We start from the raw sequence: 72,089 nt of genomic DNA, 5'->3' as shown, positions 1-72,089 counted from the left end.
CCACTGGGCTGAGTGCTGTGGAAAAGGGTTGCAGAGGAGCAGCACTGGCCACAAAACATGATCTAACACCCATGAGGGCCTTTGTACTGGGACTTGCTGTAGTTTGGCTCATGCCAACAGGGTGTATAAAGCCCTGGACCTTTGATCTTGAAGTTGATGCTGAAGTCTTTCTCCCTCGCTCTTAAGCAGCTGTGTCAGCAGCACAGAGGCTCTCTGCACTTAGGTGAATCCTGTCAGCAAGGGCAGCATCCTCAGCTTGAGCGGGAGCCTGGCAACAGCTCCAACACAGGTAAAGTAATCTTTCTGCACCAAAAGGAAGAGTAATGAGAAGTGAATCTACCCAAGGAAGAGTGATAAGGAACAGAATCTGTTGGGCTCTGATCACTTGGTCAGAGGGTCTGCTGACCATGACTCATCTGAAGATATTTGGCTCCCAGATCTTCCCTCCCCCAGCATAGCTTGCAGCCCCATTAGCTGAGCTGAGAGAGCTGTTTGGCAGAGCAGTTCTGCAAAAGGGATCACTGAAACAAGCTGGCTCACTGTGCTACTGAGAGCCATGCAAAAATCCTGGACACTGAAAACAGAGTAGGGACCAAATGCAGAACTCTGTGGGGATGAAAACTCCCATCCTTTCTCCTAAATCCATTGAGACATTTTCCCTGGAGAGTCAGCACTAAGAGAAAAGATGAAAACCAGGATTCCACCTTTCTCTAGGGAGTTCCTATCTGCCAGACCTGGGAGCTAAGCTTCCTCTCCTTTGTTATAGCAGGCTCCGATCCCGTGATTCTTTCCTTCCTCTCTGAACAGCATTCCAGCCATTTCAGGCTTGGCATTTTGTCAAAGGATTGAAGGGTGAGCAGCAGCAAGGCCAGATGTTCCTTGGAGTGACTCAGGACTTCATCAGAACATTGTCCTACACAACGACCTAATGAGGAATGTGAATAAATCACAGCAGGAGTTAGCACACATCCTCATGAGCTTCAGTGTCATCTTGGTTATCTAAACTGAACTAGATTTGTATCATTGCTGCACATGTACACTGAGGGTTTATTCTAGTTCTAATTGCCTGCAGTGGACTTTTACATTATGTCAGTATTGTTCAAACATTTACACAAGAATCTTTTCCCACAACATGCAACATTTCCTGTTTGAATTCCAGTGGTCTTAAATGCTGAGAAACTCCTTAAATAGCTTGTAGTGGGTGACACAAGCTCATTTTATTTCAATGAGAAAAGATGTATATTTAGTGAGGACCATCTACTCATGCAATATGAAATCCTGGGGCAAAAAGCTCCAATTTAACATTAATACAAAACAAAGTGAGTCATGTTATCAAATTGCAATTAAAAAAATATTTTTGTTGGGATGAAAAATGTGTCGTTTCATACTGTTATTCCAATATGTCAAAATCTAAGATCAGATTTATATATCCACTCTCTGTTAGCTGGAGCTCAAGTTCTGTGGGTAGTATACAGCAAGTTTTTCTTTCTTTTACTTTTTGACTCCAGTTGAAAATTGATTTATATTTTTTTAGATTTCCTTCCTTTATGCATAAAATTAATAATTTCTTCTGTGCTAGTGTCTGCCTTACAGCATTACCAAACAAATGAAAAGCAGGATCCCAACGTGCCAGGTAAACACCAACCTTACATCAATATCTTCTTTGAAATCAATTATGTGACACCACTGTAAAAGCAGGATCAGCTTCTCTCAGTTTATATGCTGAAAGTGATGACAAAAAGAGAAAATCACGGAAGTGATCAACCACATTTCTATCTCTAGACCTTGCAATGGTGCCACCAGCACCTTTCAGAAGTTATTAACTTCTATGAAATTGTCCTCTCAGTAGTGAATTCAGCCCTGTGATCTCTGCCCTGATCCGCCAGTGCTCAGACTATGTTGGAATCACAAAAATAGAGATTGTTTTAATAAAGATAGCAGTGGCCAGGCAAACCAGCCCCCTCATGCACCCATTGGTATCAGACACTGGGCAAAAGTTTGAGTAGAGCTGAGGAGCGATGGGACAATGTGACAGGCACGTGTTCAGCAATGCTGCAGTGGGCCTGAAGAGCCCCATTGTCCCTGCAAGAGCAAGAGGGAGCAGAAAGTGAGTCCTTCAGGCAGATACGAAATTATTAAATGATTGTCCTGAATTCAGCTGCAGTTAAGGTACACTGATGTGCCAGCAAGGGACAGATGCTGTCACCAGAAAAAATAAAGGAAAAATGTGCTGTGTGTAGAGAAAATATCCAAAAACCTGCAAGGCATTCAGATGTTACTTAGTGACAGGGGATATATAAACACCTATAAAACAAAATTCATATTCCCAGTGTCAACACTAACTTTAATTCACTGTTCTGTTCTTCTGCATTAAAATCTCCTACCCTTTTCCATGAAAGGAAAAAACCCAGTTCTTAAAAAAATAATGTTAGGACCCAACTGTTAATATGTTTGTTGTAGTAACACCAGTATTTTTCTGGTTTTGATGGAAACCTTGCTATCACGTTACAGAATTCCTAGTATCACTAAGGTTGAAAGGGACCTCCAAGATCATTAAGTCTAACCTGCAACTGAATACCACTCTGTCCACTATACCATATTGTGAAATTCTGTCTATCAGTTTCTTAAAATTACCTGGCATGGTGACTCCACCACTTCCCTTGGCAGCTGGTAACAATGCTTAACCACTCTTTCAGTTAATAAATTTTTCATAATATCCAACCTGAACCTCCCCTAGAAAACTTGAAGTCATTTCCCTTTGTTATACCATATCTGTATAGCATAGCTCTCTGTATTTGGACACATATATATATATATACACATATTTAAAAATACTTCTATTTTCAAGAGCTGAAAAGTATTACAGAACAGTTTACTCAGTTTGAACTCACTGGTAATACAGTCTCAGGGAATAAAATATGTGGATGTAAATAAAATTAAGACTTCCTTTAGCATTTTTTTCCTAGAAAATGAACAACCATCCAACAATTACTCAGAAGAAATCAGAGACATCTGTTAAGAACAACTATTTTTTGTTGCTTCCAGCCTTATGTATGCTAGTGTTCTGAGTGAAAACAGGAGAAAGCATAAATAAACCATAAAGTAATTAATTGCACATAAGAGTAGGCATTATTACACAGAGTTAGAAATTACCCAGTTTACTGATAATCAGTCTTCATAAAATTGCACTAGTGCTGCTCTTGTAAGGAAGGGAAAGCAAATAATAATGCTCTGTAATACTAATTCAGTATATTCAGGAACTACTCAGCAAGAAATAGGGCCTCATTAAGGCACTGACCAAGTTTGTAAGTGCAGCTTTTTCATCATTATGATGAAATAGGATGGTGGTCAATCCAATATTGTTGATAGGTTAAGCAAAATTTATAGAAGTGTGAGATCACCAGAATTACTCAAAGAGAAGTATTTAGCACATGAATCTGATGAAGATGAGCTTGTAAAAGCAAAAAGCAAGAAAACATTTGAGCAAGCACAATAGATATTGATGGAGAGAAAATCCAATTTTATTAGAGCACAAAAAAGTTCTGAAGACATTACTAGTCAAATCCTACAACTTCAGGAGGTCCAGTAAATCTTTTGTAAATCTTTGGCAACTTAGCCAGTAGCATTAAAGGAACACCAGGACTTAATCGTTCCTCTCCATTTTCTTAATATTTAAAAGTGCTATTTTTTTTGACCTCCTTTCACAGTAAGATTAAGTAAGCAAAGGCCAGGATCCCATAAATACTATTGTTTCTCTTTTATTATCCACAGTATAGGAAAACTGTGACAATAAAACTAATAACTATGGATTTAAATGGCTGTAAATGCAATAAAGTTCAGAATCATGCCCTGTGGATTTCCATGTTACCAAAACCATTGTATGTTACAAAACCATTACAGTAGGAGATCTATCCAGTGTAGTATATCCTCAGAGGTTACCTCCACATGGTGCACAGTACAATTTCAGGCAGGGCAAAAGCTGGATATGTAACATTAACTTTACTTAAAGCTGTCTCATTAAACATCTTATTGGTATAAACATGCTACTGATATATTTACTGGGAAGCTTGTACTCTGTTTGTTCAAACACCAGCTTAGATTCTCACATCAGGAATTCTTTTAATTTTCAGTTGGGCCAATTCAGCTGACAAAGCAGCAAATGCAGGTCTACATATATGTTTAACACTACTCTTCCTATAAGAAAAGTTGCAAGGCTGAGTGAAATAAATCACAAGGGATGCCAACAGGAGTTAAATATTATTGTTTGTCCTCACTGAGTATCACCTAGATTGCCCTATTCTGCTACAATAGAAAAGCAATCATATCACCTAGCAACTTGTTCACAAAACTATTGGAATGTCAAGGCCCCCACAGAGTTAATCATCATGGATCTGGTAACTATCTGTGCTCCTGTTGAAGGTAGTAATGGTGTGAGGCCCTAAGTAACTTGCAGTCATAAGAACCTGGAGATCCATGGTCACATGGGACACATCCAGAGATGTGTCCCACAGTGTTTTGAGTGGTCTCACAGATGTTTAGTAATGCTTATTAGTAGCTACAGAAACTTGCATTGATCTGATGATAGAATAAAGAGCTTGGTCCTACACTGAGATTGGAAGGGGTAAACATTTTCATCCCTGCAACAATTTACACCTAGGAGCAGGATTAAGGACCTACAGAGGTAGATTCTTTTGCAGGTTCCAGACACAATGAGCTGGACTTTCTTGAATATTATTAAAGCAACCAGTCAGTAGCATCATTCCTTGACTGAATCCATGTGGATTTGCAGTCCATCTGTGTTACACATTGTCATCATGAGGCTGGAGCAGATTATATAATCTACTCAGATTGAGCTTTAACTCAATCCACCTTCTGCATTCCTTACCTACATCCCCGTCAACAGCTGTATGTTTTCCTGAGACTCAGTCTCTTCTTACAAAGAACAGCTTATATTGGTGAAATTTTAAAAGAAGCCTCTACAGCTACCATGAGCTACCAGCCCATTTTATGACTGTACTCATCACTGGTGTTTGCTTGGGAGCTGTAACATTGCCCTAGCCTTGTTGCAAAACTTGCCTTGGATGACTTTGTGCTCCTCTCATCTTCCGCAGAAAAACCCTTGGCTTCAACATTTTTGTGGCAAATATTGTCTTCAATGAAGCAGGGTGCAGTATGAATAAATAAATAATCTGACAGAATTTTTTTTTATATTTACTATAATCTTTCTTATTCTTCCTCATTTTGCTTTGTTCATTTCTTCCAGAACATTGAACTTTGTTTATTTCACACTATTAATCTCTTCCTACTTGTCTAGTCCAGTCTCTGTATTCTGATGCACCATACTTCTGAATTTTCTGGGTAGACATATTGATCACCTGCTTTTCCAGGCACAGAAACCCACAGCAGCCTCATGTGGAGAATCACAATTGTTACCATTATACCTACCATACAGAGTATGGTAGGTATAACAGATACTCAAAACAGGGCAATCTCTTGGGTGACCAAGTTCAAGCTGAAACAGAAGCTCTAATGAAATATGAAATGTTGCCTTTGGATACAACATCAAATTTAATCGTGCACTTAGTTGAAATTGCACTTGGTCTGTCTCAGGCTGGAGCAGCTTTTATAGAGCTCTCCAAACACTTGTTTCATCCCCTAAAAAGCAGTTCCATTCAGAACACAAAGTACGAGCTGAGCATTTACAGTTCAAAGCACAATTAAAGTACCCAAATCAGGGATTTGTTTCCAAGCTGTGACTGTCAGTCGGTCTCACACGAGAGAATGTGAAACACTCAAGTCCTCATTCTTTTCCCCTCGAGGTTCAACAACCCTTCCTTCTGGCTGGTCCAGATACACTCCAGGGAGGAGACGCCCTCTCTAAAAGCACAGGAGGGAGCAGGTGCCAAGGCTGGGCCAGGAATGCACATCTCTCAGAGCTTGACTCAGGCAGTGCAGATTCTGAGTGAGGAAAAGTAAAGATCACAGGTCAGCTCAGCTCAGTCATTGCCCTTGATTTATTCCTGTACTTGCCTCTGAATGACAATCGGATTATGCACAACTAACATTAAGATTTTAATGAGTTGTAACTAAACTGCATGGTTTTTTATTTTTGGGATACTGGGCATAGTTTCCCATTTTTGGGATAAGCTGGCCCAGGCTCTTTTTTTTCTGAAGCGCTAAGCATTTCCATCTGTTTTATATTGAAAAAAACTATTTTGAAAAGGCTTAGTCTTTAGTAGACATCTCTGTGTCTCAGTCTCCAAGATGTTAAATAAGGATAAAAACAGTGTTTTTAACAGTATTTTGGTGAAATTAAATTAGTATGTTAGAAAGCCTTATATTTCACATGATGATTGCAATGGAAAGCACAAGGGAATTATTAACTTTATTTTCAGAGAGATGTATAGTGAATAAATTACAAAGCCCTAGCTTGATCAATTAATATAAGACAAAACAGTGATGAGTGCAACAGGGTCAGCACATCTGGTCCACTGCATGAGTCTACATCTGCAAAGAGAATTTGCTGCCATGAAATATTTAGTCATGCACATGTATTTTCAAGTGACTTGCTCTACATCTTTCCCACTCTGATCATTTAATAAAAATATCTATGTAGATACTCATGCAGAACCAAATAGAGACTCATGTAACTGTATACATATATAGTCACATATACATAGATAGGAACACTTCACAAAATCTTTGCATTTTTACTTGTAGCATTAAAAGTTACCACTGCTTTTCCCGTCCTATAACATTGTCACTAGTATATCAAAGGCTCCTAAACCTGAAGTGGCACTTCTTTTTTTGTCTTTTTTCTTTTCTTTTTTTTCCCCCATCAAACCTGCTCCTTTTCAGGGCAATTCTACAAGCATTTCTTTTTCCTGTAACATTATAATACTCAAACTATTGTGAGGTGAGGTGAAAAATAAACCTCACAATTTTCTTGTTTAATGACACACACTGTATTGAGATGATATTTTATTAAATGTGCTTTTATAAACAAAAATGAATTACATGTATTTGTATATTAATTTTATTTAAATGCAATAAAAATTGAATTTCATTTTTTAACTTCTTTTCTTCAGGGAACTGCTGTCTTAAGTTTCATTAATTCTTCCATTGATTGTGCTTTATTTGTTTTAATTAGGAATGACTCACATAAGGAACAAGTATCTTCAAACTATCACTTGTATTTTGACAAATCAGTGTTAGGTGGGAAGTTTTCCCAATATTAACAAGATTCTCTGTTCACATGGCCCTTTTGTCTGGGGGTTCTGGGATTTGATGACAGATATTGTTCAACTAAATGAATGAACACACAGAAATGTTATTCACAGTAGGTATAACACTGGTGGAAGAGGAGGATAATCCCTCAGGAGAAAATTACAGCAGTGGGAAACTCTCCCATTTATGCAAAGACAAGTGAGAGCTCATGAGGAATATTTTCCCAGACTCAATAATTTCAAAGTGGTAAGCTGTTTGTGTAAGAAAAGCATAACAGGGTATCACTTAACTCAGAGTGTCATGTATGTATGTATGTAAGTGAAACTACCATATGGCTTAGCCAAATGGATTCTCTCTTTTCTGAAGTTCTGTGAAAATTTTGGTTTAGAAATCAAAACACCCTGCATCTCTCTAACCAAAGCTAGAAAAAAAAAATTACGTCTCTTGTCTTTTTCTATGCATCCACTGGCATAATTTTCCATTTGTGCAATGAATTCAAACTTTACCTCACCTTCATAATTCTTCAAAGACAGTGCTGCCTGTAGTCTAGTTTTCAGTTCTGCTTCATCCTCCACCTCTCTCCACCCCTACCTTTGGCTCAGTTCTCTCCTTGATACCTCTGCACTTTATTTTGTCCTTTTTACCTGTCTTCAGCCAACCCATGGAACAGATTCCTAGCCCCTCTCCATTAGGTAATTTTCTGCATCTCCATACCAGCACCTTAAAATTTCACTGTCCTGCCTTCATGACTCACCTTGGACTCTCAGGTTAATGATAAGCCCCTTATGCTGTTATAGCTTCTATTTGCTCAAATGACCTCATCATCAGCTCAGAGCAGGGATTTCACCATCATGATGCCAATCCTAAAGTGGACATTATACAGAATTAGCTAATTTCTGTATTAGTTACTCTGAGAGGATACAGCAGAGTACCTGAGTACTGAGCAGGACAACAACCTTGTAAGGAAAATCTCACTGGCATAAAAGTACCTGTTCCACCTGTGACTTGTTTCTCCAGACAGCATTTCCATCCCCTCTCTTTCACAGGAACCAGCTCTGATAGACAGGCTGAGACTAGAAACAAACTAGAAAGACTTAAAAAAATTAGCAGAGGCAAGAAGCAGAGCTCAATAAAAGCAGCAGATGATTTTCATGGTGTGGATCAGAGGGTTTCAGCATGTGTCAGAGCACTGAGGAGGCAGAGAGATGAAGAGAGCTGAGCCAGGGACAGGCATGTGCCAGGTGTCTAGTGAACACATTTAGTTTCATGCCAATGTAAACATTTTAAGGGTGTATGATGTAGGTGAGAAAGCAGGGTTCCCTGACCCTGTCTAAATCAACAAATGGCCATCAGCTTTCCTTCCTCTCTCCCCTACAGATATCTCCATGCCAAGCTCTAGCAAATCTAATTCTGCCCAGTCATCCTTTCCTCCCCAAGTCCCAGTGCACAGGAAATGGTGGGTGTGGGAGGCACGTGGAATCAAATTAATTTGGAAAGCAAGTGCAAGGTCACTTGAGACCATCCTGTTGGGGGCAGCTATGACTGCAGCAGGGGCTGGGAGGGCAGGGAGGAGTGCTGGCTCCCTGAGCCCCTGCCCAGGGCTGCCAGGGGACAGGAACATGCAGAGATGCTGCTTGGCACCAAGCAGAGAGAATCTATGAGCAGCAGGGCTTTTATTTGGTCTCAGCTCTCAGCTGTCTGCTGCTGGACCACAGCTGATTCCTTGGAGTACAACAGCTGCTGCAGGACTTGGTCACTGCTGCTGTGCTTTTGCCACCTTTCAAACACCTGTGGGGTTTCACTCTGCATCTAAAAGGGGATTTTTAGATCCTATCTGGGGTCACAGACCTCTGATTACCCTGAGCTTCTGAAAAGCAACTGAAAAACACAGAGGAAAAATCAGCAAGTTAAAAGAAAACAATAAAGCAAATAAGCTTCCAGAAGCTTCTAAGCCCAGTATTTTTTAATAGAAAACAGTTGGCCAGAAAAATTTCTAAATCTTCATCATCTCCACTAAAGTTATTTATTTATGCTTCATCAGCAATAAAATAATTTTTTAATATTATAAGAACCATGTACAGAGGGCCATTTAACAAGCAAACACCTTAAAATGCTTTCAGTATTCCTGAAAAAAATCCTTGCATAGGTATGCAAATTCAGAAACAAGGAAACATCCCTCTACCTCAAGAATTTAATCAACTCATTATACTCACACCTGTAAAGGACTCAAATGATCACTATTTCATAGAGATGCCATCAAAAACTACTGTAATATTTTTGGTGTTTACTTTATAGCTAAGGAACTTCACATTTTCTAAAGATTAGCCTCTTCAAAAAAGTCTTATACAATTTACAAATGGACCAAATGGATCAGATGAGATTTGCCTATCCAACAACAAGAATAATCACATATTTATGTGACCAGCAGATCTGATTCCATAATAAACATAAACTACAGAAGCACATACTTTACTCCCATTTAAAATGGGTTTTGAAAGTTTTCTCTCAAGAGACTTTGGCTCTCTTTTTAAGGTATTTCTTAATCTAAGATTACATGCTTCAGTGCATTGCAAAGCTCTCTACCATGAAGCAGGCCTAAAGCAGACTCATGTATCCCTCCTTCATACCCCTGACTTAGAAAATTCCATGCAGGCAGAATCCCTATTCCAAAGAGTCTTTTCCCTTAACTATAATCAGGAAAGGCACATTTGGCTCAATGATGCATACACGTGCATACACATTTGGCTACATGATGCATACACCCCATGCTTCTGGGTGGCTTCTAAAAATATTGAATCTGGAGCTTGAGCACTTCCTTTCTGATGTAATTTGAGAAAGCAAGTTTTTAAATAATTGGACTATACCTGCTGTTGATGACATTAACTGCATCTGCTAGTGAATCCATACCTACAATTACTGTCTTCAGTAACTCTGTAAGTAGTGATGTAGAAAAAGACAGAGGTAACAGCATCAACTATTCAATAAAATTATGTTTGATTGTGTCCAAACTGACTGTGGAATTTTCCTATAATTTTAAATCTTGTTTCATTACAGCCCAGAAAATAAACCAAGCCAAGGCTTTCTCCAAGTAATCCTTCATAAAATTATCGACAAACTCACCAAATAAAAGTTAGTCACGTACATTTTTCAAAGGGAACAGAAGCATACAGCCTTTTAAGTTAAAAAATTATGCTACAGCTACTTCTGTGAGGCAGATTAATCACAGTTGATTCAATTCAATAGAGAACTTTATAACATAGCTGGAGCACACTGTATAAATACAAGTCAAAGGAACACCTTGCCCCAATATATCCAATTGAAATAAATATTTCAGCTAAAAATCTTTTGCTTTGATTTACTAATTGTGGGTCCTAAACTGAGGCTGAGGCTTCCAGAAAATACCTCCTTTGGGTATCCACCTACTCCAGTGTGGGGTCTCCCACAGCTACAGCTCTCATGCACCTCCAAGCCCTGCAGGGGCACAGCTCCCTCCCCATGGGCTGCACCAGAGGCTGCAGGGGAATCTCTGCTCCGGCACCTGGAGCAACTCCTGCCCTCCTTCTGCACCGACCTGGGGTCTGCAGGGCTGCTCCTCTCACACTTCCTCACTTCTCTCTCTGGCTGCAGGTTGTCTGACAGAGTTGATGACAATTTGCCTGATGTTAATCCCAAGCGAAAAAAAAAAAAAAAAACGAAAGTGCAAGTTCTACATGGGATCTGACTAATACTCAACAAGAACAGCAGGGTTTATTGGCCATCTCAAATACATTATCCCAGAGGTGTTACCACTGGGTTTGATGGGCTGGGCTGTGGCCAGCAGTGGGTCCATCCTGGAGCCAGCTGCCATTGCCTCCATTGGACATGGGGGAAGCTTCCAGCAGCTTCTCACAGAAGCCACTCCCATAGTGCAGACCTCTCACTACTGACACCTGGACACACAAACGGAATGCAGTGTTTTAGAATGATAAGCACTAATCTGTCATACACTTCCATTAGAAAGCAGCAGTTACTTCTGCTTATGCTTTGTAATTATTAATGTAAAAGGACAGAAAGAAAGTGCAGAAAAATAGTTGGAGCATCTCAAAAGGTATTAGGAAAAGAATATAAAGCAAAATCTGAGAAGTTACATAGCTGAATTCCATCAAATATTTCACTAGAAAATAGAGTGTACTTTTTTTCCTCATGGCAATTTCTGGATAAGAAAGAAGCTATTAAAATTGTAATAGCTAAAAGGTTTTATACTAAATATTCTTTTATATTGTGAGGACCTTCTCAACTTTTGTACTCTGGCCTGCTGAATTCTGTTTATTACTTGGCATTTTAGAGGATTGTCAATGTGATGTGATCAGAATTAAACCAGAATGCTAGAAAAGTTTGAAAAATATTTAATCTTGCAACAATACAAGACCTTATTGGGTATTATGAGGCAGAAATAGCTGCAAATACAAAAACGAATCTGTTGTCATAGGCAGGAGACATAAAATATGAAACCTTATTTTTTGAATACTCAGTTTTGTACTTGTATGCCTGTGTTGAGTTCTGTTTCATAACTTGTGTATTTCATTTTGCCATCAAAAAAAAAAAGAAGAAAAAATAATTTCTATTTTACATCTGTTCATTGTAGAAAATTAATTGGATTTTGACATTTTTTTGTCTGCAGCTAAATACCACAAAATAGCTGAAACTGGAAGAATTGACTTCATTTTCCTGTATATCTCATAGTTTCCCCAACCCTGCTTCAGCTGAGAGACACAAACCTATGTTTTTGTACACAGTCTGGGAAAAGAGGCACAAGGAGGAACAGAGTGACATCTTCTCCCTCTGCTCTTAGTGTGGGTACATGGTGAACTCAGAAGTCCTGATCTGATGAGCGTTCTGACCAGCACCTGGTCAAAGTGTCCTCTAATGCCTGCCTGGGAAATGCCATGCATTACTTCTTCGTGAAAAGTCAGGTGCATCAGAGAAATGAGGGTCTGACAGGCACCCAGGCGCAAGAGAAGATAAGCAAACATTAAACCACGGCCAAAGCTTATCCAACCCACCTTAACTAGGAAGTGCTTCCCACATCCATCTCTATAAATGCAGTTCTGAGCACTTACAGATTACCCAGCCCACATATTCCCGTTACACATTCTTCATCCAGAGGTCCATCTAAGCAAACCTCATACCTGGTGGGAGCCGGGAGCAGATGCCTGTGGAAGCTATCAAGGTAAAACAGAACTGTCTCCAGAAGCCTCTGCTGTAGGGGCTCCCTGACCTAGTGACAATGTCTGTGAACATAATAGCACCAGGTGAAGTTTAGATTGGATATTTGGAAAATTTTCTTCACTGAAAGGGTGGTCAAGCATTGGGACAGATGGTGGAATCACCATCCCTGAAGGAGGTAAAAAAATTTGTAGATGTGGTGCTTAGGGAATGGTTTAGTGGTGGGCCTGACAATGTCAGGTTAATTGAGGGGACTAGATCTTAGAGGTTCATCTTCCATGAATCCATTAAAGTCCTTTTAAAAATCATGCAAACTTTCACTATCTTTACCAAGCTTTTCTGTGTAAAGATTCATTGCCATGAGCCCGTCTTCTCTAGAGCTAAATATAAAATCCCCCCTAAACCACTGCACAGCACTGTACAGAGTGAATAATGAAAACCAGAGCACATGGAAACCCTGATGGGCATTGCTCTGAGGGTTTTCTCATGGAGAGCAAACACCAGTGACTGCAGTTAGGGGCTGCAAAGAGAACACACAACAGGCTGTGCCTCCTGACACCCCATGCATCCTGGGCAGATGCACTTCAGGGAAGTCACATGCGACATCACTGCTGGAGGAGACTGTAGGCAAAATACACTCAGAAAAAGGGAAGGGGAAGGGAAGGGAAGGGAAGGGAAGGGAAGGGAAGGGAAGGGAAGGGAAGGGAAGGGAAGGGAAGGGAAGGGAAGGGAAGGGAAGGGAAGGGAAGGGAAGGGAAGGGAAGGGAAGGGAAGGGAAGGGAAGGGAAGGGAAGGGAAGGGAAGGGAAGGGAAGGGAAGGGAAGGGAAGGGAAGGGAAGGGAAGGGAAGGGAAGGGCCCGAGAGCGCGGCGCGCCCGGCGCTTTGGCGCCCCCTAGCGGCTGCCCCGAGCTCCGCCGGGTTTGGAACCTCGTGGGATTCAGGCCCTTGGCAGCGGACGAGAGGCCTGGAAAAACGCTCTCAGTTCTGGAAGGTTTTTATAGCAAAGCTTTACTGGACTCAAAGCTGAGCCTGTTTTTTGCTTCTGAAGGCTTTTTTTTTTTGTTAGACAGCCTCGCCGGTGAGCCCCCTGACAAAGATAGCCTGCCACAAGCACAAAACCCAAAACTGTTGGATTAGATGAGCCTGGGGAAAAGCTGAGGCACGGGAGGATAACACATGGAAAATATATGGTTGTGAGCCCCTTTGATACGGGCATTAGCAGCCTTCTGTCTCACTGAGAATTGCACTGGAAGTACATACCTGGGTTTGTCTGCTCATGTGTGATTTCTACACACACAGACACATGCACAGCTAAAAATTGAAATGATGGAGCAAAAAAGCTTTCTGTAATTAAAGGACCATTCCCTTCTATACTTGTATTATATCTTTGTACAATTCTGAATAGTACAGTATCATTTCCACTGTTCTGTATAAGAAATATTCATTAGAGCATAATGTAAAGTAGCAACTTAACTCCTGGTTGGTGAATATAGAACATGTCAGCAAAATCTGTGTCCACTGAAAGCCATAGATGCCTTTCTCTCCTCAATGTTAACTCATTTTACAATGAGCTGCTAAATGAAGTGCATCCTGTCTTTATAGATCAGAACACCTGGCAGATCAATATCCAGCCTGGAAATGGGTGTGCAGGTTTCCAGTATCCCTTCTGTAAATAACTTAAATTCTCTATACAGCCACACCAACAGAAATCCCACAAATACCATGCCCAGGGATTGTCTCTGCTGGCTTCTGGTTTGGGAATGGGACAATACAGGGCATACTTCAGAGGGAGACATGCCAAACAAAATTAAAGTCACCAGAAAGGTTCCTTGTGACCAGAATGGTCAAATAACTAGACAATTTGGGTTCACCAAACCAAGATTTACAAATTGAAGACATACTCCTGGAAAAAGAAAACAAAAGAAGTGCAGTTTTGTAGCATCAGAGATTACATGTCTTTAAATGGCAAATTCTTACAGTTTGAAGTATCATTCCTGGAGTAGATATTAAGTGCAGTTAAACCAAGGTACTCTTTATCTGAAACACTCAATTGGTTTCTCTTAATATGCTATAACCTACACCCTACATGTCCCCTTATATTATAGTTGAAACAAGACTATTTGGGAAATAACCAACTGATTACCAGTCCTAAATATGGCCACACAAGTCTTATGCTATCTTATGACAGTTTGGAGCCACCAGCTGCAAATATGAAACATAGGCCCCAGAAAAAGTTTAATGTCTTGAAATTTCTCTGTGTTTAACTAAAAAATTGATTTGTTTTCCCTTTTTTTATTCTTACTTGGGAGGAAATGGAATGAACCTTTGAAGACAATAACCATCCATCACATGGAAAATGTTCTCTTTTCATTGCTGTATTTTAGATATGCACCAGGAAGCTGTCAACTAATCTCTATCACTCTGATTTTCTAGGCATACTCTACATTTTAGAACAATGTCTATTTGCAAGAATTATTCTTTAATTATCTTTTCAAGTCCATCTCCTTTAAGATTTGTTGTTGCCAGCTAATCTAGCCAATGCTGACAATGGGGAGATTAAACCTCATAATTGAATGTGGCAATATCTGCCAGCACAAGTCTGCAATCTTCATTTGCTACCCTTCTTTTTAAGCAGGAATTCTAATTAAGCCAAAAGCAGCCTCAGGGTGTCAGTAGAATATAGCTATATACATCCAAAGTACCTGCTTAGACTCCTGCTCACAGGCTCAGATCTGGTTGTCAGAACAGAGGCCACACCATCAAATTTGAGGCTTTCATTAAAGCCATTGCACTTCCATGAAATTTACCCCCTGGCACTCTCCAGTAGGATTCTTGTGCCACAGGCTGAGGACTCTTTCTGACATAGGAGCCCTAATACAGTGACAATATCCAGGCTTGCAGCCAGAATTAATACTGCTCCAGTGCTTGTTAATCTTAGTGCAGAAGCTCTCTCATTTAAGCATCTACCTTTATAAGTCTGCTGGGTCCAGGCTGCCGTTCAAAGCAGCTGCATTCCTGAAAAGGGTGGTGTGAGGGCAGGCTGAAGAGAGTGTGCAGACAATCTCTTCACCTTTAATTTCAAATACTCCAGTGTCTGACAAAAACAAACTCCCACTGCGCTCAGAGAATTCAGGCTCCCCTAAGAGCAGGACCTATACCATTTCTCACAATGCCTCTACAAGGCCTGTGGTATTTTTCCTCAAGCTACTTCCTACCATGCTTCTCCTGTAAGCCTTCCCATAAGGACAGTCCTCAGTTTCTCTCTAGCAGAGAGGAAACCTGCTTTTAGCAACTTTTTACCTCCAACTGTTAAAGGCTAGCCAAATATGCAACAAAAGAGGAATTTTTTCTCACCCTTAACTGTGTAACATACCCTATTAAAAGCTTCGTTTTCTCCTATGGCTACATAAATCTTTGGGAAGAAGCCCTAAATCGTGGTGGTTCTGAATTGATGATGGCTTCTGCTCACTGGTTTTATGCTTGGTTAAAATAAAAAACAGCAAAGAGAAAATTCATGGAGTTTTTAACTATTTTCATTCCACATGATATTACAGAGTTGGTCTGCTGAAACTGAAGCAAAGATGAGAAATACCATGCCTAGCTACAGATTTGATGCTAGGTTCCAGAAACACTGTACTGACAATATTCACATTTTTTTGATATTTTTCTATTTTTACTGAACAGAAATTCAAAGAATTCACAATCCTTAGTTTTAAATGTGTTTACACAACTTAAGTTGGTTTTATTCATTAACAAATGATCGCTCACAAAGTGAAAGCCACTAAGAATGAAAAACATAAGATCAGACCATATATCCAAAAATTAAAACTGCACAGGTTATATGTAAAGATATGTTTTCTTTGAAAAAAAGTTTTAATTTGTAGTCAATTGTGAAATAGATAATGGTAGAATCAAAATTGTATTATGAAATACATTGACTGTGAAAATGAAATATAAAATTGGTCATATTTCTTGAATGTCACTATCAACCTTACGTGTATAAAAATCAGGCCCTTATGGTATACAAAACCTTATTTATACATTGAAACAATTGTTATCTTGCCTGATAAGGAATATAGAAAGAAAAGCTGATGCTGAAAATTTAACTTAAGATGAAGTATTTTTCCAAAATATTAGTATGAAAATCGCAGGTACATGTTTTTTTCTTTAAATAAAATTCGCTGAAACGTCTTGCATAGAAAGAGCACATTCAAAAGTCAGCATTACACTTCTTTTTATATTTTTTTCTGCTGGTTCTGAGATTTTTTAAGAGGCAGTTGAATAAAAGCTGACAAACACTCAGCTTAATCCTTTTTCTGAAAACCCAGTTCTTCTTAGGACCTTCTTTCTCAAGCTGGAACACTATGAATGCTGACATTTCATAATAAAAATTAATAACTATATTATAGAAATATCTAACAAAGTTTTAAGACTGAACCATTCAAGTGAAGATGAAAGGTATTTATGATTGTAGTGATACATCATTCCACATAAGTGCAAAGAGAGATATATTTCTATTTTCATATGTTAATGGAAATATGGATAATTGGTTCTCCGAATTTTCATTGAAACTGATTTAATTTTGACTGGCTTTTTGTTCATTGTCCACGTATCCCAGTGAATGCCAGTTGCAAGGAATCTCCCTCTGTAGCGATGAACACCATTAAGATTTGCAAGGCCACACTTGCTGAACCACCATCCCGTGTTGTCACTGAAGTTACTGCAGCTCTTTACTGGCTGTCCTTTAATAGTGCACATTGGCCTGCATCCATCATTATCAACATCAAACGTGCTGAAAGGCATGGAATTTTGGTTATCTTCTCTTCTATATCCTCTAAATGCATCACCTAAGTACAACAGATAAACAAAACGATAAAGTTATTTACGGAGAAATGTTTCTTACTTGATGCACACCCTGCAAACTTTTCCTCTGAATTTATTATAAAAGTGGAATTCTTCAAAAGCAGTTCAAGAGCACCAGCTAATGAGCTGCAAAAGTGCTAAAGATGCAGGGAAAAAAAGAATAAAATACTGAGAAATATGGAAGAAGTTAAAATTCAACGAAATGTCTTCATATTTTCCCTGCTTTTAGCAATGAATGCTGGCTATGAAGGTAAAGGCTTCTGTCTTCCTCAAAGACAGAGAAAGAAGAGATAAAAGTAAACAAAAAGGGTTGCAACTTCAGATTTTCCAGTAACATGCCCAAAGCCCCAGAATGAGTCATGAAACACGATGGAATTGTTGAAACACAAAGGTCAGTTATTACTGTCTCTGTTGTCTTACTAGAGAAGTTACTGAAGAAATAGTATTTTTCACAAATACAGACTAAAGCACTAACACTTTTAGAGATTAACTATTTCATTGATAATAATGACCATTCTTGCATAACACAGAAAAAAGCAGTAAGACATGATGCAATGCTTAATGCAAATCTTTGCACACTTAGTGTATTAATGCTATTAAAGGAGGTCTGGAATTAATTTGTGTCTATGCATCACCCAGCAACTATTACACACTGTAGGACAGCCTTGTTCCGCTCAGTTTCTTTCTCTATCCTTTGTACATGACTATCTGGGCACTTCTGAATTATCCAAAGCATCAGGAAGACTGCCAGTAACATCTGTGATGAGATAAAGGGCATCTAAATAATTGAACCATTAGGTAAATAAACACTAACACCCACAAAATCCCTTATTTATTTTATATATATATCTCATTCAATTTTATATTTTTTTTTATTACAGGCATAATAGATCACCATATAATTAAAATTTTATCTGCATAAATGTTCATTATATACCAGAGAAAAACACATTAGAAATAAAATTTTTGAAGTTAATTATTATTCTTTTATTCATTTTTTCATGTTAAACTACCTTTAAATACTTCTAGGAAGGAAGTTCTTACCAGCATTTCCTGAATAATGCCCCAAATGGATCTTAAAATAACATGATTCATCCTCTATCCAAAATCCATCATATGAGGCATAGGCATGCTTGTCATTTTCTGATTCCAAATCCACATAAAGACTGAAATGAGTGGCCTTTTGATTTACGATGTCAAAAATCTTCCTCAGTCCAAGCCAAAATTCTCCTTGAAGAGAAATATAATATATAGTCTAGAAATGGAAACTGTCGCAGACATTTTTTCATAGAAATCTTTCTTTGGGACTTGTTCGTCTTCTGGGAAGCTAAGGCCCCAGAAAGAGAATGTAAACAATGATTATCAGCTGCTGTGAAATGCAATAGGATGCACCTGTGATTGGTTCATGTTCCATGTGTACAGTTGAGGGCCAATCACAGGAGCAAGCTCGGGAAAGATTCCCTGGACACAGAACTTTGTTATGGATTCTATTCTATTCCATTCTTAGCTTAGCAAGCCTCTGCAACTTCTCTCCTTATTTTTTTTTAGTATAGTCATAATGCATCATATATCATATATCAATAAATCCAGCCTTTGATCAAGAAACAAGATTCTCATCCTTCTCTCACCCCAGTGACCTCCTCAGGTCGCTGTAATAGGAAACTGTAAAAGAAAAAGTCATTGTTTCTGTTTTTTTACTTTCCTTCCTGAAGCAAATGTAATACAAGTTGCATGATATGCTATATTCCTTTGAAAGACTAATGAAGGAACAGAGTAATCTTCCCATTTCCTTAGGAAATCCCTAAGAAAACCCATGTGTGCATCATGGTTTTTTTCTCTCTGATATTTTTTTAGAAAATTGTCCAGATGATAGATTTCAAATATTTGTCTGCAATTTATCCTAGAAGACCACAAAAACTGGATATGCTAAAGATCCACTTGCATGAACAGAACTCAGTATCACTCCTAAGGGCAATACAGAGAAATGATAAATGTTAGCATTCTATGAAATGCAAAAAAAAAAAGCCAGCAAACCCTATTGTCAAAATTTAAACTCTGTTCTCAGGATTTGCTGCCTCCATAAATCACAAATGTAGCCTCATATGAGCTGCACTTCTTTGTACAGAAAAGCTGCATGCTTCCATTGCAATCCCAGATAAGCTTCTGAAAAAGCAAATGGGTTTAGTCTGGCAGGATTAAAGGTGGCAATAAAAAATTAATATCACAGTTGTGTTGGTATAGGGTACTGAAATATTTCCATTGTTAATAACTTTGCATGCCCTATGGTGAAATATTATTGATTTTTCTCTACTCTAAGGAAATGAGTGATTCAAACCAACAAAGGCACTCTTTTTTTAATCTGAAAAGAGAAGAAATACAATCTATTATTTCAAGCAGAAAATATATTATTTTAAACACTCTTGTAAGACTGCAATAACTAAAGACTCTAGTGGGGTAATAGTCATTATCAGGAAGATCACACAACAGATTTGATTTTAAAAATCCTTAAGTAAAAACAAGACTTTTAAGAAACAAGAACTTCATACTGCCAAAACTACCACGCAATTTAGTGGAATTAGCTCACATAAAAGCATGAGAAATGTGGGATCCAAAGCACTTTAGAGTATTTAAAATTAATACCAGTAAGGTCACCAAATCCATCCAGATATTCAGACCATGTTCTCTGAAACTGAACAATTCCATCAGTTCTTTTCTGAATCACAGTCCATCCACCTCCTCGAAAATCCATGTCACACAAAACCTAAAATAAACATAGGCATGATTAAGCATTCTTGAAGCAGTTTTTATGAAAAACACATTTTAATTAAATAAAGGTGGACTATTCAGAGTTTTGCTAAGTAACATTTTTTTCAAATATCCTTTAAAAAAAGCCCTAAGAAAATAAAAAAATAAAGCTGCGGTATTTTCTTATATGTTCTTGTTGAACTGTTTGATTTGGATATTTCTTCAACCAGTAGAAACTGCTGTGTGTAACAGTCTGCTCATAACAAATATAATAAATAAGCTTTGATAAATGTCACTGTAACATTTATAGCATGAAAGGGAAGCAACTTGCAATGTCATGTATTAATCAGGCAGCATATCATTGATACAGGTAGCAACACCAAATAAACTTTTATTGCAGCAAAGCAAAATAAACACAACTTCTTGTATGTTCTCTGTCACCACCACGCCTTCTTCCAGAGAATGTGTTTGTGGTGCCTGGGAAATTTAGAGCCTTTAATAAGGGTGAGGAAATGGAAAACAGTGATAGCAATAACCCAGCATACAACAATAATTTGCAGCAGCAAAAACCTCTACATAAGAAGTGGCCCCGATCCAGGGAAATCCCAATGTGAACATATAACTGCCTGCAACTGCGCAGAACCACTGCATACATAAGATCAACTCTCAAATTTATGAGTCTTTAGGAGTCTTTGCTAAAATTTGTGCCCAGCAGTATGTCAAATGGCAATGGTCCAGCTGCCATCTGCTCTGCTTTGGAATATCACATTATGTGGCACGTTTTCTCCTCAGCCCATCTAACTTAAGATTTGTAATTGACTTTCCTAAGTATATCTGCAGTGCCAAATCTTGATCAGTTCTAACTGGGATTACAAAGTCTGGAAATCTAATTTAGAAAGAGCATATTGCACATTTATACACTGCACTCCCTAAGTTATTCAATGCAGTTCTAAGGGATAGTATCCATAATTAATGTTTGAAAACAGGGGCTCATTTTTGTCTCCAAAGGTGATGAATATCAGAATTAACCTGGAAAATGCTTATAGGTAGTGAGCCAGTAAGCTTCTTGTGGTAACAAAAGTAAGTTCAGAACATAATATTGGCTGTGATAACACTAAGCCGATGCACAAGTGATGGAATAAAGTATGAAATATTTTTGACGTTACAAAAAATGTACAAAAGGAAACAAAATTAAACATGTTTCAGAAAAGAGAGATTTGCAGTCTTAGCCAGCTGATAAAAGTGAAACTAGGTGTAAGTCAGTTTAACTCTCAAAAAAATTTGTGTCAGACTGAGCATTATATGTTGCACCTCCATTGCCTGTAGTAGCCAGATATTTTTCAGGAAACCAGATTTGCTCCTTAGCAGGAAAATATCAACATTATAGTTAGAGCCTCTGTGATTTAACAGTGTCTTCTCAATGAATGACAAGAAATCAACAGGAAGAGCTGCAATTTGATCTAATACACCCCGAAGGATCTTGGACCTTCAAGTAAGATACTTCAGGCAATTCCTGCAAAACAAATACTAAATGAATCCTACTAAGATTTTTGTGCATGAAAAAAGAATTGTGACCTTTATTCTCTGGAGAGTCACATGCTTATTTCAGTCACCCAAGGAGGATAGAACTGGAATAAAAAGAAATACAGAAGATTCCAAAATGAATATTAAGATGAAAATACCTAAACCTCATTCAAAATAATACCATTGCCTCACCCACTGTCTTGAGTAGATAATTGCATGCTTGGCTACTCCTCTGATTATGAGTCAGAAATACTATGAGGATCCCACTTGGTCATAACATCAATCTTTGGTCCAATATAAATCAGTGTGAGTGTTGATAATTCACAGAAGGAGGGGATGTGGTTCTACATGACAGGCCATCAGCCAGTTAGATACAGCACCAATACATACACCAGCTAAATAAAAATATTAGATAGATACAGAAAAACACAGTTATAGCTGTGTAGTTTTCTTAATGCCTTATGGAAATTGTAAAGCCTTATAATAGTTAATCTGCTTTACAGTTTGCTCTGTCTCATATCATGAAAGGTATGAAGGGCATGATTGTGCCAGGTACAAGCTAAATTAAATTAGAAGGAGGACACTTCTACTGAATATTTCTTCCCTTTCCACCTGCAGCGTGTATAAGAGGTATATTCTAAACAATTGTTTAGTTTGTCTGATTCAGCTGAGAAATATCATTGATCTAAATTTACTGATTGAAAAATGTATCAGAAATTGGTCATGGTTCATTTTTCCAAAAGTAAAATTGGTTTTAATCATCTCATTAATAAATGCTCAGGAAAAAGCCTAGTTGAGAGTAACTTTCTGAGGTGACAGAAACCTGCCACTACCACTAAAGCTAGGTATTTTTATTGCTCCTGGCATCTGGAGTTCAATTAGCCCAAATTAAGCATAAAAAATCTATACTCACTTTTGGAAACATGAGGTATCAAACATGAAAAATAAGAATGGGATCACATTTTCTAAATAGTTTTCATTTAACTGATATCTTTATGCATATTATTCTAAGCACATTTTCATTTAGGTTCCATTGCATAAAAATACATTTTATTGCTGCAAAGGTCTTCATTGATATAAATTGTTTCATGTTGGGTTTTTTTTCTTGTTTTCTAGTTTCTTACTATGGTTTTCTACCTCTGTATTTTTTATTATTTTGCTGGTCTGCAGAACATTTAGAACTCTTGGTTATTAGCCTCTAAAAGATGCTTTATAATTTCTTGTTTATATTCAAATATCTTGATATTTTTGTCTATCTACCATTTCTCTTGTATTCTTTTTATGCTTCAACACATGAAAGAATGCACATTAAGTAGTTTTCCTTAAAACAACATTCTTTATGGAACACATATTTTAGAAATTTTTTCTCTGAGAGCTTTTTGGCACTGTCTTTCAAGTTCTGTACAACATTTACCAGACAAGAAATGAGACACTCATGACTGCAAACATTCTTCTCATTATTTATTGTTACCTTGTTCTTTTAATCAAATTGCTATGATTTTTATTTTCTATTTCTGGAATTACCTTCAATCCAGAAGAAATTATTAAACAGATGCAATTTTTGCTATAGTTGCATTTTGCTCATACTACAAATATGGTTGTTCTGTGAACACTGCAACGTCTTTGCCTTTCTTTTACATGGAAGGGACTTACTGATGAGTTACAGATCTTATTCCTGAGCCCCCAGCATTGTATGGAGAGAATGACAGGTTTTTATATCAAAGGTTGCAGTATCAAGTTCATATTTTTCTTTTGAGATGCCAGCATAAATCTGAAACCTTTTCTTAACCAGTTTAAGCTCCTTTTTGGAGGATTTTGAAGGGCTCCACTTGGCTAGAGATAAAGGGATTCATTCTTCCTTTGTTACATATAAAGGAACACTATGAAGATAGATATTAAACTTTGCTAGTTATTGCTTGGCTTAAATTCCTTGTTTTTTTTCAAAAAATAATGATCTCGACCTGTATGGCAAAGTTGAAGGTTTGAAAGTGCCATGTCTACCTTTCTACTATGCATAAGTCCTTCTCTAAATAGAACAGCCTGAAATGGAAATAAACACATAAAACAAAATATTCCTTGTGTTTGCAAGGATCTTAATATTCCTAGTCTGAGGAAATTAACCCAAAATTCCATTCTTCTAGATGAGCACTATTAATCTGAGCAATTACATAAAGTGCAGGCAGTGATAGGAAGCATGATTGCTGCAGGTTTTTTTAGGGATATATCCTTGTCTTAGGAATATAAATCCTGCAAACTGGATAGGAAAACCACAATTTTAGATCCCCCTGTGCCTCAAGACTGGATTATAATGATACTCATACAGACAAGGTTTCTATTCCTCAAACCAACATCTGCACCTACACTTGGATGACTCTGCGTCCATGTAGTCCCATCACAAGGGAAGGCAACGTTATACAGCCAAATCACTCAAAATCTAAATGTCCTGTCTTAAAAGCCAAATGGGTCAGTCAATTGCTCTTCAGTTTTCCATCTCTAAAACAGCAAAGAACAGCTCTTCTCCATATCCAAAAGATGTGCTGGTAAACACCTTGGGTTTTCCTCTTCGGTATTTTTCACTGCATATGAAAACTGACAATGGACTCTTATGACAGAGAATAAGTTTCTTTGTAGAAAATAAGAAACTTGTCAAAATTATAGTAAAAGCAGGCATGTGCAGATGATTTAATACATTTTTCATTCATCTGTTGAAGAATTGTCATGGGAAACACTTTATTAAAAATATTCTAAATGTATATTCTCAAGCAAATTATGACTAATAATAAATTTATTACCTCAAAAGGATAATTTGATCCTTCTGGATGGATAATGTACAAACCACTTGGAGTTTTTGAAACTGAACCAACAGTATCTTTAATATGAGTGCAGTCCAAACCTAGACAAAAAAGGTATACAAGGAAGTTCATGAGCAAAATATGTTGTAAAAAACTACAGATTAATACAGGAATACTACTTTTCTTGGTGGCATGAATTATTTAAAATATAATTTTCTTCTTATGCAAACTTTAAAAACATGCTTTGTCATGAATTTATCTTGCAAATTAAAATTCTCTAAACACCATTGAGATTCTAAGTACAAATGACACTGTATTGACAAAGTTCTTTCTAATCTTAATAAATATGACACATACCTATATGAAATTAAAGATTATGTATCTGGGTCCATTTACGGATTTTTTTTTATTTTATTTATAACACCTGGACCGTGAAAAAGATATATTTTCTGAGAAATGAAGTCTTTTTCCTACAGATATTTATATTTATACTTGTAAAAGCTTTCCATCTTAAAGTATACATGACAAACATTCCATTTGAAGAAGGATACTGCAGATGCAGAGCAAAAGAATGTGCCATTCAGCAGCCTCAGATCACTTACTAGCTAATAATCATACTTGGTATTTTTCATAAAAATCAGCATTCTAAATAGGATGCCCAGAGTTGTCAGTTGCAAATGATTTAAAGCAGTATTTATGATAACATTTTTAAACAGTTTATTACGTTTCCAAAGTTAATATTTTACTAGCACAGGATAAATGTCAATGTACAATTGCTTACCTTTGTTTTAATTAGCTCCTTTTCAAGATACAAAGATAAAAAGAGAAGGTGCCAAGCCTACATCTGAAAAATACTTACCATGAGATTGAACTACTTTATAAGGAAGTGGATCCAGATGCTTTCTCAAAATTACTGTGTTCAAAAGAACAAGTTTGTTCATAAGTTCATTTACCTGCAAATTCAAATAAAAGATCTTTAATTAGGTTGCAATGAGAAATTTTACATTCTAAAGATTTTTTTTTCTGACTCCTAATAAAAATAATCTGAAGTTAATTTTTGTGATGTGTAGTAATTTGTACTAATGTGAAGTAATGGCCCTCCACTTTCCCTACTGCAATGTATGACATTGTTGTGAAATGGGGTGCTTACCACTCCTCGTAGAAAGGGAAATCACACCTACCAGAGGTACAAGGACTGGTGATAAAACACTCTAATCCTACTGGTTTAATGACAGTTTAATGGTTTAATGAGCCCTTTTTTTCCTCAGAAAGACAACACCTGCTGTGAGAAATAACAAATACAAATCTTTATAATAAAGGAAAAAGGTACCTGATTAGAAAGGTAATCCAGCGAAGACTGTTGATCATCCATCATGTCTCTTACCAGCTTTTTTGTACTTCTGGCATATTCAGCAAGAGAGTTCTGCAAATTTCCTTCAGAAAGAAATATGTTCATCCACTTTGTTTTCATAACTCTAGAGATATTCTTGACTAAATGACAATATACTTATTTATGACATCTAAATGAATACTGAAGGTGTTTTACCTTACAGAACCTAAAAGTGAAAGGAAAGCAATACAGAGACCACAGATTAAAGCCAAAGGTGCTGAAAACTTCAGACTTTCTTGTTGCAGTACAGACATCTTAAGAAGTGATGGATCTTCTCATGTTTTGAAGAATAAATTAATCTTATCCTTAGATAAACTGGACAACCAGTTAATGGATATCACAGAAATATAAATGCATATGATAAAAGACAGATATAAATAAGGCTTCTTGTCACCTTACATTTGCTCATTCATTGTACTACTCCTGGTTTTTGCTCTGATGCTAAAAATCACGATCATCATCATAATGGCATATTATAATAATATATATTTTGAAATCATATGTGAAAACCAAGAATTTGCACAATTATTTTCAGAGACTGACCGTATAATTTGTTGTGTAGTTTGTCAAGCTAGTACATAGAGAATATCCTGTGTAAGCCTCCATAAAAGTAAGGTGAAGTACACATTTCTCCCATGTAACTGACTAATGAATTAATTACCTCCCACTTACACCTCCACACCCAGCTATGATGTTTAAATGAGCAACAGATATCCTCCTCTTCCTCTCTAATTGAGTGAGATACTGACATTCAGAGCATAGCAGATCTAGGTGGGTTGTGTGGCTGCTTGGATTTGCCTGTCTGCACCAATGATTATACTTTGTCACACCAGCTGCATCCCTAAAACAGGGTACCCCAGATTTTCTGGACAACACACAGTTTGGGCAGCAGGGTCACAAGGCTGTCACGTGTGCTCAAGAAGATTAAAAACTAAATTTGCACAGCATAGCGTAGCAGAGGAGAGGATTGCATAGCATGGCACTGCACAGCTCATCACTGAAAGTATTCTTTATGAATACATACTGCACATGTAATGTTTGTCCCCTCGTAAAATTTTAGCTTGAGCATCACATGGTACAAGGCATTGTTCTTTTTGTTTTGAAATATCTGCAGATTTATTTTTCTCTTCTGCCTGGAGTGGTTCCTCCACAGCTCCAACATTCCTTGTGTCCTGTTGTACCAAACAATGGAGGGGGAAATAAATTGAACATAAAGCACACATAAAATAGCTCAGTCTGTCAAAATGAAGTATATTGCTTCACAGAACTTCTTTCAAAACCTGTTTTTTAAAAGCTTTATCAAGCAGTAATTGACAGAGCTGAGACCAAAACTGATTAGATGTTCTCTGCTTAGCCATACCTCACAAGAAAAAAGTAGTGTCAGAGATAAAGAATAACCTCTATATATTAAAAAAATACCACCACCATTTCTGGTGAGGTATTCTACTTGTAAGCACTGTAAGTGGGAGGCAAGAACCTGCAAATCCTGCATTTTAGGAATCACCACATCCAACAGGCATCTCAAATGCTAATGAACTTATTTTCACTGGAAAGGAGCAGACTTTTGGATTTACCAGATATTAACAAAGTACTTTTACTCTTTAAAATCCCTACATTCATTATTTAGACACTGGTCAAGGAAGTAGTTGCAGAAGTTTTTGACTTATGCACACAAGCAGTCATGAGAAAACTTATGCAACTACTGAGAAGATCTGCAGACCAATTCAGCAGTAAAAGAAATATTTTAAATGTTCTTATAGGAGAAAGAATAAAGGGACAGTATTTATGGGCACACAATTATCTGAAACTGTAACAGTAATAGCATTAGTAAAAGTAGCTCCACCTATTACTGTTATTTTAAAATTGTATATTCATATTTAATAGTTTTTCTTCCATGGTGCCATATGACATAAAATAAGGGAATGCCTCTGAATCATCCCTTAAAGAAATTACTAAAAATAATTTTAAAAATGTGTAATTGTCAAAAGACTAAGCAACATATTTTCATGAGTCTTTGTTTGATGATTTCATCATCTCAGCAAGACATTTGTAGTATGTTCATATATTGTGTTTTCAAATATAAATGGGATCCTTAGAAATGTTAAGATTTTAATGAAAAACAAAAGTTATTTAGACTTGAATACATCTTCATCATAATTGTTCTTTCCTGCTCCAGTTTTCTCTTTCTGCAATTGGTACTACACCAGCAAGCACTGAACAGGGTTTTTTGCTCTTAAAAAGTGAAAGTAAAAATTACAGAAAACTGTTAACAAAGGAATTTAACAAAAAAAGGTTTCTGAATTACTAATATAATTGCTTTTTATAGAAGTAAAAGAATGTGTTTCTTTAATTTTGAAATAAGCACAAAATAAAGAAAGAAAAATTATGCAAGAGTTATAAACAGATCTCTAGAACTTATAAATAGAACACTTGAAAGTATGGCTTGTTCCAGGGCTATCACAGCTACTCACCAGATGTTCAATTAAACGCTGTTAAGCAAATATTTTTAATCAATATTTATCTTTACCAAAAGCCAACATGAAACAAGCAATTAAGTCTGATCTCAGCAATTCAAGCAAGAACTGACTCTGCCAAAACCAATAGTTACTCTGCATTTAAAGTCATGCAGATGAGATTAAAAATATGACATAACAACTGAGCTGTGATACAGGACATTAACTCAAAAATGTTCTAATATATTGAATTCCTACAATTTCAATGTAGTTTCTTTTCTCTATCTGAAAATACCTGATTCTTCTGTATTTTCATATCTATCTTGAATAAAACAATCCATATTTTTAGAACATCTGTCAGTTTTCTGAGAAATCATTCAGTTACATTAATTATCTTATCTGCACAAAGTAACAGAAAATCTTACCTCAGGTGAACAAGGTTCGCCATTATTTATGACAGTCTCTCCTAAACCGAACAAAAAAATATTAAGACAAATAAATGAAGTTACCCTAAAGTGGTGGTTCATCTTTTACTTGAAGAAATGCAAATGTTTTGATGAGTTTCAAATTTCTGTGGAAAGAATTGTACACTATGAAGGCCTGATCTAACTATTTGGGAATGTCTACAGCACAAAGGGCAGCCAACACATCACTCTTTTACTGCCTGGATTTAATAAACCACATTTCAACTGCACAGCAGATTTTATATATTACTACTTGCATCCTGAAGGAAAATTTCTGCTTATCACCTCTACATGACACATCAAACATATATATTTTCATTGTGATAAACTCTGACAGATTTTCTTATATGCTATTTTTGAGCATTTGTGTATATTTGGCATGAGTGTTCTGGGCTACTTGAAAGAAAAATTAGTATTACTTCATGTTTTCAATTTTTTTTCCAAGTTTTTTTTTTTTCATTAAAATTGAAGAGTCTGTATTGCTGTGGTGGTAGTGCACTAGAACAGGCTGTGGAGGCAATTTGGGAATATGTCATCAAAGTGATTTCAAAATACAAAACTGAATAGACATTATTTTAAATTAGTAGTTTGTATTAAATAGAAAATCTTTTACCAGGAGAATAATAGCAGTATTTTGGTCTCACTGGTAGCCCACCCCTTGTAACACAGGTACTGAGACTATCATTCAGTACAATGATTTTTATCCCTGAAAAAAGTCAAAGTATGAGAGAATGGCATGAAAAAGAAGAAAATTAAATGTAGTCCACAGAAGCTTAATTAAAACTATGAGGCCCTTAAGATTTCACTCAATTCCACTACTTTTGTGTCTTAAGACTGGATCTCATAAACTGGATCTGAAAAAAAAGTTCAGAAAGGTCCAACATGTTTAGACAATTTAGACATATTAGAGAATTTAAATAATTTGTAATCTGGCTCAATGTACCACTGGGAAATACACTTTCTAAAGGATCTTCAGAATACACTGTTCAACTGCACCTTACACTGGTAAAAGAAGGCAATGCTCCAAATTTGGCTTGATAATCTCCTCCTCTAGTGGAGTAGTTAATCTCCACCTCTATCTAAAGCTGGAATACACTAGAAATAGCTTTTGCTACTAAGATTTGTTGGGACCAACCAACATTTGTTGGGAGTGAGGATTAATACACTTTTTAATCCAATGTTTTCTTTTAAAATTAATAGCTAAATGGTACTAAGAACCTGTAACTGAGAAGAGTATATTTAACTGCCTGTGAAATTCTGAACAACTTGGCTCTTCTTTATCTCTCAAAATCAAATTTTTATTTTTTTTCTAAAGTACCCCATAGTACATAATAGTTTTCCAATATGATACTTAGTAGTGTTTAATTAGTGCATCAGTTGATGATTTCTCAAGAAAATGCAGGTTGTGATCATTAGTTCAGTCTCAGGAAAAAGGTGAAAATATTTCCATGGCTCTCTATATATCACATTAAAGGCAGTTTTTCTTCCTATTTCTATGTACATCAGTAGGCCAAGTGACAGAATTCAGGAATGGTTAAAACAGTCAGAACATTAACTTCTCCCATGCAGTTGCCTACACAGCTTAGAGAAAAAGTATAGGGCATCAGCAGATTAATCCTCCACTGGGACAAGAAGAAAAGAAAAATATGTTCCTGCAGCAGCACAGCTACGCTCCAGCCTTTAAATAAGACTTGTAATAAATTCAGAATCCATCCCACAAAGTTTTAAGAGCTGATCTTTATCCTTCAATGGAATATCAGTGGCCAGCCCAAAGTAAAGTTTATGAAGCTTCTTTCAAATCAGCTGCCAGAGCAGGACCTTCCATTCTGTAACTACTTAAAATCAGGTTTTTTGCTGCCCCAGAATAACCATACACTTCTCAATTACATGGGCCCCAGCTTGTCACCTTCTTGTCCCACCATCTGAAAGATGTGAGGTTACTCTTGAGGAGATCCAATAACCATAAAGGAGAACTATGAAGATTTAATAAAAAAGTAAACACGAGAAAGACAGAAATATATGTAAACACTGAATAAGTTCTGAATCTCAGAAGGTGTCTTAAGGTGAAGATGCAAGTTGCACTCTATTAGATGAAAAATTTCAGTAAATCTAAGGAAGCTCAAAATCTGTCAGTGGCATGAGTTGACCATGACCTTCAATCTTCATAAATGTGACATGGGCCCAAATTCTGCAGTGTCTCAGCTCTGCCTCAGTTCTGCTTGGGTGACTCAGTTCTCCAACCTGACAAAGCCTTCTATTGCATCCTAAATGAAACAGTGCATTTTATCAGACAAACTGGGATTTTAAATGTGTGTGTAAGTTGAAAAGCACACAGTGATAAATTGACAACCATTTTTCCCCCTTCTGCAACACAACAGAGCAGATGGGGCAAAGAAATGGTGAATTTGGGGTTGATTTTCTGAACTAGAGGTGAAAGACTTCCATTTTAGGGTCATCTTTTCAATGGCAGTAACTAGCATACTGTAAACATTAAACACACTTGGCAACCTGACCACCACTGGTCTTGACTGTAAAATGGTAACAGCAACACCCACTTCCCAAACTGTGCTACAAATACGGGGGAGGGGTCTGTGCAGAAAAGTATTTTACAAATGCAGAGTACTGTTTTTTACCTTCCTAGTCAAAGACACAGAACAGCTGCACACTGAAAAAAAAGGGGAAAAAAAAAAAAAAAGGAAGAATTGGTTTAAGCTCAAATGCACCGGCCAAGAAATGTCTCGCCAGGAAACCACCAAGGCATTTAGCCTGTTGCTGACAGTTCATCCGAGGCAGGGCAATATCCCAAGACTACACACCCTACTTTGCTTTAAAAAAAAAAAAATAAAGAAAAGAAAAAAAAGTTTTGCAGTCTTAAGAACACACTGGGGGAGTTTTTTGTTTTGGTTTGGTTTTTTTTGTAAGTGTTTTTATGGACCTTTTTAATCGTTTTTCTATAATACTCATCATTTTGTGCATCAGCTGCACAAAACATCTTTTGGTGGTTGATGTTGTTGTTATTTCTGCACAAAAGTTGATGGGGTTAACTCCAAGTCTTCAGCAGGCCTGAGAAGCACCGCAGAGCTCTGCAAACCCGCACGTGGTGTTTGCCCAGGAGAACGCGTTCCCTCGGACCCCGTGGGTGTTTGGGGCTTTTAAAAGTTATCCCGCAGTGTTCAGCGCTGCAGAGGAGGGAAAGCCCAGCGAGAGCCAAGCACCGTCCCTGACAGGGCGTCCAGCACTGCTCTCCGGGCCGGGCCCGCGGGGAGAGTGCAGAGCGATTCCCACGCGTGGCTCCCACCGTGGCACGGGCACCGGCGAGGCCCGGCCGGGCCAGGCGGGATCCGGCCCGCCCTCGGGTCCCGGCCCGCCCGGTCCCCTGCGCCAGCCTCGCAGGCAGCAAATGCCGCGGCAGCCGAAGCCTCTGGCCCAGCGCCGCTCCCCGCGCCGCGGCCCCGCCCCGTTGCGAGGGCAGCGGCGTGGCCGGTTGCTACGAGGCCGGGCAGTGGGCGCAGAGCGGCGCGGCGGGGCCCGGCGCTGACTCGGGCGCTGCATGGAGCTCGGCGGGAAGGCCGGCGGGGCGGAGCGGGGGCAGCTCCTCGCCGGGGGGCGGCAGGACCGCGCGGGAGGGCGGCGGAGCGTCCCTGTGTATCCTTCGTGAGGCGGTCCCGGACCGCCGGGCCGGCCGAGCCCTGCGAAGGGGGGCCGGGGCCGCGGCGTTGCGTGGGGCCCGTGTGGGGAAGCGGCGGGGCCGGGGCGGCGATGTCCCAGCCTCCGCCCTGCCCCGCGGTCAGAGACCGCCTCAGGGGTGTCTTCAAACTCGAACTTGTACTTTGCGGGTTTTAAACTGCCGTGGGAAAGTTGACTTCTCAAGCAACTTCGGAGTTTTCTTGTTTTCCCTTTAATAGGAGATTATGCCACTAGGAATAGTGTTTTCCATCCTAACTTGCGGGTTCTTGTTTTTTTCAATTTTAGTAGTAAGAACTACTGACACAAACTCTTGAGATCCGCCTGCACAGTGCTACTTAAATAATTACTGGCGTGATGCAGGGCTGATCTGGCTCTGTGGAGAGCTTTTATTTAATTATGTTTATCAATTTCAGTGTAAACAACTAATCCTTTAGGGTGTGTGGGGGGGGAGCTTTAGTATTTTCCCTGTCATACCTGCATCCTTATGTTACAGGTTTAGATAACTACACAAAATGAACATAATAAAGGTGGGATTTTTCAGCTGGTGGCATCATGAAAGATAAGTGCAAAGCCTCTCCTAAAATCCTTTTTAAAATTAAAATGCAATTACATTTCTTTCTAGATGAGCATAAAGTTAGTTATGACTGTAACATACAGCTATGGAACCTACTCTATAGAAGGCCAATCATACAGGCTATTGTATCATTTAATGAGCAGTTCCATCCAATTTCTATTGTCCTTAACACAATCTTAGGGGTAGAGATTTAATGTTTCATTTTGAACAGGATTTACAAGAAGAACGTCGGGCACTGAAAAAGGATCAAAAAATGCATCGGAGCAAGGCAATGAAATATTTGATGGAGACAAACAGAAGAAGAAGGCAAGTAACTAGGGTTCCTTTAATGGAGGATTGTAAAAAAAAAGAGAAAGCCAAAGCAAAAAGAGTCAAAACCTTGAGACAGATCAATATATCTCTACTATTTTCATGTTCACTTTGATAAATAGCTCACTGCTTTGGCCTAGAGGAATCTAAGCTGAAAAGTTTCACCAATCCAGTTTCTTGCCATAGGACAAATAAAATAAAAATAGCAATATTCTGATTTACTCGCTAATTTTTGGAAACTCACTGTAGTCACATCTCATATAAACTAAAGGTAAGTAGCACTTTCATCCTGTGGCTCTGATGTGCATTTCTGGTGTTCTGGCTTTTATTAGCTTCCATGAAGGTATGAAAAATGCACTCAGCTGTACAGTGTGGGCCAGCAGAAGGCAGTTGTTGCCTTCTGAAGTGTGTGTTTTTCTGTCTGCATGGCATAACAGCTGCACAGCCTCCCCTTCATGCTGAGGCTTTGTGCTCCCACTTCCCAGTAAACACAAAGCAACATTTTTCTTGTACAGGATTACACTTATAATAAACTTATTTTGTACTGACATTTTAAACAGAGCTTTACATAGTCTGTCTTCTGCATACATGAGAGTGCAAAGCCATGAAGTATTCTGTGGCAAATGGATTAAGTAAATTATGCACTGAAATGTCTCAGTGAAGAGCTGTGAGTAGTGTAATGGGCATAGAGGTTTTTTCCCTCACACTGAGGTGGTGCTCACACATACAGAGAGCTCCGCTGTGTTTACTGCAGAGGCAGATGGGTTCCTCCTTGCAAGCCCCCAGCCTCAGACCAGCTTCCTCTGCCTCTTGTTAACTCATTAATGTTTGTGCCCCACAGTTCCCTTATCTGATGACTTCTGTTGTACAATGTTTACTTATTGCATATGTTCGTAACTCATAAGAGAGATGGTATATATTGTTTATATTGCCATTTTAGCCTGACAGTATGTGCTATCAACTTACATTTTGAAATAAAAAGAAAACTGGAGGAGAGATATAATCACCTGTGAAAAATTAAAGACAGACTGCAACCCACAACCTTTACAGATATAGACTGAGTCTCAGTTGAAAAATTAAATACCTAATTTCTTTTTCTGGAACAGAACCACTGTAATGCTACACATCTCAGATGAACACTGTTTATTATATTACTGGTCTTGAAATGTTATAAAAGCAAGTACCAGACAGCCTGCATATTTTTGACAGACTGGTGTAGTTAAAGTAATACTCGTGGATACATAAATACATTTCCATATGCATTTCATTGTAGCCTTAAGAAACACAGTGTAAATCCAAGTTACTCAGGTGAGCCACTTAAAAATTTAGGTATGGTATTCATAAAATGAAGACATTTCAATTTGTGATAATTGAGAATGGCATAATTATTAGCACAATAAGCAGTTCAAATAGAAGTCTGTGGTAACAAGTTTTCTCCTAATAACTGAGAAGAAGTGACTTGTTTAATGTTAGAAAGGTAGTAAGTGCATACAATGTTAAGAGCTATAACATATATAAGTAAAAATTAAGGGTCACTGCATATGTTCAGGAAAGTAATTTGAAAATAAAGTTCCTTGAATCTAAGTATTTTTTCCTGACAGTTATGCAGGTAGGAATTGATTGATCAGACCTCAGGTCATGTGTCAGGTCTATATGACCCAAGTTCCATTAGCTTTCTAACACATGTTAAGCTGTTAGATATGATGATGGTTTCTCAAGGGTAGCATGAAGTTCTTAAGCTCCACATTCTCATCCAGCAGCACCCAAAATTCTCTCTGCCAAGGCTTACGGGCATGTATCAGGAGTTATTCTTGGCACTGCTAATGTATCATTTCAAAAGAAAATTTGTATCTTCTTCATTTTTTATATGGAGAGTAGGAATGAGTACGCTGAGGGGGGGGTGACAGTCCATTTTCTACCTCTAACCTTCACATAGAATGGTCAAGGTTGGAAGGGACCTCTTGATCTGGTTGAACACCTCCACTCAGGAAGGGCCACCTAGAACTGGTTGCACAGGAATCACTTTTGAGCTTCTCCAAGAATGGAGACTCCACAGCAATCTGTGTCAGGGCTATCATCCTTACCCCAAAAATAAAGTGTTTCCTGATATTCCAAAGGAAAGTTCTGTGTTTCAGTTTGGCCCTGTCAGTAGGCATCACTGAAGACAGCCTGGCTCTCTCCTCTTTGCGCCTTCCTTCCAGATATTTATGGACATTAAGAAGATTCCTTTGAGCCTTCTCCAGTCTGAACAGTCCCAAATCTTTCAGCATTCTTAGAGAGATTCTCCAGTCCCTTCATCATTTCTGTGGCCCTTCACTGAACTGTGTCCAGTCTGTCCATGTCTGTCTTGTACTGAGGAGCCCAGAGCTGAGCACAGCCCTTCAGCTGTGGCCTGCCTAGTGCTGAGCAGAGGGGAAGGATCACTTTCTTCTGCATGCTGGCTAGGCTTTGCCTCTTGCAGTTCAGGATGCCACTGACCTTCTTGACAGCAAAGCTGGTCCTTTCTCTCAAGTAACAACTGCTACAGCATGAGAGGAAATGACCTCAAATTGTATGAGGGCAGGTTTAGATTGGATGCTAGGAAAATTGTCTTTGTGAAGATGATTGTCAAGCATTGGAAAAGGCTGCCCATTGGAATGGTTGCATGTGGTGTACTTCAAGACGTGGTTTAGTGGTGGAGTTGGCTGTGCTGGGCTTGTTGTTTGAGTTGATGATCCTAGAGGTCTTTTCTAACCCAAATGATTCAGTGTTTCTATGTTTAATGAGGATGTTAAAGAGGATTTGGCCCAGTACTGACTGCTAAGGTTCACCACTATGTCCTGGCCTCCATGAGGACTTGGTGTCACTGACACCCTTGGGGCCTGACCATTCAGAATATTTACATTCCACCTCACTCTCTGCTCATTCAGCCTGTACAGCAGCATCTCATTTGTGATGATCACAGGGGAGACAGTACCAGCAGCCTTAGTAAAGGCCAAACAGACAATATCTACAGCTCTCCTCTCATCTACAGGACTGTCATTTCTTTGCAGAATTTTATGAAGTTGATCAAGCCTAACCAAATTTTGTGGCAACCTTAAGTTTATAAATTTTCTACTAAAAAATATAAAAGCAGTGAAATCTCTTTATGATGAAGCACTAGTGAAGGTACAGAAGAGTTTCTGTTCTGTCTTTAATCTTGTGTCATTTAGATTCCTTCTCTTCATGTTGTTTTTTGGAGGAAAACTTTTCTGTGGGTTTTAATTTGTGGGTCTTTTCAGGGACCAACAGCAGGCCTCCTTTAAACAAGGTTGTACTAAAGTACTTTTTAAGCTAATGAGATCTGCATATGCAAGGTTGTTGCAGATTGAGGTCTTCTGTTTTCAACCTTTTCTATATCTACTTGTAATAAAATTTTCCCTGACAGTCTACTGTTGATTTGTTGTCAATACTTCTAAAACGCAGCACCTTCAGCATTAAAAATACCTTCTACAAGCTGTACACAGTTAATTGGCTTAGTAGTAAAAGACAAAAGCATCACTTGCTCAGAAAGAGCAAGGATAGCTTTGGAAATAAAAGTCTCAGTAACTTAAATCTCAGATCTTTTTCAATCCCCCTGATGTCATCTGTTTTTTTGCATCTCTTTTACTGACCAAGCTCCTTAGCTTTGTGTTAACAATAGTACTTCAACACAGCAAAAAACCATAGCCTACAGTTTTTACAAGTTGCCTGAGTATCAAGAAAGCAATTTGTTTATTGTCTCGCTGATACATGAAGTTGCAATCTCAAAATCAGATTAAGAATCAAGTATTCTCTGGGGCAGTAGCTGGCAGATATTTTGTTTAAATACCAGTATTCTGGAAATAAGAGCTACTGACTAAGCACATACTTAATGCAAATGAATAGGATATCATATTTTATGTATCTCTAACACACTGCTTTCTAAATACCATCTGTCAGTTTTGCTGGGGACTATAGACTTCGTGCTGTTAGTGCTCAGTGCAAAATATGTTTCCCATTTTACTGTGATGTTACTGTCTGCAGGTTGCTGGTTCATTCTGGAAATGCAGTTGTCTCTGTGCATTTTGAAATAAACCTTACAGTCAGTTATCTTGGTTTGTTTTGAAATACCTTGAAAAAGCTAATCCGTCTGCTGAAACTGGGGAAGGAAATCTTTATCAGTTTCCAATCTATTCCCAATCTATTGTTCTTTCCATAATACTTTGTTTTCAACATATGCACAAGCTTTGTGCTCCACCTGCTGGCTGATTAACATTGATTATTTCATAAAAGCTCTTTAAATCATTCACTAGTTTTGTTGATAGAAAATGAAAAGCAGAACATGGCCTGAAATATGAGAACAATGTCAGCACTTGTAAAACAGAGAGGGCAGAGTTTTAAGAACTTTGTATTTCTTTCTGCATCAGAACGGAACTGTGAAAAGTAGGTGTTCCCTGTAACCACTGTGATGCGGACTTGAAATGCAGTATTGCCATTTCTGATAATGGACCACTGGATTGCGTTGAATTTGCAAGGCCTTGAAACAGATGCTTGCCAAACTTGCTCTCTGAACTTTTCTTGACCTGGCAGCAGCTTTGTTTTGCTTGGTTTAGCTGTAACAGCAATTTCTCTAAAAGACCAGGTGTCTGTGGCTAATTTTGCCTTTGTTTATCTTTTTATTGTAGTTTTATATAGATAACAGTAAGAAGTAGTTGTTCTGTGGAGAGGATGAGACATTTATGACTCTAAAATCATGAAGTAGCATAGAGAAATGCAGGCCTGGTATGTTAGCAGAGGCTTTGAAAACTGGAGGTGCAGGATGTGGCATGGAGAAGTACAGGCAGGGAATGGTAAGAGATGGTACACAGGCTTGGCACCGGAGGCCCCATGGCTATACTCACCAATAGTCAGCTAAAGAAGTACAGAACTAGATCTGAAAAACCTGGCTTTAGAGGTAATAAAGAGAAGAAAATAACAGTATGTAACATACATAAAAAGCACCATGTATGGAATATTTGGAGGTACTGTGGAGCTACAGATTGATGGTGATAGAGCAGAGGTGTAAAAGTGTATTAGCAAATATAAAAATTACTCCAAGTGGATCCTAGGGTGAGAGAGAAGAAAGCCTTCACATGAAAATCCTGTTGTTCCTGGTGAAGGAACTCCAGATGCTGCCAGTTCATCTTAACACTCCAGCACAACCAGAATGAAACTACAAACCTTGGGATGCAAAACAGCAATGCAAGAATGAGCATCAGGAAAGGAGATCGAAGCTCAATGTGTGAATAACAGTTTACTGAGCCTTTTTCTGTATAGAAGTATTCTAACAGTATAATTATTTTTCAGTAACAATTCTGGATTAATGAGAATTGGACTCTTTAAGATTTGAATTATGCTAAGAAAAAAACATGCTTGACTATATAAGGTGTGCTTGGGTCTTGCCTATGAACAAGACTTGGAATATGACAACTGGTACGTAGTGCAGGCAGCCCACCTGTGGATCTTTGGGGCATATTGCAGGACAGCTCTCTGTGAGCCCATACAGTATAATAGGGGTTAGTCCTTCTGAAGCTCTTGCAGCAATTTCAGGCTGTCTTTTTGTATTCAGCATATGATAATCAAAGAAGATGAAGGAATAGATTTAATATGTGTTCCTGGTCTTGGGAAGTGTCTTAGATTAAAAATGTTGATTTTTGGGTAATGTCCACAGATCTTTTTAAGGTTATAAGATTGCTTTCTAAGGTTATAAGATTGTTTATCCATGAAGGGAATTTTGAATGTGACACTGCATTCTAGCCTTTTCTTCATCCTACTGTTGTCATTGACCATACAAATATCTCCCTAACTCAATTTTAAAATTACTGTGTACTGGTTAGCAACATGATGTGGCAATGGAAAAGTAATATAAACTCAGTATCAAAACGTTCATTTCATAGCCCTCCATACACACCATATATATTCCTTTTTAATTATCATTTTCATCCAATGCAGTAGTAAGCATTTAGTCCACCCACCTGGGAATGTAGCATCTATCACTTCACTGTAAAGAGAATTTAACAGAATTATCCAGGAAATAGTACTACCATCTAGTCATACTGTTTTTAACATAAAAATGCCTTCCACATAATGTCTGTATATGTGAGACAGCTAAGTATTTTAAGTTTTGTATTCCAAATTCTCCATAAATATTTTGGCAGCCATTTCAAAAATTGCTGCACCACTGGGTTGTTTATAGTAGACAGAAAAATTGGGTTAAAAAAACACCAGTCAGGAAATTCTTCTGTTAGCTATCCATCTTAAAGCCATACACTTTTGCCAATGTTACATCTGTGATATGAACCTAAGCTGGTGACTTAAGGAGAATGCATGAACAATCATTTGCTTTAAATGTTTTTCTGTAAGATGTAAATGTGCATTTTAAAAATTATTTATTTTACATAATGATCCTGGGTGTTACAATTTACATTCTGCAAAGTCAAGAAATTAATAAGGCTTCCCTGAATAACTTTAAGGTATTTTATTATTTTGAAGTAAGATCCTTTTTTCTCCTTCTTGTCTTAATCCAAACCAAATATTGATCATGATGAACTGTGCTGAAAAAGAACTCTTGCATCAGCATTTGGACTCTGTCATTGCCAAGTATATGGAACAACAGTCCTTTTTTAATACTCATTATTAGGAATGTGGAAGAGTGTAGCTAAGCCATATTCAAAATAGTCTAAAAAAATACTCTGTCAGAATTGACTTTTTTCTTTTTTGGAGTTATATGCTGGAATTACTCCAGGTGTAAAATTGTAGAATTTCCCGCATGTCTGAATTTAACAACTACAGTTCAACTAAAGGCCTTGATCAGCTTCTAGAGATACTAAAGGGCCTCAAGAAGAATGTGTCTAAAGTACTTATGAGGATAAGCAAGTCTGTTTCCTCTCCTGTGAATTTCATTTAGTCAAGATAAAATTGCGTATTTCTGTATTAGATTTTATGGTGATTAAAATTCAGGAATACTGAAAGTGGACAATGAACTCTAGTTCTACTTTTCAGTTCTTTTTTAACAGCTATGTATATATGAGTTTTCAAAATAGTGAAAGTTCTTTGTCTCTCTCTCTGCTACACTTTGGCTGCCAAGTGGATTAAAGTGAATATTCTGTATAAGTGTGTACTTGGGAATTAGCTGGCAGATTTTCTATTTTTTTACTATTGTGCAATTACAGCCTTTAAGTTTTCTAAAATAAAAAGTACCTATTTCAAATCATTTTTGTGTTTGTCTTCACAGGAGATCAGTCATCATATTGAAGGGATACTAGAGAGAGTCAAGTTGATTATTTCAGTTTGAACTTTTTCCCTGAAAAGCAAAGGGAATAATAATTAAAATAGCTTGGGTTAAGGAGGAACTCTGTGAAGTAGCAGCATTGCTCCATTAAGCAAGAAGAGCTATGAAGTAACTGCTAGTGATTGGAGTTATGGGATGGTATCTTATTGTGCTGAGAGAAACAAAGAACTTGGCTAAACTTTGCACTAATGCTGGCTGGAGGGGAACCCTACTTAGTGTATTAGTGACCTGTTAAATCACATTTCTAATACATAGATGGGAAGCTCCCAGCTGTAGTGATCTTTGCATGGCAGGCTTTGGAAGTTTCATTACTTTTACAGTATTACTGTTTTAAAATAGAATGTTTCCAGGGATGGGGCATCTACAACCTCTCTGGGTTACCTGCTCCAGTGGTTCGCCACCCTCACTGTAAAAAAATTTCTTCCTTATATTTGTCTGAATCTACCCTCTTTTAGTTTAAAACCATTAAATATTACTTGCCTACATATGTGCCAATAAATATTCTGGGTATATTTCACTCAGGCAGCTAATTTGTCAGTAAAAATTGATTATTCTGTCAGCAGGAGAAAAGATAGCTTCATGAAGCTCATGCCTGGTGAAGGAGACTTGTGATGATGGTTGTTTTTGACTAGAGTCTGCTTTGCTTTCCAGTCAGTGAGAGGACCCATTTAATGTGTTTTTAATAATAACAGATTCTGTCAAGTATAGTGTTACTGTTTTATCCCATTTTGTGCTGCTAAACTGATTGTCTTTCAGGAAGCTTTTTAACAACTACAACTTACTCTTGCATATTTATAGATAAAAGCTGTAGCTCCTTTGTGTTATTTTGAAATAACAACTTCTAAACAGTTTTTATTTCCCCAACAGCTTTATGAAAAGCACACACAAAGCATTTGCAGTTAACCTTTCTACTGATCTGCTCACTATGATACCCTTATGTGGTACTGTAAAGGCTGTTGTAAAAGTCACCTTGGTGACAAGAACTGGTCAAGTCTACATGTTAATTCACACATAAAAAATAATCAAATCCCTGGTTGAGGCTAAGAAGTTAAAATATGTTGTCAACTCTTCATCACCCACTGTCCTGTTTACCTTCCAACTCTACAAATCCAGCTGTGCTGAAGTTAATAGCATTTGATTTATGAACAAACAAGCTTTTGTATTAAAACAGCAAGTTGGTAAGCAAGTTACTAGTATTTCAGTAAATGTAATTCATAAACATAGTCTACTTTTGCTTCTTATATACAGAGCCTTTGAAGAAAGACAGAAGGAAGAAGAAGCAAAAGAACAAAGATTTAGAGAACAAGTTCTGCGGCAGAGGAAAATTAAATTTCAGGAGGCAACTGCTAAGTTCCAACATGCTCATCAGTCCTTTTCTCAGCAGAAACAAACAGGTTTGTCAATTAACTGTTATTTACAATACAAGTGTTTACACTGAATCAGTGAATAGTTAAGGTTGGAAGGGACCTCTGGAGGCCATTAGTCTTTTCTGTTAGTAAACAGAACAGTTAACTTCACTCAAAGTAATTGAATTCACAAAAGCAAAACAACTGACAAGAAGCTCATATCTGATAGATAGGACAAATGGGTAGGGGAAATAAAAACAGATTATTTTTTTTCCTAAAAACTGTATTTTGAGACATTTCACTGTATTCCAGTCACAGTAAGTACATGACCTCCTTGAGGTATTGTGGCTTCCTGGGTTTTCCCCACTTTTTTGACTGCAGTGTGCTTATTGGTTGCAGTACTGTGTTTCCACAGCTGGGTGAGAGGTATTACAAAGCCAGTTACTAGGATAGTGTAATGATCCCCTCTTTGAACCTTTGGATATAAAATATTCCAAAATGTGCATTTTGTTTGTCATTAAGTAATTGCAGTCCTAGCATATATTAATATACATAACTTTCTTTTTCCTGAATTAGTCCACTTTCTAAGCTGTTCTCTTACTGGGAAGCAATGATCACTTCAGCTCAGTTCCTGCTTTCTTGGAATCGGTGCAGATTGGCAGGAGTTTGTAGCGGCATTGGCCAAGTCTGATTTCCCGTCAACTTTCCAGTGTTCAAATGCTTAAGATATGGTCTATTACTTAGGTATTCTTTAACAGATTTACTCTCCCAACTGCAGTTGTGCCAGCTGTGAGGTAATGTCTCTGACTTCAAGATCAAATGTCAGATTAAAATAACAAAATAGAACAGTACTGGTTTAAGGCTTCTTCATAGCTCTACTGACAGCCCAGACTGTGTAGCAATAGAAGGAATCACAGTTTTTTCTCTTGGTTTTCCTTTACAGAAATTCTGCCTCTGCTACTCTCTATCCTACTTCTACTCACTTGAAAGTGGCAACACATTGTGCCTGTCTGGACTTTTTCTTTCCCCACTGGTTCAATTATTAAGTTACAATTTGGCCTCTGCAAAATATCTGCAAGCCATAAATTCAGCTTAGTGCATGAGTGGAATAATCATGATGTAAAAACAAAGTTAGATTTTTTTAACCTTGTATTTTTTCAATAGTGCAGTTTAAAAGCAAATAGCGAAACTGTTGAATACATGTGTGACTGTAAACACTTAAATAGACTGGGATTTTGTTTCAGAGGAACTCAAAGTGCTCTTGCATGTCTAATAATGCTAAACTACTGTGTTTATTGTAACTGTCTGGATTTAGGCTTCCAAACTTCAGCAACTTAACCAAACCATTTATGGTAAAATATTCCAATTTTAAAAAACTCTTTCCCCATTGTGTGTTTTTAGCTCTGATCCCTCCAGTCCAGACTAAAGCAGCTTTTCAGTTAGAAGAAGCTCTTGAACAAATTAAAGGAACAGTTTTTACACCAGGACAGTGCTTGCAAAACATAAACAAAATCAACTTCAGGTAGGCAGTCCTGTTTATTCTGATGATCAAAGGAAGTAAATTTCTTACTGTGTTCAATAAAGAGCAGACAATTACCTTAAAGAAATTGTAGGGCATTTCTCTAGTGGCAAAGAGAGCACTTCTGTGAACTTTTCCAGTGAAACATTGTGCAATTTCATTGAGTTGTTTGTGTCCAGTTGGTAAGACAGCAGAGGAGATGACACAAACCTTTTCCCCTCAGTCAAATTCTGGGAATAGTCAAGACTAACCCAATCTGCAGTCAGTTATAGCCCAAGTCAGATTGCCATGGTTATCAAATTATTTGCTGTTCTCAGAATTATTCTGTCTAGGTGACTTTTTATCTAGATTTTTCTCCTTTTGACATTCAAGGATATGAAAGTTTATATGTTCACCCAAGGATCTTCTTTACACTATCATTCCTTTATATTTCTCATTCTCTATGTGACTCAAGAGTGTCCTGGTAAAAATTTGACCTGAAATTTCATTTTATATCACATAAAATTTTATTTGCATACTTTTCATTCTACCCAAGCACTGTTTCTAAGATACCCTGAGTTATAAAAGAATGTTCCTGCATATATGCTTTATTTATCTGCTGTATTTCCTACTAGTTCCTGATTATCTCTTTCCTAACCTCTCATTTCTTTAACATTTCAGCTCAGGGGGTTGTTTTTGTTGTTGCTGCTTTTGTTATTCCTTTCTGTATTTCAGTTATTTTCTGCATGATATAAATTGTACAGATGTTCAGAACAGAGATAAATTCTGCCTGAAAGAGGTCTCCCTACTTTTGGGCTTCAATGTGCTCTTCAGTGTGACATTGATACTCAACTTGTTTACATATCTCTGCTCTGATTAACACATTTATAACTCATAGAGCTTAACACTCATGCTATTTTCTAGTCAACATTCATAGGAAGATTGCAGCAACAAAACCAAAGAAACAAACAAGAAATCTACCTGTTAAATCTAAGTTTCATTTATGCAAAAACGTAGATGTGTTTGAATCGTATCTCAGGTGTGCTGATCATTTGTCTCATTTCAGTATAAACTTGATTAAGGAGAGCATCTCACTGCCTTAATAATTTCTTTCCTTATTTTCCAACTTTTTTCAAGCTGGTTCTTGTTCAACATATTGCACAAACCACTTACCATTTCTTAGAGTGCTGTCATTCCATTTTTATTTGTATAATTTTTATAAAAGACTCATTATTCTTTAATAATGGTAGTGTGTTCTTTTTCTGGCTTTCATTTTCTTGACCTATTTTCCTAAGGAAATTATATTTATATGTTCATATTATTTTACGGTTTGTTTTCCCCTAGTAACCAATTTGAGAGAAAGCTAAGAATCTTGAGGTTAATTATATTTCTGTAAGTTTGAAATTAGAAATTTCTCAAGGAAAAAAAATTAAAGTAAGTGACCCCAGCATCTGAAAGGTTTACAAGTTGAGTCCACTATGACCTATGGGGAGGTCGCCAGACAGCTAGTACAGGTAAAACAGAAGAGCATTTTGAGAAGGTTCTGAACAGTGAAGGTTCTTTAAAAGTCACCAGTTCTGAGCTGAAAACCTTTAAAAATTTCTTAGAATCCCTTTAATTGGATAGTTTGGGACGGGTGATAACTAACTCATAGGAAGTAGTAGATACCTTTCTGTATTTCTGTTGCTTCTTACAATTTTATAAATGCTGAAGACAAAAATCTTGTGTCATCTTTAGAATTTACCCTTCCTCAGAAAGAGAATGCCTAGAATTAATCGACAGTGCCCTCTTAGAGGAAGAAATGAATACTGTATTAAGTATGCAAGATAAATATAGCTTCAGACCCAAGTGAATATCTGAATTTTACAAGATTCTAGGATTCATAATGTCTTTCTTTTAAAAGGTGTAAAAAAATAAATTAAGCAATGGAGACATATTGACTCCTCTTGAACAAAGCAAAAGTCCTGAAACACCTAATAAGTGTATTCCATGCTGCAGTAGAGCCATTTTTCTTCTAGTAGGGTTTAGTTATTGAATGCTAAAGCAAAGATTTTGGAGAACTCATTAGCCAACAGACACAAGGATGTTTGTACATTAGATGTGCAAGTGGCATGCAGCTCTTTTTACAGGATATATTTCCCTATTGGTGTTTAAAATTGCTATGTTTGATAAAGTTGAGTCTTGGGATATAAACTTTAATATGACAAATCAAAAATGGTCTGTAGAAATGTTGGAATGTTGAAACATTTGTAAATATAAATGGTCCAAGCATGTAGAAATTTTTATAAATTTGAATGGTCTAAGCACTCAAATAAGTATAAAGAAAGTTGTCTGCGTCCAAAAAATCAACAAACCACATTTTTGGGGGCCAGGTGTCAGTCAGTCTGGTCCACAATAACAAAAAAGATTTGGGATAGGGAGAATATCTGCCATTCAAAAGAAACTAGCATGAAGTTTTCTAAGTTCAGTAAATAAATATATGAATTTGTTCTCCCTTTTTGCTGTAGCTATCTCATCAGAAATATAAATTCCCTTTTAGCTCTCCTTAGATCACTGCAATTGAGCCAATGTTTTTTGCAGTCTTGTATAAAATCTCCTGAAAAATAAAAATAAACTTAAGGGTTTGAAAGTTTCCATTTTCCATTGCCCTAAAACTATAAGTGTTGTGATAAATACGAAATAAAAAGGTCTTTTTCGATTATTTACCCACTTGAAACAGATCCAGTAAAAAGAAAAGGGACAGTTTTAGATGCAGGAAGAGAAGGCTCAGAAGAAAAATCTTAAGCTGAAGAAATAGATAGAAGTGAAGGAAAGAGGTGATTGAATTTCTGTACATATGTGAAACATATATCTTCAACTAAGTGCTGGTCATAGGGCCGAACTACACTAGCTACCCTAATGATTTTTTTTGTCAGGCAGCAAATACCAATTCTGTAGCACACCATGAAACTAAGATTACACATCATTGGTAGATTTGGGCCCTATGGATACTAGAAAGCCTTCTGGCTCTTTGAAGTAAGGGAATACCTGACATCAATATAATTATGCTCTGCATAAGCCTACTTTATGGAAATATAAAGCCCATTTTCCTGTTCATTTTTTTCTTTTGTTAAAAAAAACCCTCCTTTTTTTTTTGTTTGGTTTCTGTAAATTACCAAACTGTTGGCTGACATTTTCCATATGAATGTATCTTGAAGCAGTCACCCAGCAACCCAATCAGAAAATTCTATTTATTAATAAACAGGAGAGAAGTTTTAAAATGGAAAGTGTTGGACGCATTCAGATAGTACTAACAGCATTTGTCAGGCTTTTCATCCTTTATTGATGTTGTATACTTTTGGTAAGGAGCATATTTAAAAATGTACAGTTGATGCATAGGAATAAGACAGAGTAATAATTTGCTGGTTTGTACCAAGAACCACAGATGACACGTCATGCTCATCAGCATGTAGAAGTGATTCTTTCCGTAAGAAGCACAATTCAGCAACGTTTGGCTGTGATGAAACCATACAGGAGAGCAGTAGAACAGACATGGACAGTCGCCAACTTCTCTTCCAGAAAAATCTGAAAGAAATGCAGCAGCTCCTTGAAAAACAGCATCTCAACAACTTGCAGGTATGATATTTTCATTTTCATGTGATTCATTGCAAGACAGTTTTAAGTGTGACAGAAAGTTTCTTAAATGTGAAAAAAAAAGTTCTGTTCAGCTGTCTTTATCAATTAGACAATACAGGTGGGCAGATTGTTTTATGCCTTATCAATAGATTGTTTTTAGTAAAATTATACATATTTTCCAGTAAGAAGTCAGAGATCTTTAAAAATACTTATAAGAATGTTTTCACAAATTCATCCAAGGTACCTGTTATGTTGTCCTTTTCTTCCTGTTAATGTCAGATTTGTATGTCAGACTTCTTGTATCTAACATTGGTAGCAGGAGTCTTGTGATCTTGTGATTTAAGTCTCTTTAAATTGATTATTTTCAGTGCACACCCAAGTTTCTGCTGTGCTGACTGACAGCACAAAATGCTATAGCAGTATTATGATGGCATGAGAAATGTTGGGGGATTTATTTCGGTTGGTTTTTTTCCCAGTATGTAGTGATATGTTAAAGATTGACTTCAAGTCTCTTGAGGTCCTTTTTTATCATCTTTGGAATAGCTGCAGGTGTTCCAGTAATGAGCTTTTTCTGCCTAAACTAATTTTTGGACTGAAAATAAGTGTAAAAAGTCACCTTAGAAACAGTGAAAATCAAGAACTGAGCTCTAAGGTGACTTTTAGTTGTGCACCTTTAAGTGTGATTTTATGACTCAGTATTGTCTTTGATTTTGGAAATAGTGTCTTCAAAATTACATTTTCTGGAAAAAAAAGAGGGCATAGTTTGGGGCTCACTCTTTTATTTCTAGAATATCTATTGGTGTCCAGAGCCGTGGTGTCTGAAATGACCTGGACTCCACGAAGCCCTCCCTCTATTTTGGTCATGGCTGGAGGCATGGAATCATTGGTGGCCATAGAGCAAGGGCTTTTCCTTTTAATACAAGTGTATAGATAACTAGGGAAAGACTTTAGAGAGTTCAGATATGATTTGATATTGATGTTTCTAGGAGCATTAATCTCTACCTTTGTATCTACTTTGTTCTGATGGTTATGCATGAAAATCTTGAGCAGCTGATGGCTAACACAGAAAATCTCGCTCAACTGGAGTGAGGTTCAAAAAAGTTGAATGGAGAGAAAGTATAGCTTGTACTGGCAGTGTTCTTTCTTATTTCTGAGTAGCAAAGAAGGAAGAGAAAGTGACAATTTATAGAAGAGAGCTGATAAAACTGAATTCTAGATAACCACTTTAAAAAAATACAAAAAAGCATTAGCTTTTTTAAAATAATATCACATTTGCATTTCACTGGTAGAGAGTTTGTAAATCCCTCCCTAAATGATGATGGTGAATTTGGCAGTAGCTGCATTAGAACATCTTAGAATTAGAAAACAAAACACATTCTCTTTGATAAAAATATATTAAAATGTTATTCTAAATGTATTTTAAGACTTCTATATTGGAGTGTTTTATCAAACAGAATTATCACTTCTTAATTGAATTCTAGGGGAAAGCAGCTATGAGTCATGCATGATTTTTTACTTTTAGTTTTTTCTAAATGTTATCATCAACTTTTGACAGTGCATATAGTATAGGAATTTGTGTTTACAAATCAATGTGTTTTTGAAAATACCTGCAAAAATTTTTGCATTTTTCCAGAAGGTATTTTTCTGCTACCACTAGGGGTTGCTCAGCTTCTTTCCTCGGATGAATAGTTTCAAAATGTAAATATTTATACTTCAGACATTTGGACTTGCTTTCTTGAAATTGCATGCTTTGGACTCTTGACTAGAAAATTAGTCAAGAAAACTATTGACCATGTTCTAAGGCCTGAATTTTGGAAGTTTAATACTTGGATTGTGCTGATGGCTGGTGTGCATGTGCATTGCGACATCCTGTACTGTGAAATAGTATTTATAGTGCTCTTACTAATAAAATTTATAATGATTTAGAATACTCTTACTGAAATCAATAGACATCAGTGGTCTTGATGCTACCTGTTGTCCAAAGTAATTTCTGAAATTAAAGTATTTCACTGTGCACATGCTTTGCAACCTAGCCATCCATTGAGATCCTTTGACCTCTCTTTGTTTCTGTTTTTACAGGCCCAACAGGATTATAAAGATTCCTAAAATTCTTTACTTTCCTACAGGGCAATAAAGTTCTATGTGAACCTTTACCAGTAGATTTGTTGTGTTGCCTGCTTTCCATCTCTAAATATTTGTACAGATTCATTGGTAAGCCAAGGGTTTTAGTGGCTTCTACCGTTTTCCAAAATTATTTTGTGTTAAGTATTGAGAGCAGTAGATTTTATTTTGTGCAATAGTTTCATCCAAGCCACTACATCAAGTTACTGTTTTATGTTCATGAATATGTTCCATTTTGAGGAATTTAATATTGCTAACTTCATTCACAAATAAAGGTTTTGTCTCTCCATCCTCTCCTGGTTTTATTGCATGCATAAATAAATCCTTTAAGATGGAGCTAGTATCATGGTCTTTACCTAAAAGTGCATGCAGCTTTTAACCAAATGACATTAGTCCCAAGGTACTCAACATTGTTTCAAACTGTTAATTCCTTATGTTGAAATTTTCCATTTCTGGTACCTGTCTTGGACTGAAGAATATAGAAAATTTCCACTAAATGGCTCAAATGTGACAAGGAAAAGTATTTTTCAGGTATTTTTTGTCTTTTTCTTTTTGTCACCTCTTCAATTTCATGGCCATGCAACAATATTTTGATCAGTACAATATTTGTAGGCTCTACCAGGAAAAAAATTGCATTATGCCTGAATTAAACTGGTACCATTACATTTTATGTCTATAGTTTCATTTTTTGAACAAAATACTCGGAAGTAAGAACTAATTCAAGACAAAATAGGTGTAGATTATCACATGGAGATTGTATTTTCCTATTCCCTCCTTTATATGACCATAATTAGGTTACTTAAGTGGTATCTGTGAAATCTGAATTTAGATCCCTTTCAGGCTGATTTCAAGCAGTATTTTTACCTTGGTTCGCTGTTTATGCTGAGAATATTGTGCAGCCATTGAAGTACTCAGTATCCCTCTTTCTATGGATCCCATTCCCCTTGGAAGGAAATACTTCAATATTTATTGAAATAGTATTGGAACACCGGTATAATTTCTCAGAAATTGCAACACAAAATATCTTATGTCTAATACAGGAAAAATTTGTATCTTACTGTACTATGTGTGTTTATACATGTTGCATATAAAATCACATAAGTGTCTGAGAAACAATGAAGAATATTTTCTAAGTGATGTTTCACTGAATGGTTTGGACACCACCTGCCTTGCAGGAGTTTACTTGTAAGGCTGTTAGCTGTTGGTGTTATTGTGCTTCTGAGTTTCACAGTGACATTGAAATGGAGATGTTTCAGGTAACTGATGGAAAACTGTTGTATGACTGGAATGAGTTAATCAAAAGTTCCTTCTGCAGGGGGTGTTGCCAGTCTAATTCTTCAGAGCCATAGGCTAGACCAGCATGGAAAAAAGGAGTGCTGTGTACAGTCTCTCCCAAGCATCAAAAACCATGAGAGTGCTCAAGGCTAGTTGTGGGAAAACAGACTCAGACAAGGGTGCTTAGGATAAAATGGCATTGAAGCAGAAGTCCAACTCGATTTTGTAGAGACCATTCAACAAATTGAAATAGGTTTCTACGGTCACCTTAAATCTAGAAATGTTGGCCATTTTTTTACTTGTAAATGTGAGTGTTAACATTTTTATGTTGATCATTTAAATTATATGACAGGCCTGAGTGATTTCCTTACTTATTTTCGTCTTGGCAGGAGGAGAGGTGTTCAGTTTTCATTGGCTTTTAACCAATATTATGACTAACAGCTATGTCTTCCACATTATTTCAGTAATCCAAAATTCACATGTGCTATAAAGACAAATTGAAATGTATCTCCAGACTAAATTATACCCAAATACTCCAACTTGTTTTGATTGTGTATTCCTCAAGAGTAGGTTTTGAGGTTTTGGGGGTGGTTTTTCATAAAATAACTTATTCTAAGCTTGTGCTGTATAAAATCACATGACAATCTTCATACCTGACCATCTGGAGTTCATTCAACAGTGTCTTTCCTCAGTTCAATGCCCTTCTTGAGTGGGTAATAAGGTAGGATTGAAGTTAAAACAGATTTTCACTACAAAAGAGGTTATTTCCGAGTTGCTCTTATACATGGATAAGGTTATGCTTGTGGATACATAATTGTTTGTAATTGATTGTTACACATACAGCGTAGCTCTCAAACTACAGGAACAAGGAAATTGGTACTGTCCTTTAATATATACCTGCTCCTTTTGTACAAGCATATAGCTTTTTCATAAAAATTGCCATACATATTAACATGACTTTGTTTTTGGGTTTACATACATATACATATACATATACATATACATATACATATACATATACATATACATATACATATACATATACCTATACCTATACCTATACCTATACCTATACATACACATATATATAAAATATGTATGTATAGATACGCACTAAAGTATTTTTACCACACTTCAGGACTGGTTTTGGAGAGATTTGTTTTACTGCAACAGACTAAGATGTTCATAAATGTAGCTAAAAGAAAGGAACAGAGTAAAAAATACCAGTATGAAATCTTTAGTGTACTGCAGTTACAGTAAGATGTTTGCTTGCAGGAAGGGACTGGAAGATATCAACTTTGTGCATATGGGTCTACCTGGATGCTGCATTACACTAACATGGTATTATCAGTGGTAGTATATACTGGTGTCTCAAGGGGATATTGGAAAATCTATTGATTTCTCATGAAGATTAAAGTAACAATCTCCAAAGTAATTTTGCCCCTTTGAAGATGGCAGAGATGTGCTTTAGGTTTTTTTTTGAGACGATAAGACTTTTGTGAATTTTAAAGCAACACAGAATTCAGCTACTTTTTTGTATCCTAGTGTTCTGTTTATATCTTAGTATTCTAATGGTGGCCTGAGTAACCAGGAGCCAAATCAATTAATTTATTATTTCTAATACTAATTGTTATAAACCTGAAGCAGCACTACTGTGGCATTTAGTAGCTTGAGCTTTGCTGAACAGTTTATGCCCAATACTTGCATATCTCCATAAGGAAATGTGGGCCACCATAACTAAACTACAAAATAAAGCATCAAACTAAAAACCCAAAATTCAGAAGACAAGGATAAGGAGAGAGTAACTGGGACCTCTTTTGGAAGACTGGAAGTTCTTGTAATAAACAAAGAATTTCACTGTTTCAAACAATGGCAAGATTTAAAAAAACTTAACCTTTAAATTTGGTAGGTTATTTAAGGGAAGGTAGATGCTGAAAGCTTGTACAAGTTCTTAAAAATCAAATCTGTGAAGTTCTTAGGAAGAATGTATGTCTTGAAACATATCTGATTGAAAAAAAGCTGAATTTGTAAAAGAGGTAACATGTAAGTCACAGAATTTTTTTTCAAGATAAGTGATTATACTAATGAAGCATGTAGTGAATGTTGGAACTTGCATGAAACTGCCTTATTAGGTAAATTTATTTCTAGAAAGATATAAGTATTAGAAAATGCTCTTAGATATATTGTTTAGCCTTCAAGTTGCCCTGTATGGAGTCAACTTTGAACTCAGTGATCCTTGTGGATCCCTTTCAACTTGGGATTTTCCACAATTCTAAAAGTATTTCTCTATCTGACCTTTAGGATTTCCTTACATAAATCCACTCCTGTCCTGGCTGCTGCTGTGCAGTGCACAACAGTGAGACCATGTTAAAAACTCTTCCATCTTTACAAAGTATATTCCTAAAAGAAAAAGCAATCCTTTTTCATGGACTAAAAAAATGTATACTATTTTTTTAGAAAATGTAGAGCTCTGGTAGGGTTCCTCAGCTGAACGAGAGATTATTTTAAAAATTATATTCACACACTGATTCATTCAGGAACTGTGTTCTGGTCAAATAGTGTTAATCTATTCTTTTTTACTGATGTTATGGCTCCAGATCATTCAAATCTGTTAACTGAAATCATTAAAGTGATTATTAGTTAAACACAAAAGAACTTCTAGAATTCATAGTTCATATCCATGCCCAGTATTTCTATATGACTATCTGCCTTATCATGGTTTTTATTTATGCAATCCCATGTTATTGTTGTATGACAAATTTGCGGGGTAGACAACATCTGCTCAAACTGAATTTATTAATGGGATAGAAACTAAAAAAGGGAACAATGCATTATGGTGCACACTGCCTCACCATTTAATCATTTAACAATTTTAATGGTATTTTTACCTAGCATTATAAATGACTAGATTAGTGTGTGAGAGTTAGACACCTGGGATAGAGTACCCGAGAAACAGCACTCTACTCAGAGTTTACTCAGTAGAGTTTAACTCTACTGAGATGTTAAAGCAACAGAGAGACAAGTTCAGCTGAAAATCTGTTTCCTACACAATTATGTACATTTACGTCAGGGCTTATTAAGACTGAAAATCAGAATGAAACATTGGTATTCGGTGTACAGAACACTTTTCTTTTAAAATCTTCTGATGATATGGCTTACTGATATTGCCTGTATGCCTATGAAATTAGAAACAAGTTCTTTTTATACTGAGAAGTTTGAACCTGTATTTCTAGCATCCTGTGATGATATTTCAAATAGGTCCTTTCAAAAACTCATAGATTCATAGATAGGTAGTTTCTGTATTCTTAGCCTGGGAGGAGTTCAGGCACCTAGGCATCAGACTGGGAAAGACAGCGGTGTTGATAGTAACCTTTTCTCTGGTCATCCTGTACCTTCAGAGCTTCTTTGGTGGGTTTGGCACAATAGAATGGAGCTCTGGTGTAAGGTAAGCCCCAAAATCCTTTCACAGTGTCACTTGCTCTCTTGAGTCTACCCAGATCTTCTGAGAAATAACTGTTGTGTAGTGCTATGTACGTGATGTTTTTCAAACTCATACAGAAATGAGATTATTGATTTTGAATGGGCTTTTCTATTCCATAGCTGGTAAATTTGCAATGAGTTGTTTAGGTATCTCACTGGCTTTGAAAGTTAGTTTTGCATCTAAATGAGTTCAGTGGTGTATTTTACTTCACAGTCAATGTCAGGTGTAACATGATACATATACATATATGAAAAGAGAATAAATTCTGTGAAGAAACCAGTTGAAATTATCAATAATAGCAAGTAGTGTGAAGGTGTGAGGGGCCTCAGTTTTTAGAATAGGTAGCATTTTTCAGGATTTTATCTTCAGAAGAGTGTTCCTATTCACGTCTTGGAATTATGAGTAGTCAGCACTTCTTTTGCAGAAAATGTCAAATACGCATGTAGCAGCTCTTTAGTGTAATAGCATTCTGACAGAGTCCTTTGCCAGAAAATTCACTTGTCAGGTTCACTTAAAATCTTACTTGTTGCTATATTGTTCTTTCACTGGCCTTATGAAAGATCTCTTAGGCTCATGTTTTCTCTTTGCTTTACTAAAATGAAGTTGCTTGACACAGCTGTTCTAAGTCCTAAGACATACAAGTGACCTCTTTAACTCCTCGGAAGTATTCCTTTCCTAGGAATGTGGATATGTGTGGGGGTTAGATTTCATGCATTATAACATAAGATAATGCAGGCTATAGGCAATACAGTAAATGGCACTTATATAATAGGAAAAATGTGAATCCAGTAAATAACAATATAGTACTCTATGAACACTTTGTTTTCTTATCATCCTATAAAATTCTCACAGATTAAACAAAATTAAGTCATTGGGATTTCTAGGTTTATTTCCTGCACTTATTGATCACTAAAAAAGCATAATTGTTGAATGCATTTTATTTCTGCAGGATTTCTAATTACACATTTTTACAAGGAAAATGGGACATTCATTTACATTACATAGTACTGTAAATGGGGAAATATGTAAATATTTTAATGAGAATGTTAAGCGTCTTTAATGTGTGAAAGGATGAAATTGTATGATGCAACAAAATAAATGTAAATGAACTAAATTTGCATGAACTAAGTAAGAGTGAGTGTGTGTTTAAATGAGAACTCCTTTGTTCTTTAGTTCCTAACATTTCTGGATGTTACCTCAACTGAGATTTTGTTTTCCATAGGCTCTGCTTTATAAGAACATTACTTATTTATATAAAGTAGGAACAAGTCTATTTTCAACTGCTGGAGCACAGCTATGTAGATTTTTTTATTTTAATTTTTGAAAGTTGGAAATTTTCTTGCACTCTTCAAATTTATCTGCTTAAGTTAACCTGCTATCAAGAGCAGTTTTTTTAAAATCTACCTTTAAAAATTTTTCTTCTGTCATTTGAGAAACACATTTTGCGATACAGGTGCAGTTTCCAAATTAGGCAAGAAGTAAGCCTGACAGCTGTAATTTCTTTTCACTGTTTTTTCCCCTTCTGAAAATTTCAAAATTAGTTCTTAAATTTGGCCTGATATAAAAAACTCTGAGTATATGCTTTTTTCCATGTTTGGGAAAGTTCAAGCAGAGGTTAACAACCTAATTTCAGAAAAATAAAGGTTAATAAATAACTAACAAAGTGCTATTTATTCTTTTTTATTAGAAGGACACCGGTTTGTGTAAGTTTAGTTTGAAAATACTCCCTAAAGGGATCTTTTCCTACACTTCCTTCTTTGATCTTCTATTTAGTATTGTTATCTGAGATCACAACTATAACAGAAGACTGCATCAACCTCTAAACATCTAGTGCAATATTTAATTCAATAATGAAAAGTCATTCAGGACTTACTAAGCTTTTTCTTCTGTAGTTTAATATATCTGTACAGTTATAAAATACACAATATTTACATATAACAATTTTATTGTAATGAAAAATGTTTACTATAAAAATGTGTTATTATTTGCTAAAGAATTCAGTGTTTGATGAGTTTTCAAAATGTTAACTCAATATCATTGCAAGGGGATATATAGTCACTCACCCTAGGTTAACAGATTTTGCTAGTTGAAACATTTTCCATTTATTGAGTAAGAGTGCATATCTAATGCAGCTTCTCTTAATTTTTCACACCAATTTTGTCCGACATAAGGTTTAAAATTACTTTGCTGCTGAGCTGTGTGAAAGTGAACTTCCAGGCAAGAGTGTATGAGACTGAAAATTGTTGACATGCTTGTCTTCCTTTATGTTCTTGTGTATTTTGAAGTCTTGTACTTTACAAAGTATGTATTTTCAACCATGCCAGCATCTCAGTGCTTGGATAGAGGAGTAATAGTGAAGAAAACGTTTGTACAGTACATGCACACAGCTGTCCAACTGTGTTTCAGATGGTGCCAGTTGCTGTTCTTCATGACTCCATTAAAATTTAATGAAAAGGTTGGGGAAGTGGATGAGTCCGTTATTCCCTGGGACTTGATCTGTCCTCATAGAATAGGAGATATTTTCTTATTTCTGAAAGACTTGAAGAAGGAGTTTCACTGGGGGGAGTTGTTAATCACTGTGGTTATGATCACTAAGAGACTTTTCTGTGTTTATCATGACTCCTCATCACTTGTGGCATTTTCTATGAAAAGAAATATCCTCAGTCTAGTAATATGGAAAAGTTGCAGTTTGGGGTAGATCCCCTATCAAACCTTCATTTTCATGGATTTTCTTTCAATTTATAACTCGAGTACCCTTACAGAGGATGAAAAACACCCAGTTTCATAGGGAAATTCAGAAACAGTACTGTTGTTCAGATAAATTTAGTTACTTTTTTAATATTGCAGATTTATATATAATTTAAGATTAAATTCATTGAACTATGCTGCTCTCTCTTCTGGATTTCTTCCCAAACTATGTAATTTTATTTTGCAATTTAACCCAAGTAAATTTTGACTTGATGGAAACACACATGGAGATATGACCCCAAGTCACAGAAACACTAGGCTCAATATTTATTTGGTCTAATCTCTCATTAATGAAAAATTATTATCAGCAAAACCACATTTCTGATAAATCTGAGAGTTTGGTTTTATGCCTGTATTTCAGAATTTTCATCAAGAAGTCAAAGAAACAGATGATTCAGAAAGCCTGATGAGCCTTGACAGTCTTGAGGCTGGAGAGCAAAATGGAAATTGCACAACACAGAGTGAATCATCTTTTACCACACAGTGTGACTGTGCCCTGTATGATCCAGAAAAATGCCAGACTAGGAATAATGGTTTACTTCACACAGATCAAAGTACTTCTAAAAATGTGCATCTAAATAATTGTCTGAGAAATGTAGATTTGCTACACTACCACAACATACCTATTCATGATCTTTTAGCTAAACATAATGTACTAACTCCTGCTGAACATGTAAACACTTCAGAAGAGGAATCATCTGCTTCTCACAGATCTGGAAAACAACCTGCAGAATTCTCTGCCTCTGGTAAGCAAAAGAGCTCTGTAAGTAATGCATTTAGTTTTCTGCAAAACATAAAAGACAGAAGCAAGCCATCTTCTGGAACAGCTAGCACATTTGCCACTGGTCATCCTGTTTTCAATCCTAGCAGCGCCTGGAACAGCCCTGATTCTATTCCAGGAGTAAGAATTCAGGATCTGATGCAAGATCAGACTTCTAAAATGACCCCACAGGAGAGAACTAAATCTATGCAATCATCCAGTCAACCTATTGCAACATCTGTAATCTTATTTCCTAATCAGGGATGTTCCACTGGCATTCCCAGCACAGCTGATGTATTACCAAGGGACAAAAAGATCAGTACAGGCTTTTTAAAAAATACCTTAGGAAAAATGACTGAAACAAAAGAAGAAAATATTAAATGTATGAATGATATTATTTCAGAAACATCTTTATTTCAGGACATACCAAATGCCTCAGTTCTGTTGGAAGTTAAACAACAGAATAATAAAGAAGGAAAGGGAAATATAGTTGAAAATATGTCACTGCTACCTGATACAGAGTTCAATTCTGGCACTCCTGCACAGGACAAAATCCTGAAAAATAATATTCTTGAAAGAAAAAGAGTGAAGTTATTCAGAAGTATCTTAAAGAAGGGTTCTAAATATGAACCTAGTCATTTCAAAGCTGTGGTTACAGACCATGCGATCAGTTCTGGAACTCAACTCATGTCATCTATCAGAGACAGTTTAGAACTGGCAAAAAAAAAAAAGAAAAATGCAGAAATTGAAAAATGCAATAGGAAGCTAAAATGGTGTGATGAAATTGACCAGATAATAATAGAAAATGATGAAAAATGCTGTGAAAAAAGTATCAGTGAAATATGTTCTTCAAAACTGCAATGTGTTCAAACTGCAAATAACGCTCCTAAGAATAATTTAAGTATTGTTGCTCAGCCCTCAAACCCCATGTTCATAAAAAATCATCAGGAAAATTCTTATATGTCAAAACCAAACATTAATACTGAAAAATCAAATAAAGAATACCTAGCTCGGAATATATTTACATCTACAGGATCCTTTTGTGCTAAGAAAGCTTGGATGGTATCAAAAGATCAAGCAAGTAAACCCCCAGTATGTGGCAATAATGCTAAAGTTAAAGAAGGTGATCAACTCAAAAATAAGGCAAAAGTAACCAGAAGAGCAACATCTATAAGAGTCCAGTCACATTGTGTGCCCATGAACAGAAGAGGGACTCTGATCCAACTGCAGTCAGCCACTGAAGCCAACAAGACTGAAAAAGCTCCAGGGAAATACCTCGCACCTCAGCCACCTTCCACACCTCTGCCAGGAAACAGAAGCGTTGAGAGCACAGGCAGCCCTGGGTGTCACTCACTGCCTGCCAGCCTGCGAGCTACCGGTGCTAGCAGCAGCGATTTCAATGACAGGCGTGCTGTGCCAGCCAGTCAGGTTTTAAATAGCAACAGTGCAGAAAACAGTGAGAATATTGGTGGCTGTGCTGGCTTGGACACTGCCATCTCTACAGCTGACTGCAGCACAGCCAAAGACAAACCTTGGGCGAAAAATACTTGTTCTGTAAATAATGTTAAGGCAAGCGCCTGTCAACATCATTCAGTAACTTGCTCTGAGAGAAGACCTGTTAACACAGAAAATAGATTACATCTCCATCATATCCCAGCAGCTGGAAAAACAAGCACCTTCTGGCATGGAGCACATTCTACCCAAGCTCCAAAAGAATCTGCTACTGGTAAGAGTCATGTTTCTGGGTCTGGGGTGGGGGAATGTTCAGACAAAAGTCTTCTTCAAATACATCACAGATTTGTTTTCAGTTAAAACCTCCAACCTTTTCATCCATTCACACAACACAGCCAGTTTTAACAAGCTTTCACCATTTGTCATTCTCATTTCTATTCTAGTGGTGCCCAGAGGCCTCTCAAACGTCAATCCTCATTTCTAATAGCTCTCTGCAATATTAAATGAAAAGGAAGTATTTTCCCTGAGATTATATTCATGAGCAATGAGCAGATGTGACAGGTGGTCTGAATAATGATATAGGAGGAAGTGACTAAGTTTATACAAGTGAGTTTTACAAGGTAACTAAGAGTGATAGCTTGTTGTCCAACAGTCGTGAGAGTGAAAGAAGTTTAGTTCTGCTCGGTTTTTAAAATGCTGACACTCTAAATGCCTACAATTACTGAGACTTAGTTGCAATAATACTGTTAAAAGCTGAGCAAAAATTAAAGATTAGTTAAAATTAAAAAGCTTCTGCCAGGCAAACATTGCTCTGCTGCAAGGTATATCTGATTTATAAAGAATTTTAAGAAATTTGAGGAACAATCCTGCATTTTATTAAAAATTAACCTTAGGAACAATATGAGGCACAAATTGGTAAGATACAGGAAAGATGAATAAGAAATATTTGGGAGAATAAACTTTAATCTCCTGGAGTTTACATTTCAATTGACATTTCATGCTTTTTGATTTGCCTGGTTTGTCCCATGCAGCCTTGCTATATTCGGTGCCTTGAGCACTGATGACATCCATGTGCTTGTAATTTCTATGTAGTGTGCTGGTTTGCTTCTTTCTGAGGGCTGCAACTGGAGCTCCTGAGAGCTGTAGTCTCTGCTTCAGGTATAAGCAGTATTCCAAACTGCTTCTCATACTGGGATCACCCAAAGGTCTGGCTATGGAACTCAATGATACTTTCTAACAAAATGATGAATATCCTTAACTTTAACCCCACACATTTTTAGTTTTTTATACAGTAATACCGTTTTAACAGTTATTACAGTTTTAATGGAGTGATTCAGAACATCTCTGTTGTGTAAGGGCAGATGCAAGCAGGTGAATATTCTTGGCCTAAAGCAGGGGTGGGAACAGAAAATATTATCTGCTTGTCTGTTCCAGTTCAAAGTCAAACAGATGAGTTTAAGATCTGTGTGACTTAACCTATTTGATTTTACATTGGAAATGAACGAAGACTTGCTTTACCACACCTTGCCTCCAGCAGAGATTTTTGTCTCTTGATGTCCTTACCTGCACATCAGATCAGTGAATCAGGAAATGTCCTGGTTCCAGCTTGTGCACTACTAACAGTGTCTTCACTGCAGCTTTAAATGCTACATCCCCAGCGCCACATCCCTCTGGCTCTTTTAGGGAAGGGCTGAGTAACTGTCTTTTAAAATGTATATGGGTTGCCCTCTCTCAGTATCTGCCTATATTTTGTATTCTGAAAGTCTTCTTTATTTTAAATACTCTAGATAGCTCTTACTGACTTGCTGTTATATGTTCAATTGGCTGAAAATGCACATAGACACCATAGTCTTGTCCTAAAGTGCTTGTAGTGAGACTGAATACTGCACTGCTCTCTAGTAAAATATCTGCAGAGTTCCGTGAGGTCTGTGAAGACACTGTTGAAAATATGATCGGTTGCAATGCTTTGCCAAATGTACAGAAAGTGAGAACCAGATGAATATAATTGTTGTCCATGAGGATCTTAATTTAGTTTGACTTCCAGGCTTCCAGTTGTATGTCTTCTGCCTGAAAAATATTATGCCATATCGTTCTAGCTGGATATTTGAATTTTTAACACCTTTCTTGTTCAGTCAGTAAAGGCTTTAAAAATGTCTTTAACCTTTAGCCTCTGACAAATATGGGACAAATTAACGTGCTTAAAGTTAAATAGCAGTAGACTGCTCAAAATCTCATTCCCTGAAGATACTATTTATTATTATTATTATTAGTAGTAGTAGTATTAGTATTATTAGTATTATTATTATTACTTTGTCTTATATATCTCAAAAGAATTTTCTCCTTGGCATTGATCTAGTCTTGCAAATTAATTAAATGAAGTATTGATGCATAGACATAGAGCAACTTTGAATTCTGTTTTTTCAGAAAAACATGATGTGATTACTAATATAACAAGGGGGTTCTTATTTTTTCTTTTTTTTTTAATTTTCTCTCATATTTAATATAACATGATCACATTTCCTTTCCTTTTCAGATGTTATTCAGCTCCATGTATTGTGTTACAATAATTTGCATATAACTAAATAGCAACGTTTCAAAGCTAATGTGTCCCATGTTACTATTAATGACAGCAGCCAGATGACTAGTTTCAAATATGTTTCTAGGATCAGTTCTTTTCTTTTTCTATGAGTGATAAAAATTCTGCTCTAATGTCACTGAAATAACCAGAAAAGAAATAAAATTGTGTTAGAATCACTAATGCAACTCTTGGTCAAATTATGAACTGCTCATTAAACTGCACATGTAAATATTGATTGTGTAAATAAATAGGTAATTTGTCTTCCCAAGTTTAATTCAAGTAACTCCATTTACAAATCTAGTAACTGTGTTTACAAATAAGAAAATAGTATCTCCTTGGTATGTAGATTCCTGAATTGCACATGAAAATTCTAATTTGCATCTCCAGTTTGTATGCATGAAAGTTTAATTGAGAACATAATTTTAATTTTGAGACTTGAGGCTTCCATTTTGAAAATGTATTGCTACACCAGGCAAAACTGAGATAAATTTGAGGTACAGTGTCTACATTAGACCTCTCTGGCTGAAAGAAAATGCTGCACAGCAGTACTGCCTTTTAAAAATTAGCACAAAGATGTATGAATTAATAAGATTAACTACAAAATGCCAAGCTATAGAAAAGAGGCTTAGATCCATGACTTTTAAACCTCACGTCTGTGAGGCCACACCTGGAATGCTGTGTTCAGTTCTGGGCTCCTCAGTATAAGAGAGATGTGGACATGCTGGGGAGAGTCTGGTGAAGAGCCACAAAGATGGTAAAGGGACAGGAGCACTGTTCTCTCCTATGAGCAAAGGCTGAGAGAGCTTGGAATATTTAGCCTGGAGAAGAGAAGGCCTTGGGGAGTCTTACCAATGTCTGTAAATACCTGGGAGGAAGCTGCAAAGTGGACTTTTAGACTTACTAGACTTATGGTGCCTGCTGAAAGTACCTGAGCAGTGGGTACAAACTGAATCACAGGAAGTTCCCTCTGAACACCAGGAAACTTTTTTTTTATTGTAAGAGTGACTGAGCATTGGCATAAATTGCCCAGAGACTTTCTTAAGTCTCCATCCTTGGAGTCACTCAAAAGCCATCTGGGCATGGTCCTGGGCAATGAGCTCCATGTGACCCTGCTAGAGTGGGGGCACTGGACCAGATGGCCTCAGAAGGTCCCTTCCCACCTCTACCACCCTGTGATTTTGTGAAACATGCAAACTTTGTGAACTACTACGTGTTTTCTGCACACTACTATGGAATCTTAATGGAAGTTGAATCAATTAACATATAGATACAACAATTTATCAACAGTGATTTATTGTATTGGGCAGTTAGACTTTAAGATTATTGTCTAAATGCAGTTTATTTTCTAAAACATTACTTATTGGATATTTTTCTATATCACAGCTCAACTTTCATTCTCCTTTTTACTTGGTAACACCTTGCACCCCTTTACAGACCATCTTTATTTTCTGGGACTCAACATGGGGCTTCACTTAAGCTCCTTATGTCCACATCCAAGACAATTTAGGGAGATCAGATGTAAATATCTAAATGTGGACAGAGACATTTACTACTATATTTATCATGTTGTTTACACATTTTGGTTTACTTTTGTCTGCATGTCATTTAAGGAAGTGTTCCTGTTACAAGACAAAATCAGGTTTTTGGCAACTATGAAAATAAACACCGAGGTTTTTCAGAATGCAAAAGACAGTGTGTCATCTCTAAAATATGGAAGCCTGCTCATCATGCACAGGTTAGTATAAAACACCACAAAAAATAAAAATGTTATTTATCTTCAAAATGGAAAGAGTTTCAGGAATATCAAAGATTTGTTCATTGTCAAGTGATTTTAAATCAATGCTCAGAGCTTGCTGTCAGCTTGCTAATGAAAAGAATAAAACCAACTAGAATACATCTCTTTATTTGTGTAACATAATATTTTTTCACTTGAAAACATTTGGTAATGCAAAATATTAAAACATGTTCAGAAGGTAGTATAGTTACTTTATATTATACTTAAAATACTCTTACAATCTTTTTCATAGAATTCATTATGTGCTGTCCAGCTGAGTCCCATTCAATCTGCATTTGATCCAGTACAAAAGATGAAAAACATCTCTAAATCTGAGGAAGGTATAGTAACACAACTCACTTCAGTTCTTTGTTATACATAAAGTGCAATGACAGAATATACCCACTGTGTAACATGGCTTGTGTCTTTTAGCATCAGTGATGCTAACTAAGAAAGGATAATTTTATACAGCATTTTTTCCTGTAAAGATAAGATATAGCATCATAAAGCATGATATTAATGGTTTTATAAATGCATTGCAACATATATTCCATTTTTATTCAATTATTGGGGTTTTTTAACTGTATGTGTCACATATAACTGTATGATATGGACAGGTATTGATTGCTATCATTACATATTTCCAAACTCGATAGTACCTATTCTGGTGCCATTTGTAAGATTAATTAGTGTCCTTAATTGTTTTGTTTTCTAACATATCATGTTTCTTGATTTTCCCACCTTTTTCTTCTTTTAAAGTCAATTTTGTGTGTTTCACAGACCTATGGTTATGAAAAAGAGCAGTTTATTTAAATGTTTATTCAAATGAGCCCTTCTCATTTGAAGATCCCCCTGCAATCTCTTCAGTTTCAGAAAGCACTGCTCAGTTTCTAGTGGCAGAAAAACTAGCAAGTACACCAATTGCAGAGGGTGAAATCCTGGCAGTCATGGACCGTGTGAAGCCAGACAGACAGCTCTCCCTGCTTAGAAGGGCTCTGTGTCCAGGCAGGAGTACCCTTTCCATAGAAGAACAGAAGATTTTCCAGTCTCTGGATTGTCTGGATGAAAAGCTACAAAGTACGTTGGATAATAAATATACTGCTACATCAGTTGATTAAATAACTTTATATTTTTTTACCTTCAATTTTTTTGGATGAAACCAAGAATCCTGTAATAGAAATATTTTCTGTTGTTGTTGTTATTGTTGTTATCTAAATGTATCAAACTGTATCAAAATCAGGAAATCCTTCTTTAAGGCAATGAAATTAATTTAAAATAATGATGACTTTTTCTTTGTAAAGAATAACTCTAAATGTGATTAGAGGATATCTTCAGATACCTGTTGTTTGTAAGAAATGCTTGTCAAAATTGTTCCATCAAGGTACATCAGGTGCATCAGCCTCACGTGGAAATCTTTTCCAAAGCTTATCCATCTTCATTTTTTTGCAATTCTTTTTGCAAATTATTGCCCTCTATGTCATACAGTTTTGCAAATGTAGCCCTTTAAAATGAATGGGCTTTTCATTTTCTTTCTTCTAATATTTTAGAATGTTTCTCTTCTCCATGAATTCTGAAAGGCTAGAAATAATAAATAAGGAGTTCTGACATTGCTGCAGATAAATATAAATGTATAAATGACTATTACTTGTGCAACCATTTAAAAATGGCAGTCTTACCTAAGTGCTCTCTAACTTGTTCTTCCTTTATGCCAGGTGGGTTTCTTACCTGCTTTATACTGGTGCTCTTTATTGAACTCCCCAGCCACAGCTTCCATTGTGCTGAAGAATGTTGGGGGAAAGTCTGTACTTGTTCTTAATAAGTTTTTCCCCTGTGATTAGTCAGCTAACGCTTTCTTTAGTCATCCTATGATATTGCACTTGAAGATCAGACTTACTTCTTGAGTCTCTTGCTACTTTAGGATTTGCTTTGACTGATGTGATCATACAGGCCTTCCATTAAAAATTCACCTCGGTTTGGCATAGTTTTGGTATTTTGTGTGCTCCTGTACTTGAAATCAATGGGAACCTTATGACTTAGTCTCTTCTGCTTGGCTGATTGCATTTTTATATGATTGGAATAACTGCTTGACATTTGTGCTCTACATGGAATTGCCAGCTCTCCTTAATTTTCCTTGCACTTTTTTCCTGTAAAATTTTACATGCTAATTATTTCACTTTATTAGAATGTGCTTTCTTAAAGTCCACTGATTTCCCTTTACTATTCCACTACTGTTCCTTCTGGACTGCACTATTTATGATCATGTTACCTAAGTTTACCCCCTTATTGACTGGAATCACACTAAACCAGGGTTTATTAAACTTCTGCACACTATCCGTGTATTTCTACATTACGTGGTGAATAGTCTGACTTTGAGGAAAAAGGCTTCAGTTTGCTATAGACTGCAACAGCAGAATAAAAGATCTTTACAATTTTTTAGAAACTTTGTGCAGCTGTAGCTTACAGTTCTTGCTCTGTCAAACAGTGGTTCAGAATTTCATTGTATCATAACCTGTGGTTATTGCTTCCAGGCAAATGGAAATTTAAAAATACATTTTTTACCAGAAAACTGTTTTAGTATGATGTGCTCAGGTTAAGAAAGTAGATATGAAAAGAGAAATATGAGCATAAAAAATTAAATTTCTGTGTAAGTAACAGAGAAGCTACAAAGAAGGGAAAGGTGAATTCAGCAAAATAACTGGGAGCAACAACTCTGAAATTTTTGAAATGTGAAAAGGAAAACTAAGAAAAGTACATAGCAGTATGGAAGAAACAGCGAAAGAATCATAGGAATTAACAGATTGCAAATGCAGTAATTGTGAAAGTTAGTGTAATACATACACGTACATATGTATCTCAGAAATTTAATTAGCATGCCTAATTATTTGGGGATTAATACTGGTTATAGGAAGCTGGGAAATTTTACAAGTAGACTTACATGTAAGTACTTGTAAGTAACTAAGTGTTGTAGGTATTTACATGTCATACAAGTACATTGCTGTTCTAGGCTGTTACCTTTTTCCATTCCTTCTTTTGGCTTTGTTTTCACATGTTACCAAATTGAAAAATTGTGTAGCTTTATATTGGTCTTTTTAATGAATAGCAGTGAATCACTAGCCAGTCTACCTTTGGAATATTTGTTGCTGATGAGTGGATCGCATTCTTTTCTCTAGCTTTAGATGTCTTTATTGGTCCTAAATTTTTTGTTCATATACTATTTAGATGCAAATTTTAAAAATAGAGGTATGGCCTATACTTCAGCAGCTGTTGGTAGGGAAAATAAAACCAGTGCTATTAAATTACATTTTCACAGTCTTCAGAAAGTTTTTAGCTGGATATTTGACTGTGAATCTTATTTTTATTCAAGTATTTTGTTTATTTAATATTCATTATATACTTTAATGCTTTTTTCAGATGTTCAAAAAGCCATTACCAGAAACCCATTTGCTTCACATGTTTTACAGATAAGCAACCCTTAGTAAGTATTTAATTTAAACGTGTTCAGCTTTAATTTCTACAAACTAACCTTATGGCTTATTTTATTGTAAAAATATAATTGAAAATACTGATATCAATCTATTCAGCTGGCTTGCCCTATTTTTTGTTTATGTAAATAAAACCCCAAAAAATGTGAACTTTATATTACTGTAAACAGGCTTTAACAGTTTATGTCAGACTGCCTCATCCTCTGGCTTCATTTCCATTTTGGTATTTGAAGACATTTGCTAAGTCCAGGAAGTCCCAAGAACTTCCAAGGAACAGTCATTTAGCAGGGTCCATTTGAAGTATATGTAACTCATAAATAATTTGTAGTTCATTGCGGTAAGGTCCCCCCTGAGCCTCCTTTTCTCCAGGCTGAACACCCCCAGCTCCCTCAGCTGCCCCTCACAGCGCTTGTGCTCCAGACCCTTCCCCAGCTCCGCTGCCCTTCCCTGGACACGCTCCAGCCCCTCAATGTCTCTCTGGCACTGAGGGGCCCAGAACTGAGCACAGGATTGGAGCTGTGGCCTCAGCAGTGCTGGGTACAGGGGGACGGTCACTGCCCTGCTCCTGCTGGCCACACCTGGCTGAGCCAGGCCAGGATGCCATCGGCCTTCTGGGCCACCTGGGCACACCCTGGATCATGTTCAGCTCCTGCTGACCAGCACAGCCAGGTTCTTTTTCCATCAGGTAGCTTCCCCCCCACTGCCCCCAGCCTGTAGCACTGCCTGGGGTTGCAAGACCCAGGTGCAGGACCCAGCCCTTGGCCTTGTTGAACCTCAACAGTTGGTATTGACCAACTTTCATCATTGATCGAGCCTTTCCAGATTGCCCTGCAAAGCAACCAGCAGATCAACACTCCAACCCAACTCTGTGTCAGCTGCAAAGTGACTGAGAGAGTATTCATCCCCTAATCCAGATCAGTGATAAAGAACTGGCCCCAGCACTGAGCCCTTGGGAAACCCACTTGTGACTGGGTGCCAGCTGGATGTACCTCCAGGCACCACCCCTTTCTGGGCTCAGCCAGATAGACAGTTTTTTAATCTCTGAGGAGTGTCGCAGACATCTTTTTGTGAAAATCCTTTTCTTGGGATTTTTCCTTCTGAGAAGCTGAGAGGCCTCAGAAACAAAATGTAAACAATGGTTATCTGCTGCTGTGGAATGCATCAGGTGGATTTTTGATTAGCCCATCTTAGATGTTTATAATTAATGGCCAATCTAGGCCCCGCTGTCTCAGACAGAGTCTGAGACAGCTGCCTTTTGTTATCATTCTTTTCTTTTCTATTCTTAGCTTAACTAGCCTTCTGAGATGAAATTTTTCCTTCTAATCTTTAGTACAGTTTCAATGTAATATATATCATAAAATAATAAATCAAGCCTTCTGTAACATAGAGTCAAATCTACGTCTCTTCCCTCATCCTAAGACCGCTGTGACCACCGTCACAGAGGAGTGCATCCATTCATACCATAAGCAGCCAGTTTTCCAGGAGACTGCTGTGGGAAACTGTGTCAAAGTCTTCACTGAAGTCCAGATAAAGAATATGCACAACCTTTCCTGCATCCACTAAGTGGGTCACCTGGTCATAGAAGGAGATCAGGTCGGTCAAAGAGGATCTGCCTTTCCTGTACCCATGCTGGCTGGGCCTGATACCCTCATGGTCCTGTACATGCTGTGTGATCACACTCAAGATGATCTGCTTCGCATACTGCATATACTTTACTGGATAAGCTGTTACCAAAAATGTCAAAGAAAATATTCTTTATTCATAAGGCTTTTACAACTTTGTGAATTTGAGACTGAAACACCCCAGGAAGTATCCCAGCTCCTAAATTCAAAATGATTGCCCAGTTTTGAAGTGAGACTCTGAAAAGACAACTGTGCATCAGTGCCTTTCTTCTTGTGAATCTCAGTAATAGGTGTGACTTGGAACCTCAGCTTCCTTTCTTCTGCCTCCTATCTTATAAATTTAGTTGTTTACAGGTAAACAACTTTTGTTTTTAAATTTTTTTAAATTTTTTTTTCTGCACAGCTACCTTTATTGGATCTAAGTGTTTTTTAATAATGCATTTTTGAACTTTTCCTCTGGTCCTTCATGGTCTGCCCAACATTAAAAATAAAAAAAAAAAAAGAAACAAAGCTGTTTTCCTCACTGATGCATTTCCATGGCTTTCAGTAGACAGAATTCTTTCTTGGCTGACTGGTCTGCAACAAAGCTTTCTCCCACTAATTCATCTACAATATTTTTATTTCATGAATAAGATACAAACACTAGATATTGCTCAGGCTGTCCAGTCTCTGGAACTTCAAGTTCTCTGATTTAAGACCCTTCTTTCACTACAAGTATATACTTATGCATTGAAACAGGTGTCCAGCTATAGATATACATTCAAATCTCAGCCACTGGTTTGGAATTCTTCTTGATGATAAGAATGAACTGTCATACAAGCATCCAGCTGCAGAAAAAATACAGATTAATGAGATCAAAACTACTGGGAGAAACAATGGGGTTTTAAATTTTTACTTCACCAAGAGAACAACCTGTTTCAGCTCTCCTTGTTTCAGAGCACCTAGATAAAATATGGATATTTACTCAGTAATTTCTGTGAAGGGCCTTGTCCTATGTAATGCCAATCTCTAAATCCAGATGAAGGTATGTAGTTGTTTATAGAATGGAAAACAGATCACATGATACCACCGAATGATGCTTCTTGAATGTTATACACATTTCTGTTTATACACATGCATATCTCACTATATTCTGTTTTATTATAGAGTATTCAGGAATGCATGTCCTTCCCTTGGGTGAGCCCTGCAATAGCCTCACAGCAGTACCAGTACTTCCAGCTGGCAACCCACTGCAATTGTACAGGAGACACTGACATTATATGCTACAGAATCTTGTGGCTTTATGTACTTTATATGCAGTGTGTATAATGTTTGACAATACAAAATTAGCAATAAAATTAAGAAGAAAGCAGAAACTCAAATAATGAATGTCAATTGACTGGTAAGCATTTTTAGGATAACTAAGTCTATTTTATTCTGCACTTTATTATAAAATCAATTTTAAAAAAACCATGTGAATTGTTATGCCAGTTCTGGATTAAAGACCTTTTGTTAACCAGCATGATACTTCAGTTTGTGAAGTTAGTTAATTGCTAAGAAATGGTGAGTTTTTAACTTCTTCTTCTTCACTTCCTCTGCTGTTTCAATGAAAAGTAATGAAAAGATAAACATTCATAAAATCATGAAATCACAAAACCATTTCAGTTGGAAGATCATTGAGTTCATCAACCTGACACTGCAGTGTTTGCCACTAAACCAAGTACCCAGGCACCACATCCTCATCTCTTTTTTTGTTTTGTTAAACAAGCAGAATCAGTCAACAAATCTAGGCTGCAATTAGCTACAAGAAGCAATAAAAAGAATTTACAAAATCTCTTGATTTATAACTCTGTATCAGATGCCTGATTTTCTGTTCATACCTAAACAGTAACAATTGTAGGGTTTGTCTTGGGGGTTCAGCTCTCCTGTACTTCCACCAGAGCTGTGCCTGATCCCCACACAGTGTTTCTGCTAGTCTTTGAAACAAAGTGTTTGGAAGCCTGGGAGAGCCTTATTTCAGGAGTGGACTCAGTGCCATAAGAGTGCAACCACAGGAACATCTGCCCCCATTTAGAGACTGGTATTCTATAAATGGAATGCATCTTCCCAAAAGAAGATCTTAAATGATCATTTGGCAAAAGTATTTTAAAAACTTGGTTGTTCCCCATCATACCAAGGTCATCATATCATCATTGCCATTGCTTAGGAAGGAACCAACCTTCAAGAAAAAGAGAGGAGGAAAACATGTGCCCATCTTAACAATGGACAGTTTCTCAGGGTTTAGAGCTACCTGCTGGTGCATTGTGTCAGCCAAGACTAAGGTGAACTACATATAGCAAATAGCAGCTTAAATTTTACAAAGAAGGTCTAGGGAAAAATTGAGTCTTTCAGGAAAATATTTTGAAGACTGAAATAATAAATAATAAATAACCTTTCTCCTCTAGCTAGGCATTACTACATCTTTGGAGGAAAAATCTGGCCTAAAGGGGCTGACGTCAGTCTGGAGACTGTTAGGATAAACTGTATTTAAACATCAAAATTGCAGAAACTTGGTTTCTTATGACCACTGCTGCCATCTGCTCTGATAGTTCTGCCAGAAAAGGGAAACTATAGCTGAAGTCCACACGCCTAAAGGATTTTGATGTGTGTCAGTACTTACTTGGTCTTTGGTCTCAAATAAATGTAGAATTCCCAGCAAAAGGCATGAAACAAACTAACAAGGAGCATTTTGAGTTGGACTCAAATTTTGTTTGCCCTGAAATAGTGAGCCCTTACATCTCTGTTTGTCAGCAGTCCCCTGTGACATTCCAGTATGGTGAGGATTTCATATTTAAATAGCGGGGCAAGGTTTCCCAACAGAGATTAAGAGAGAGGAAAGCAAATAATCCAAATACCAGAGACCATGGTAGTGCTAGTCAGCAAACCAGAGCAGCAGCTTAACCAGGTTTCTACTCCTGGGTGGCAGTTTAGGTGGCAAAAGTAAAGCCCATGAGTCAGCTTTCTCAATTACTTGAAGACATTCTTTCAAAAGCAAATGCCTGCATTTACATTTCCAGGAAAGTAATTTCAAATTAGTTTTTTGATTTAGCATTACAGGCTTCAACTAAGGTAATATTACCTTCAATAAGGTCATAACCTTGTTTCTGAGGTCACTTTGGCTCTTATGACAACAATGAAGTATAATTTTTGTTTAGGTGTCTAAACAGGGTGACCCTTGGGAATCAGGAATGTGCAGTATGAGAGTGGGCCCAGGGGCAGCAGCTGGATTCTGAGCACTTGTGAAAATCCAGAGCAGAGCCTCATGAGGGTGTCATTGACAAACAGCCTCCTGAGTGCAGACGTGTCCAGGAGAATGCCAGGCTTAGAAGAAATGGGCTAATTTATGCCCCATCAGGGCTTAACAGGGTGTGAAAGCACCCCTACCCTAACAAGGTTCACCTTTTCCTCCATCACCTGTGGAGCCTCCAATGCTGCCAGGAAGAAAATGATCTACCTCTATATCTGGGAGGGCACCACAGCAAATAGCCACCACCCACTCCAGCACCTGCATCCAGGCTCTAGGATGGCAGGAGCCAATGTACCTGCAGCCTGCCATTGGCATTGGAGGCACAAGTGACAGGCGTGACAGTGCTGTGGATGTGAGGGATAGGTGCAGCTACAGACACATGGGGACTATGACAAGTCCTCAGCACTGACAGGGACAGCGAGACAGGGACTGGCTGGGCTGCAGCTGGAGCTGCCACAGTGGCATGGGAATTCTGAACAAGGCTCTGGTTCTCCTTTCTCTTCTGGAACTTCCCTCCAGCCATGGTCATT

General features: G+C 37.1%; 2 protein-coding genes across 2 annotated transcripts; one reads left to right on the top strand and one right to left on the bottom strand.

The window, feature by feature from the left end:
* Positions 1-16,959: 16,959 nt before the first annotated feature.
* ANGPTL5 (angiopoietin like 5) lies at positions 16,960-28,726 on the bottom strand. The gene is made up of 8 exons (XM_058018826.1): positions 28,625-28,726; positions 26,771-26,918; positions 25,687-25,790; positions 25,216-25,309; positions 24,357-24,457; positions 19,936-20,056; positions 18,340-18,525; positions 16,960-17,279 (listed from the first exon to the last, which is right to left on the bottom strand). The coding sequence occupies exons 1-8, from the start codon at positions 28,724-28,726 to the stop codon at positions 16,960-16,962; spliced, it is 1,176 nt and encodes a 391-aa protein (XP_057874809.1).
* Positions 28,727-32,213: 3,487 nt separating this feature from the next.
* CEP126 (centrosomal protein 126) lies at positions 32,214-66,666 on the top strand. Its single transcript, XM_058018685.1, has 10 exons — positions 32,214-32,308; positions 33,105-33,230; positions 41,791-41,936; positions 43,290-43,410; positions 46,803-47,001; positions 56,988-59,112; positions 63,027-63,151; positions 63,444-63,531; positions 64,058-64,267; positions 66,602-66,666. The coding sequence occupies exons 1-10, from the start codon at positions 32,214-32,216 to the stop codon at positions 66,664-66,666; spliced, it is 3,300 nt and encodes a 1,099-aa protein (XP_057874668.1).
* Positions 66,667-72,089: the final 5,423 nt, after the last annotated feature.

This window comes from Melospiza georgiana, chromosome 2, assembly GCF_028018845.1.
Source record: "Melospiza georgiana isolate bMelGeo1 chromosome 2, bMelGeo1.pri, whole genome shotgun sequence".
Taxonomy (NCBI): domain Eukaryota; kingdom Metazoa; phylum Chordata; class Aves; order Passeriformes; family Passerellidae; genus Melospiza; species Melospiza georgiana.
This window is presented reverse-complemented; position numbering and strand designations above follow the sequence as displayed.

Excerpts from the sequence above, each read along its gene's own strand:
- ANGPTL5 (XM_058018826.1), bottom strand. The coding sequence starts at position 28,726 with ATGAACCACCACTTTAGGGTAACTTCATTTATTTGTCTTAATATTTTT. Across the intron at positions 25,791-26,770 it reads GGACAAACATTACATGTGCA|GAAATTTGCAGAACTCTCTT; the intron begins GTATGTATTCAT and ends TTCTTTCTGAAG. Across the intron at positions 18,526-19,935 it reads TGGATTTGGTGACCTTACTG|GAGAATTTTGGCTTGGACTG; the intron begins GTATTAATTTTA and ends TTTCTCTTCAAG.
- CEP126 (XM_058018685.1), top strand. The coding sequence starts at position 32,214 with ATGGAGCTCGGCGGGAAGGCCGGCGGGGCGGAGCGGGGGCAGCTCCTC. Across the intron at positions 43,411-46,802 it reads ATAAACAAAATCAACTTCAG|AACCACAGATGACACGTCAT; the intron begins GTAGGCAGTCCT and ends GTTTGTACCAAG. Across the intron at positions 63,532-64,057 it reads CATCTCTAAATCTGAGGAAG|TTTCAGAAAGCACTGCTCAG; the intron begins GTATAGTAACAC and ends CAATCTCTTCAG.